Source organism: Lygodium microphyllum, chromosome 19 (genome assembly GCF_053477565.2).
Source record: "Lygodium microphyllum isolate KBCC chromosome 19, Lygodium_microphyllum_v1.1.10, whole genome shotgun sequence".
Taxonomy (NCBI): domain Eukaryota; kingdom Viridiplantae; phylum Streptophyta; class Polypodiopsida; order Schizaeales; family Lygodiaceae; genus Lygodium; species Lygodium microphyllum.
In genome coordinates this window covers 35,582,902-35,654,990 of record NC_141153.1, presented here as the reverse complement: position 1 = coordinate 35,654,990, position 72,089 = coordinate 35,582,902, and the positions used below count along the sequence as shown (strand labels likewise).

The window sequence follows — 72,089 nt, the reverse complement described above, 5'->3', positions numbered from 1 at the left end:
GTTAATGGGTTTGGTATTGGTAGCAGTTGAGGGCAATTACTATTTTAGATCCTAGGTTTTTTTGAAAGGACTCTCGGTGTTAAAAGGTTCATGTGTACCGTGGGTCCCTTGTGGATGTGTCTTCAAGGACTATGGTTTTTCCCCTTTAGAGCCTCTATTAAGGGTTTCTTAAGGTATGGATTCTTGCCCTAGATATTCAAGATTATTTCTCTTTTCTTCTCTATCATTGTGAGGGAAGGTCATGGTGTAAAGTGTCCACCTGTTCCCTTCAGGACACGTCTTAGCAGTACATCGGAAAGGAGGTCTAGAAAGCTCCACCCGGCACTCCCATGGAATGTTACGGGGTTTGTGATCTAGGGCTTTCCACGTCTGCCACGTAGCAGAAGTATTCTGGCCGTTCCCACTTAGGACCGATCTGAATGAGGGTTTCCTCTAATGGTCATTTCCTAAACGGTAACTAGCATCGAACCACGAGTGAACTACTTTACGCAGAAACGCTAGGGCCGAAGCGGATTCACGTTGCACTTGGTTCTAGGAGAATGGGAAACGAGAGGGATGCAAGGCTCGACCTCTCTGCCATAAGGAATAGTCCCATTCCGTTCCCCTAAAACAGCGTAAACCAGGATTATTATAATCTAGACTCTAGGTCAGTGCCCTTGCTATTCGCTTCCTCTGAGAAGATCTCCTTGCTGTCCTTGAGAAAAGTTCCCGGCCAACCGGGACCACCCATCCGTAGAACGGACCCATGGCCACATCCATCGCACTTTCCTCAGGTTGTTTTAGTTGTCTAATTACCTACCACACTTAGTTGGACATGCATCAAGCAGCTTCCTTAATTAGCTCGTTAGACACTAATTCCTTCACATAATCTTAGCACTTGAGATAGATAAACAATGTCAAATAAATTCCTTTTCAACAAGTTATCATATTTATCTTTGGAATACATTCATTAAGTCCAGCCCACAGGCTTTATCCATAATCTGCCCGAAGGCTATACAGCAATCCAAAGGGATTACCAATCCAAGATTCTGCCCGTAGACTAGTATGCGGGCCTCAAGATCCAATCCCGAGTCACATTGGCCTCTTGTGCAGGGCCCGGAAGGCGAGGGATTTACGGCCAGAGCCCCCCTTGGTACCCAAGCATCCTCCTGCTCCAAGTAGCGCTCAACGGAGAGACCTCTCATGACGGGTTCGGTCCACCTTCTCGACGTGGATAACAACCCCCTTGGCTAGGGTTAGGCAGACAATCGGGGGTAACTGAGGTTGCCTCTCCCTTCAAGCATTCAACCTAAAGGATTAGATATCTTTTCATCCTTTAGTTCCTTGAGCAAACAAAGCAAACAGTGCTCTCTAAACTCTTATAAGCACAATCATTTCCAGTGGTCATTATTTGGCCAACTGCTAAGGAGTGAATCCTTCTCTTCGAATCCATCCAGCATTCGATCTGGGATCAATTGCTCGACAAGATCCTCAAGGGTTTTTTTGTTAACCCGTATGTCCTTGGGTTAGGACTGTACCCTATTAACCCAACTTAACCAATACCTTAAGTAGTAAATATGTTGCTCCAAATTATTGATTGGTCTTTTGCTTCCAAGCAAATATCTAATCCCCTTATCTTGGTCACTTTTCCCAAGAAAGGCGCTATATCAGAACGACTACTCATCCTCTTGCAAGATAAACTTGCGCAAAAATTTGCCAATCTCATTCCGCAGAATTGGCCATTCTCTTGTGATCAAACCACAATATCATGCGACGTTGCAACTTGTTGCACAAGTGTCGCATCTAATCCATGGGACTATTTCACCCATCGAACAACGCCTTCTAATCACGGAATCATGATTAGATAGGAAACAAGGTTTAGGGTGTCTTCATATCCAATCCATTCCCAATTGCACTAGGCTGACATCGTCGGTCCTAGGGTTCCAACTCAATCCAAGTTTCATCTTTTTTTTAAACGAGCGATCCTTAGGGTAGAAACACTAGATCATTTCTTGCAAGTACGTCCTATTGCCCCTACATTCCGTGAATGTGGGTAGAACTTAGGGATATGAGAGTTTCGACTTGGCAATTAGTGCGTCTAGGCCAAGTCCTTAATGTGCTAAACCCTAGCTAGCACTTGGAGTATATTGTATCGGTTTAACCATCCTAAGCAAATCCTTTGCGGGTTAGGTGTTTGGGTAATCTAGTTTACTTGTCTTAGGACAAGGACGAACTACTGCTAAAGATATTGTCTTGATCAAAGAGGGGAAAACTAGTTGCATTACGATACAATTCTCGTAAGCACACGAGTCATTGCTCTATGTATGATTAGATTTACAAACCCTAAATTTTTTGGTTAAGATCAAAGCGTGTGTTAAGTTACGGCATAATTTCCATTGATCCTACTAGAACATGCATTCACGATTCATGCCACTGAGCTTTTAGGGTTTTATGTTAAAACGAACCATGCAGCCTTTCCCTAACTTCATTTTTGAATGAAATATTCGTACGCTGAATGAGCATTATGCAACCTTTCCTAACTACTGCGTAGTTGAATGAGATTTATGCCAATTGACTAGAGTTAACCTACTTCATGTAGCCCTAGAATAATTTCCATGCCTTGCAAATTCCTATGGTTGTTAGCAACTTTCTTAATGAATCATTACGAAGAAAGATTTGTCTAATAATGTGACATGTGATTTAATCTTTCCATGCATAATCGAAGGTGTACTACAATAGTCTCGACTTTGTAATGATAGTCATTAGTTGTTCTAGATTCGTTACTTTGCAATGCACAGAAGCAACTTGCTAAAAATGCATAGACATCTTTCATTCATTCCATTGAAAAATACAAATGACCCATCTTCGATTGTGTGTTACTTCCTTTAAAATAGCCAAAGTATTTCAATCGCAAAAGTGCATCCTAGTTCCATAAATTAACCATGCCTAATTGTAATACTTCGACGTAAATCAAAAATAGGAAGAAAACCTGGATTTGCGGATTCGGTGAAATATCCACATGAATATTAGGATATGATCCTCTTGCGGTTGCGCCTTGTGCCTTTTTAGGGGCCATCATGAATTTGACCTCTGGATTTCCTTCGGGGATTCGAACTTCTTGCCTTGGCTCGCAGTCTTATGATCTTTGGCCATCTCCCTTATACGTGCAAATCCCTTTGAGGTACGGCTCCTTGACTTGCGAAATTTGGCTTTTGAAGGCCTTAGGGTTCGGAGCTTGGGCCTTCTTTCTTTCGGAAAAGAGGGATTTGTGAGAGGGTTCTTGCGAAAGCCTTGCGGAAATGGAGGCTTGAGAGATTCTTCTCCTTGAAGTTTCGGCTAGGAATGGTTTTATGGGCTTTGCAGAAATGGGGACTTATGAACTTCTCCTTCCTTTCATAGAAGTTCCGGGGATAAAGAGCTTTGTGGAGAGGAAGTGTGGGGGAAAAATTAGAGATGGGTTTATGGGGGAAATCAAAAGGGAAGGGTTTAGAGAAACCCCTCTTCTTCTTACAAGAATCGCGGCTAGGGCCTTAGTAGCTTCCTTTGCTTCAAAGCTAGGACGGGCTTATTGAGAATCTAAAGGGAAGGCTTTAAAATCCGCCTAGGGAATGGTTTGTGTGGGATCCAAAGGGAAAGGGGCTTAAATCCCGGGGTACAATGGGTTTTATAGGGACTCCACGGGAAGGGGGGCTTTAAAAAATGAGGTTAATATGGACTTGTGGGAGTTGCAATGGGAAGGGGGCTTAGAGAAGCCCCCTTAGAAGCTTCCAAGAAGCTTCTGGGGGCGTGTGATGGCCACGTAGAAGAAAAAGGGAATCAAGGACTACGTGGACGAGGAGGATTTTGGAGGCCTTGATGAGGAGTAGGAGGTGGAATGGCGGCAGCAAATCGGTTTGGCAGTTGGCGGCGGTGTGTCACTGGCGTCTTGGAGGCTGGATGGCGACTTCTGGCGATGGCAGCGGCGGTCTTCAACTCGGCTGGCGGCTCTCTCTTCTCCTCACGGCGCAGCAACAAATCGTTCTATTACTCCTTCCTCCACTCACTCAAGCATAGTCTCCACAGTCTGGCGGCGCAGCCTCCTTCTCTCACGGCTACCTTCCACCCCCTTAGGGGGTATTTATAGTCTAGGGGGGAGAGAGGACCTCCTCCCTGAAAGGTGAAAAGGATCGAAGCTTGCACGCGAGCTATGGCGGGAGAGCAAGAGCAAGAAAGAGAGAGACAAGAAATGGGAACTCCAACAATCACAATGTGTGACCGGGTTTTCCTTTATTCAAACTGTCACTAAAAGAATAAAGAATAAAGTGACGTGACGGGCGCCCGCCACCTGCAGTGTGCAGTGGCAGGTACTGTCAGTGTAGTAATACACGGGGCGGCACGGCGGAGGCGCCTTTACCCCCAACAACCTCCCACTTAAAGGCGAATCTGCCCTAGTGAGAGAGAAAAGAAAAAAGAAAAGACAGTACAAATGTACATAGGTACAAGGGATGAGGAAAGGCGACATCTCATCCAATGCCCATCAACCTCCTGAGGAAGGCAAAGCGCTCAGTAGTGAGGCTCTTCGTGAGTAGATCTGCAGGATTCTCGTCAGTGGAGATCTTGACAATGTCAACAGACTTGTCCTCCACGACACCACGTATGAAGTGATACCTCACCTCAATGTGTTTCATCTTCGCATGGAAGACCGGATTCTTAGCCAACTGAATGGCACTCATAGAATCCGAATGCAGTGTAGGTGTAGCATCAATCCCAAGGTCAGCAACTAGACGGCCTAACCATATGGCCTCCTTGCAAGCCTCAGTGGCTGCAACATACTCGGCCTCAGTGGTAGACAAAGCCGTACACTTCTGAACCCTGGACATCCAAGAGACATCCCCTCCAGCATAGGTGAATACATAGCCAGAAGTGGACTTTCTACTATCTGCATGTCCTGCATAATCGGAGTCAGTGTACCCCACAACCCCTATATCCTGGCTGCCATAGCAAATACACATATCTACTGTGCCCTTCAGGTACCTCATGATACCCTTCACGGCATCCCAATGTCTGCTGCCAGGTGTAGCCATATAGCGTGCCACAACACCAACTGCATGTGCAATATCTAGATGAGTGGCTATCATGGCATACATCAAACTGCCCACGGCTGAAGCATAAGGGATCTTGGCCATCTCGGCCCTCTGCTCATTTGTCTGCGGACAATCTGCCTGTGATACCTTCACATAAGAAGGTAAGGGATAGCCAATAGGCTTTACGTCCTGCATGCGGAAGCGCTCAAGGACTTTATGAATGTACTCCTGCTGTGAGAGATACAAAAGCCCCTGATGCCTATCGCGCTTAATGCGCATCCCAAGTATATGTGAAGCCTGTCCCAAATCTTTCATCTCAAAGCTCTTCTTCAGCTAAGATTTAAGAGCATCTAGCTCATCATGAGCTTTCCCTGCTATCAGCATATCATCAGCATAGAGTACCAAGATAAGCAAACTGCCATCACGGGCTTTCTTCTTGTAAAGACACGGATCCATAGCACTCCTGCTGTAGCCCTGTGACTGCATAAAGGCATCAAACTTATGATACCATTTCCTAGGTGCCTGCTTCAAGCCATACAAGCTCTTCTTCAACTTGCACACTAGATGCTCCTTGCCAGGTTCTGCAAAGCCCTTAGGCTGATCCATATAGATCTCATCATGCAAGTCCCCATGTAGAAAAGCCGTCTTGACATCCATCTGATATAGATCTAAGTCAAGCTGTGCAACCAAAGCCAAGACTAAGCGCAGGGTGGTCATCTTAACCACAGGAGAGAAGACCTCATCAAAGTCCACACCATGTTCCTGCTTAAAACCCTTTGCTACCAATCTAGCCTTGTATGCCGGCTTGGGGTGCCCAGGGGTACTTTTCAGCTTGTACACCCACTTTCATGGCAAAGCCTTCTTGCCCTTAGGCAAGGCAACCAAATCCCAAGTCTCATTCTTATGCAGGGAGTCTATCTCAGACTGCATAGCCCTCTCCCAGGAGTGACTATCACCCCTGCGCATAGCCTCATCATAAGTGAAAGGCTCTCCTGCATCTGTAACCAAAACTTAATGCATAGAGGGCTGAAATCTGTCAGGTGGATGTCTGTCTCTAGCAGACCGTCTCACTGCAGGCTCTGCTGCCTGTCTAACTGCGTCCAACACCCTGGCCCTGTGGAGGAACTGCTGGAGGCTGTACTACTGGCTATGCTGGAGCTCTAGGCTCCTCCTGAAAGATCACTCTGCGGATCTCAACCACCTTCTCAGGCTGCCTGTGCATCTTGTCTTCATGGAAGATGACATCATGGCTGCCTACTATTTTCCGCTCCTGCGGATCCCATAGGCGATAGCCCATCTCTCCTGACTCACCATAGCCAAGGAATATGCATTTAATGCTCTTTGGATCCAATTTACTCCTCTTGTCCTTGGGCACATGGCAGAATGCCTCACATCCAAAGACACGGAGATGCGCATAAGAGGGTGGCTTACCAGCCCAAACTTCCTCTGCAACCTGGAAATCCAATCCACTGGAAGGCGATCGGTTTATGACATGCACTGCCGTACTAACTACCTCAGCCCAAAAACTCTGGGGTAGGCCTGCATGGCTAAGCATAGAGCGCATATGCTACTGAATAGTCCTGTTCATGCGCTTAGCCAAACCATTCTGGGGTGGGGTGTAAGGGGCGGTCAACTGACGCTTAATACCCCTGTCATCACAAAACTGCTCAAAAGCATGCGAGACATATTCTCCCCCATTATCTGTCCTAAGGCATTTCAGCCTATACCCAGTCTGGTTCTCAACAAGAGCAAGCCAACGATGAAAGACTGCCAAGACATCAGACTTTTGCTTTATGGGATAAGCCCACACTTTCCTAGAAAAATCATCAATGAAGGTAACAAAGTACTTTGCGCCACCCATAGACATGCAAGGCATAGGCCCACAAACATCAGAATGCACCAATGCCAAGGTCTCACTCATGCGTGGCCTACCCGATTTCTTATGCGTAGACCTATTCTGCTTACCATAAAGACAATGATCACACGAGTCAAAACATGCATAATCCAAAGGCGAAAGATACTGCAAACAAATAACATTTTCATTCCCTTCAAAGACATATGCCCCAAATGGGCATGCCAAAGTGATACATGTGGGATAGAGCCCACTGCCAAAACATGGTCTACAGAAGACCTAGATACAACAAGAGGATAGAGGCTGCCAGCCTTGGCGCCTCTAGCAAGCACAAGTCTGCCTTTGGTGATCTTCCAGGCAGAATCCCCAAAACAGACATGAAACCCTGCATCATCCAACTGTCCTACAGACATAAGACTGCGCGTAAGCGCAGGTACATGACGTACATCCCTTAGCAAAAAGGAACTGCCAGTGGAAAACTGCAACTGAATATCACCCATGCCCACAATGTCAAGGGACCTGTCGTCTCCAAGTCTGACTGAACCAGATATAGTGCGGTAAGAGCGGAATTACTCACGGTAAGGCGTCACATGGAAGGATGCTCCGGAATCCAATAACCAGCACTGTGCATACATACTAGATGTCTCAGTCAAGTGTGAAGCATCAGAAGAACTAGCTGCAAGTATAAACTCATCATCACCATCGGACTCCTCAGTCTGCGTGACATTAATTTCCTCAATCTTGACGTTGGACTTCGCAGGTACTATGCTGCGATCAGAGGACTTCTCCTGCACTTTATCTTTATTGCGCCCACGCGACTTACTACGCGACTTGCCACGAGATTTAGACCGACCCTTCTGTGAGTCACGACCATGGTTATTACCACGATCATTCCTGTCATTCCTGCCTCTAACTGTCAAAGCATGACTACCACGAGAGGCATCCAAGTTTTTGCGATTCACCTCTTCCTGAAGAAGAGCACTCTCAACATCTGCCAATTTTAGAGTAGCACTAGAGGCACAAAGAGCAGTACGGAAAACATCCCATGACTCATTCAGAGTCCCAAGCAAGAAAAGAGGAGTTACTTCCTCTCCAAAGGTGATATCCTGCGAAGTCAGGTTCTTCAGTATAGCATGGAACTGGCTCAAGTGAGCAGACATAGTCGCATTATCTTTCATGCGCAGATCCATAAGCTGCTTCAACCAGTACATCTGACTCGCCAGACTTTTCTTATCATAAAGATTCTTGATCTTATTCCATAGATCCCATGCACTCTGTGCTTCCTCAAATACATTATAATGTACCTGTTCAGTGAGAGACAATACAATCGTGGACTTGCATAGCTCATCAAGTTCAAGCCAGTCGTCATTGTCCATAGTTTCAGGCTGCTCCCCACTCAACCGAAGTGGCTTAATCTGAGATTTCTGCACTAAGACCTGCCAAATTTGACTCTTCCAATAAGAGTAGTTGGTACCATCCAACTTTGTAATGTTAAAGATGGCACTATCATGCGAAGATGACGCCATTATGCAGGCTGGAAATGCCCAAACAGTCCAAAACTGCTTGATGTTTTACTGCAGAAACTGCCCAAAAATGACCAAAACGGGGTCCAAAGGGCGAGCAAAGTGTGCCAAAAGTTGCTGTCCACTTAGTACTAGGTGCGGTACACCAAATCAGGATATTTCAGCATGAAAAGTACACCTCAGTCCACCAATAACTGCTTGCTGTAATAAATTGCAGGTATGCAATCTAGAGAGCAAACTGTCCCAAAATAGGATCTAATGTCAAGCAAACAATGCTAGGTCCAAAGCCGGCATGAAACAAACATAAGCAAGGCCAATGACAGTGAAAAGAACATGAGCTCAACACCGAAGCATGTCAAAATAACATCTGCCAGTGAAAGGCACACCCCCAGACACTCTAGGCAAAGTGTTCCTGTAACTGCCAAAGCCCGACACAAATAGGTGTCTACTCAAAGAGAAAGATCCAAATATGAGACTCAACTCATAAGCATCCTATGAACTAAGAGTACATCAATGCATATCCATAAAGATCGGAGTATGATCCCAAAGTCTCAATGCGTATGTAGCTGCTCAAGACATAAACTGCTCTAAATACATGTAAGTGCTCCAATAGCATGCAACTGTCAAAGGTCAAGCAAGCATGTAAAATGCTCCCACTGGCACAAAAGGCGTACAAAGTGAGCTCAGAAGCTCAAATAACCCAAGAGAAAGCACCAGTGATAAGTGACCCTGTCAATGCATCAAGCGCATCCAAGAGAGCATGACATACATGAAGCACCGGTCGTATTAACCATGAAGCAATACATAAGCCCAAATAAGCTCTCGGTCAACTCAATGACATCCAAATAGCAACCAAGATCAGTGATTAAGTAAGCTGGGAATGCTCAAATACATCCAAATCCAAGCTCCAAATGTCGGTATGGCATACACGAACCAAATAGCATATGTCACGAACCAAAGCATGTAATGCAAAAGCCTAACTGTCAAGCAGAGACATGAGGCATAGGCGGTCCACGAGCATGCCAAGTTGGTCCAAATGCCAATGAAGACGGAGCTAATGCGAAGCTCAAAAGCATCCCATAATCTCATACATATGCTCCAAGTCGTCCCCAAATGTCAGAGACATCATGCCAAAGCTCAAAGCATACATCCGGTATCGGTAGGTAAGTGCCAAAGCCTGTAAAGTACCTTTAGCCCACTATTATTCCAGCATGTATTTAGTGTTCTAAACAGTAGATTTCAGCCCCAAATTCAAGCCAAAATCATGGTCAAACCAAATGCATACATCCGCAATACATCCGGGTAGGAAGTAGACCGCATACGGGCATCAAATAAGGTAACCGGAGTAGAGTATAAGCATCAAATGCCAATGCCAAGTGTGGCTGCCCTGTTTCCAGCACTGTATAACAGTAAATAACAGTCACAAATCAGCCAATATTTCGAGCCAAAATTATGGCATAATCATGTGCATACATTCCCAAGGCACTAGGCATCATGTAGACCGCATACGGGCATCAAATAGCACAACCGGAATGGAGTATAAGCAACAAATGCTAATGCCAATGGTGCTGCCCTGTTTTCAGCCTGTTATGACAGTTTATGATAGTCCCAAATATGAAGAAATCAGCCCCGAATGATCAAGACCAATGCCCAAAGCTTGAATGACATCAAACATGAAGTCTATAGCCCTCTTGATCAAAGTAGAGAGCAAGAAGCAATGGCCAAGTGTGGAGCTGAAGTAAATGAGTGCTCACAGCCTGGAAAAAAATGATGCAATCTGCCCTGTTGGTGCTGAACTTGCTGCTGCTCCACATGGGCTGAAAAGGGGGTAATGGGGGGCTCAAGAAGGACCTATCAAAGGCCTATGACAAGCCTCTTTGAGCCTTGATAGGTGTAAGGCACAATATGAGGGGAATAAGCTTCAAGGGTTTGAAGCCATGGCTGCCCTTGCTGTTTGGAACCTGTAGACTAAAATAAAACCCTAAAAGAATGATCAAATACCTCAGTATCAATGCCTTGAAGGTGCCTCAATAGGCTGGGAAGGTGCTCGGGAAGCCGGGGAGTGACGGGAGCTTGGGGAGATCGGATATGGCTGCCGGGATGGAGACCCAATGCGTGAAGCGAGTCGATGCAAAGGTTGGGAAGCACCGAGTCGAGCTCGAGCAAGAGAATGCCAAGCTCTTATACCAGTTGAAAGGTAAGAAGGATTGAAGCTTGCACGCGAGCTATGGTGGGAGAGCAAGAGCAAGAAAGAGAGAGATAAGAAATGGGAACTCCAACAGTCACAATGTGTGACCGGGCCTTCCTTTATTCAAAGTGTCACTAAAAGAATAAAGAATAAAGTGACGTGACGGGCGCCTGCCACCTGCAGTGTGCAGTGGCGGGTATTGTCAGTGTAGTAATACACGGGGCGGCACGGCGGAGGCGCCTTTACCCCCAACACTCCCTATGTGGCCCCTCGCATGGCGTCTTCCCCTCCACCTCTCAGTTTTCCATTATAGCCCATCTCCTTCCCTCAGCCACGCTTCGGCTGGGGGAAGGTAATTAAAAATTTTTGAAATAAACTTATTATTATCCTCTTGACCTACTCCCAAGAGGGAGCTCAACTGCGGTTATGCGGGTTTTTAACTTTGGTCCCGATTTGCCAAAGAAGAGGTCATGATTCCTCGGTACGGTTTATAGATTGCACTGCTGGCAACTCCAATGCCGGAATTAACCTTTGCATGAGTATCACGCGGGCTAGTAATATTTTTCAATAGAAATATTAAATTCTCTCCCCCTTGGAGGAATCGAGATGTCCTCATCTCGAGATAAACTGGGGATATTGATGGTTGAGAGTGCTTTCATCCATCCAAGTGGCATCCTCCTCGGGATAATCTTTCCACTGGACGAGGCATTCTCTCAAGGTTCTGGATCTCAGTTGTCTCTCCCTAACATCTAGGATCCTTTCAGGCCATAGCTCAAGGACTCCTTGGCTAGGCATTACAACTTGTTGGTCATCAAGTACATGGCTAGGATTAGGTACATACTTCTTCAGTAGGCAGATATGGAATACATTATGAACCTTTAGGTTCTCGGGGAGTTGCAGTCTATAAGCATTAGGTCCTAGGCACTTGAGGATCTTGTATGGTCCACAATATCTTAGACTTAGCTTCTTGTAATCTCCTAAGGATAGGGAACTCTTCTTTGGGCGTACGCGAATGAAGACCATGTCTCCTTCCTCGAAGGTTCTACCTTGATGCTTCAAATCCATGTATGCCTTTTATCTATCCTTGGCGGCTTGTATGTCCTGTCTTATTGACTTTACTTGGTCATCCATCTCTTCCAACATCTGCCTTGAAGCTTCAACCCTCAAGGTTGGATCTAAGAAGTTTAAGGGACTTCGACAGTCATGACCATACAATGCTTGAAAAGGGGACATCTGAATGGTTTGTTGGTAAGAAGCATTGTAGGCAAATTCAACCAAAGGCAAGTATTGAATCCACCTTTTTGGTTCATGATAGCAGTGTTCCCTTAGCATATCCTCGATGACTTGATTGATTCGCTCCATTTGGCCATCAGTTTGGGGATGGTAAGCTATACTAAAACAGAGTTGAGCCCCAATGGCTTCAAAGATAGCTCTCTAGAAGTGTGATGTGAAGAGAGAATCATGATCACTAATGATTCTTCTGGGCAACCCATGTAGCTTGAATATCTCCTTGATAAACAACCTTGCAATGTCTAAGGCTTTATAGTTTGTCTTAACTGGAATAAGGTGTGCAACCTCAATAAGCATGTCAACCACAACCAGGATGGAGTTGTATCTTCCCTGAACTTGGGGTAGGCCAACAACAAAATCCATACTAATGAATTTCCATTTCATTTGGGGAATGTCAAGTGGTTGTAAGTTTCCAGGCATTTTGACATGTTCGGCTTTGATACGTTGACAAGACAAACACTCATATTTGAGAATGTCACCTTTAAGCCTCTCCCAATAGTAGCTCTTCCTAACTGCATTGAGAGTCTTGGCATAGCTAGGATGTCCTGAGAAAGGGGAATCATGAGCTTCCCACAGTATCTTCTGCCTAAGTGACTGGCTTGCCGGTATACATAATCTCGTTCTATAGTAGAAAAGTCCACTATTGATAGAGAATTCATTATACTTAGCCTATAGCTTTTGGTCATGGTCCTTGATAGGGATCTCCCTTAGCATCTTTTGATAGGCTAGATCATGGCATGCTTCTTCTCCAGCTAGCTCAAGTATTGGGTTGTTTGGCATGGACACCTTTGTGGCTAGAGATCTAGTTGTTGATGGATTTTGCAAGATTAGAGAATTAAGGAATGCCTTGTGACTGAGTGCATCGGCAACTATATTCTCCTTTCCAAGTCGATATTTGATTTCAAAATCATACTTCTCCAGCACTTCAATCCACCAACGTTGCCTCATGTTGAGCTCGTTCTGGGTAAAGATCCACTAGAGACTTTTATGATCAGTCACTAGAGTAAACTTATTACCCAACAGGTAGTGTCTCCAAAGCTTTAGAGCATGTATGACAGCTAACAATTCTAGATCATGGGTAGCATAATTCTTCTCATGGCTCTTTAGTTTCCTTGAAGAGTATGCTACAGGATGACCTTCTTGCATGAGCATACATCCTAAGGCAAGTGTGCTAGCATTAGTTACTACTTCGAACTCCTTATTGAGGTCTGGAAGTTTTAGGATAGGTGCTGATACCAAACTTTGCTTTAATCTATCAAAGCTAGATTGTTCGGCAGCTGACCATGCAATGGATGTTTGCTTCTTCAGTAGATCCATCAGAGGTGCTGCAATCAAAGCATAGTTTTTTATGAAGACCCTATACCATCCTGTCAATCCAAGAAAACTGTGTATTTCTTTGGCAGTTGTTGGTATTAGCCATTCTAGAACATCTCTCACTTTGGCTGAATCCACTAAGATTCCTTCCGCTGATACAATGAATCCCAGACATTCAATCTGACACTTGAAGAACGCACACTTCTTCATCTTAGCATAGAGCTTGTGTGCCCTCATTGTCTCAAGGACAATCCAAAGCTGGGGTTCATGATCTTCTTCTTGTTTGGAATAGACTAGGGTATCGTTGAAGAAGACGAGTACGAAGTCATCAAGATATGGCCTAAAGATATCCTGCATTAATCTGTTAAAGGTGGCAGGTGCATTCGTGAGCCCGAATGACATAAGTAGGAACTCAAAGTGTCCATATCTTGTGTTGAAGGCCGTCTTTGGGATATCTTCTTCCTTGATCCTTATCTGATAGTAACTAGACCTAAGATCAATCTTGGAGAAGATCTTCGCACCCTGAAGACGATCAAGAAGCTCATCTATTCTAGGAATAGGGTACTTGTTCTTAACAGTTGATTGATTCAACCCTCTGTAATCAATACACAGTCGAAGCATTCCATCTTTCTTTTTCTGGAACAATACTGGAGCTCCCCATGGTGAAGTGCTAGGATGGATGTAGCCATGATCTAGTAGTTGTTTGAGTTGTTCCTTCAGCTCGATTGCTTCCGGGATGGACATTCTATAAGGTCTCTTCGCAATTGGCGCAGCTCTTGGCACTAGCTTGATCTCATGATCCACTTCTCTTTGAGGCGAGAGTTCTGTCAACTCTTCAGGAAATACGTCTGCGTACTCTTTTAGCCATGAAGGTTCTTCACTAGACTCCTACTTCTGATCTAGCTTATTGAGCTTAATCAAGTAGACAGGTAGTCCCTTTCTAACTCCCTTTATAATCCGAGATGCTTTGGCCAATTGAATTTTCGGCTTTCCAGCCTCTCCTTGAGTTGTGACCAATTCCCCTTCAGAGTTCCGAAAGGAAATTTGATCCTTTCCACAATGAATGTGGGCGTCATTAGGTTTAAGCCAATCCATTCCGAGTAGACACTCATGGATACCTAGGTTCATGACTCTGAATTTGATCAAAGTCATCTTTCCTCCCAGGAAGAATTCCATCTTAGCAATTTGCCTAGTACAAGTGACCTTGCAACCATTTGCTAATTCCACAAGCAAGGTAGGTGCTTCTACTATGGCTATTCCTAATCTTCTTGCACAAGCTGGTGAGATAAAGGAATGTGTACTGCCACAATCAATCAAGGTCTTGAAACCTTTACCTTGATAGTCCAATGGTGTTTGAATCATTGAAAACTGGCGATTCGGGCCTTTCTTGTGAAGAGCGGCATGGACTGTCGCCCTTTCAAACTCTGCTTTCATGGTCGGATCTTCTTCTTCACACATTTCCCTGTTGGCAACACAGGTGGTTCTTTCTCTGCCTCGGGTAGTAGCTCCCTGGCCACGGCCAGTTCCTTGGAAAGGTGCTTGATGATGTCCTTTGCCAAGCTTGGGACATTGCCTCTTGAAATGACTGGGCTCATTGCAATGGAAACAACGGAGATTTCGGCCATTGCTTTGGGTAGGGACAAAGTTGTTGACATTATTAGTCCTTCCTTTCTTTCTTTGTCCCCGGTTTTGACCTTGAACTCTCTTCATTTGAGGCCTATATGCTCCTCTGTTTGGGTCATTATAAGACTAAGTTTTGTTACTTCTTGGCCTAGCCTGCACCTCCTGAATCATGGGCGCAACTTAAATGAGTGCGTCCTATAGATCTGTTGGGCGCATAGATTCGAGGCGGGTATTCACTGGTGGGTTTAAGCCAGCACAAAATTTTGACACTTGCTGTGTCATGTCCATTTGAGGAGCATACTTCAGAAGTGAAACAAATTTTGAGTAGTATGCGTCAAGAGTGAGTCCCAGCTGTTTTAGCTCGTAGAACTCATTCATTTTCTGCGTGCGATACATAGGTGTTAAGTATCTTCCTTGCACAGCTTTCTTCAGCTTTTCCTAGGTAACGGATCCTTCCGCGATCCCTTGATCTCTACACCATTGCTTCCACCAAAGCCTGGCTTCGCCGATGAGCTTTAGCTTGGCAAGCATAGCCTGGTTGGCGGGTGCAGTACCGGCTGCTTCAAAGTGACCTTCCATGGACTTAATCCAAATCTCAGCATCCGCTTGGACAGTCCTACCTTTCCCATCAAATTTTGGCAACTTGATCTGCTTGAGAAGAAACTTCTTCTCTTGGATCACGGCCGTACTTGATGTAGGAGGCGAACTGGGAATTTGTACCTAGGGTTGTGCCTGGATAGAGGATTCTTAACGTTATAACTCGCTAATCGTTATGATTTATATTTCATACCCAACTCAGCCCCATCAACCAAGAAACCTAGCCATTTAACTTTTTATCAATTCTCATAGACAAGACAGACATTGATAAAAAGAAGTCTTATTCCATTTATATGGGCATAGCCCTTTCGGGGTACAATTCCTGGGATGATAGAACAAGTGTTACATTAGTTTAGGAAGAATAATGTTGAATTACATTTAGCTATGGAAACTAGATAATAGTATGGTTTTGGGTCATGGATCTTCACGAATCGGTAAGTCATTGGAAGATTAGGGTATCCTTTCCTTTGGTACCCATTCTTCTCGTAGCGTCCCAATACCTTGATCCTATCGGTGGGGATTATGCGGGTCACTTCCTCGTATACATATGAGTTCAGCTCGACCCTTCGATCTTCAATATGTAAAGTTGAGTTTACGTGAGCCTCCACAAAAATGAACAGCTTTACAATCTTTAGGTCCTCCAACCACTTGATCCTCTTTGGGTTGATTCGAAGGTATGCAAACCGGTGGGCAGCTATATAATAGATTCCTAAGTCACCTGTCCATCTCAGTTCCACGTACAAAGGCGATGGATTATAAATACGGTCTAGGATGCTCATCATATCGATCCTTTGTCGATAATCCGGGGAATGCATCGCGGTCATAAACATGACTCGGAACACTAGGAACCTATTTCATGCTTCATAATTCTGCAAGACAGCATCGAAAGTAAGGAAATGTTCTGAATAGCAACATCTGCTTTACTTCTTCTTATTAAGATTTTTTAAAAAATTCCTTCGTTGGTTCGCTCTGATACCAACTGTAATGTGTCCACCTGCTCCCTTCAGGACACGTCTCAGCAATCCATCGGAAAGGAGGTCTAGAAAGCTCCGTTCAGCACTCCCATGGAATGCTACGAGGTTTGCGATCTAGGACTTTCCGTGTTTGCCACGTAGTGGAAGTATTTTGGCCGTTCCCACTTAGGATCGACCTGAATCAGGGTTTCCCCTAATGGTCATTTCCTAAACGGTAACTACCGTCAAACCCCGAGCCAACTACTTTATGCAAAAACACCAGGACCGAAGTGGATTCACTCTCCACTTGGTTCCAGGAGAATGGGAAACGAGAGGGATGCAAGGCTGGACCTCTCTGCCGTAAGGCATAGTCCCATTCCATTCCCCTAAAACAACTTAAACCGGGATTATTATAATCTAGACTCTAGGTCAATGCCCTTGCTATTCGTTTCCTCTGAGAAGATCTCCTTGCTGTCCTTGAGAAAAGTTCCCGGCCAACTAGGACGACCCATCCGTAGGACGGACCCATGGCCACATCCACCGCACTTTCCTCAGGTTGTTTTAGTTGTCTAATTACCTACCACATTTAGTTGGACATGCATCAAGCAGCTTCCTTAATTAGCCCATTAGACACTGATTCCTTCATATAATCTTAGCACTTGACATAGAAAAGCAATGTCAAATAAATTCCTTTTCAACATCATCATATTTATCTTTGGAATACATTCATAAAGTCCAACCTGCAAGCTTTATCCATAATCCGCACAAAGGCTATCCAGTAATCCATAGGGATTACCAATCCAAGATTCCGCCTCGGTAGACTAGTATACGGGCCTCGAGATATAATCCCGAGTTACGTTGGCCTCTTGTGCATGGCTCGGAAGGCGAGGGATTTACGGCCAGAGCCCCCCTTGGCACCCAAGTGTCCTCCTGCTCCAAGTAGCGCTCAACGGAGAGACCTCTTGCGGCGGGTTCGGTCCACCTTCCCGGCGCGGATAATAATCCCCTTGGCTAGGGTTAGGCAGATAGTCGAGGGTAACTGAGGCTGCCTCTCCCTTCAGGTCTTCAACCTGAAGCATTAGATATCTTTTTATCCTTTAGTTCCTTGAGCAAACAAAGCAAACAGTGCTCTCTAAACTCTTATAAGCACAATCATTTCTAGTGGTCGTTATTTGGCCAACTGCTAAGGAGTGAATCCTTCTCTTCAAATGCATCCAGCATTCGATCTAGGATCAATTTCTCGACAAGATCCTCAAGGATTTGTTTGTTAACCCGTATGTCCTTGGGTTAGAACTGTACCCTATTAACCCAACTTAACCAATACCTTAAGAAGTAAATATGTTGCTCCAAATTATTGATTGGTCTTTTGCTTCCAAGCAAATATCTAATCCCCTTATCTTGGTCACTTTTCCCAAGAAAGGTGCTATATCAGGACGACTACCCATCCTCTTGCAAGATAAACTTGCGTAAGAATCTGCCAATCTCATTCTGCGGAATTGTCCATTCTCTTGTGATCAAACCACAAGATCATGCGACGTTGCAACTTGTTGCACAAGTGTCACATCTAATCCATGGGACTATTTCACCCATCGAATAGCGCCTTCTAATCACGGAATCATGATTAGATAGGAAACAAGGTTTAGGGTGTCTTCATATCCAATCCATTCCCGATTGCACTGGCCGACATCGTCGGTCCTAGGGTTCCAACTCAATCCGAGTTTCATCTTTTTTTTAAACAAGCGATCCTTAGGGTAGAAACACTAGATCATTTCTTGCAAGTACGTCCTATTGCCCCTACATTCTGTGAATGTGGGCATGACTTATTTTTTTAAACAAGCGATCCTTAGGGTAGAAACACTAGATCATTTCTTGCAAGTACGTCCTATTGCCCCTACATTCTGTGAATGTGGGCAGGACTTAGGGGTATGAGAGTTTCGACTTGGCAATTAGTGCGTCTAGGCCAAGTCCTTAATGTGCTAAACCCTAGCTAGCACTTGGAGTATATTGTATCGATTTAACCATCCTAAGCGAATCCTTTGCGGGTTAGGTGTTTGGGTAATCTAGTTTACTTGTCTTATGACAAGGACGAACTACTGCTAACGATATTGTCTAGATCAAAGAGGGGAAAACTAGTTGCATTATGATACAATTCTCGTAAGCACACGAGTCATTGCTCTACGTATGATTAGATTTACAAACCCTAACTTTTTTGTTTAAGATCAAAGCATGTGTTAAGTTACGGCTTAATTTCCATTGATCCTACTAGAACATGCATTCACGATTCATGCCACTGAGCTTTTAGGGTTTTATGTTAAAACGAACCATGCAGCCTTTCCCTAACTTCATTTCTGAATGAAATATTCGTACGCTGAATGAGCATTACGCAACCTTTCCTAACTACTACGTAGTTGAATGAGATTTATGTCAATTGACTAGAGTTAACCTACTTCATGCAGCCCTAGAATCATTTCCATGCCTTGCAAATTCCTATGGTTGTTAGCAACTTTCTTAATGAATCATTACGAAGAAAGATTTGTCTAATAATGCGACATGCGATTTAATCTTTCCATGCATAATCGAAGGTGTACTACAATAATCTTGACTTTGTAATGATAGTCATTAGTTGTTCTAGATTTGTTACTTTGCAATGCACAGAAGCAACTTGCTAAAAATGCATAGACATCTTTCGTTCATTCCATTGAAAAATATAAATGACCCATCTTCGATCGTGTGTTACTTTCTTTAAAATAGACAAAGTATTTCAATCGCAAAATGCATCCTAGTTCCATAAATAAACCATGCATCATTGCAATACTTCGACGTAAATCAAAAATAGGAAGAAAACCTAGACTTGTGGATTTGGTGAAATATCCACATGAATATTAGGAGATGATCCTCTTGCGGTTGTGCCTTGTGCCTTTTTAGGGGCCATTGCGAATTCGACCTCTGGATTGCCTTCGGGGATTTGAACTTCTTGCCTTGGCTCGCAGTCTCATGATCTTTGGCTATCTCCCTTATATGCGCAAATCCCTTTGAGGTACGGCTCCTTGACTTGCGGAATTTGGCTTTGGAAGGCCTTAGGGTTCGGAGCTTGGACCTTCTTTCTTTCGAAAAAGAGGGATTCGTGAGAGGGTTCTTGCGAAAGCCTTGCAGAAATGGAGGCTTGAGAGATTCTTCTCCTTGAAGTTTCAGCTAGGAATGGTTTTATGGGTTTTGCGGAAACGGGAACTTATGAACTTCTCCTTCCTTTCATAGAAGTTCCAGGGATAAAGAACTTTGTGGAGAGGGAGTGTGGGGGAAAAATTAGAGATGGGTTTATGGGGGAAATCAAGTGGGAAGGGTTTAGAGAAACCCCTCTTCTTCTTACAAGAATCGGGGCTAGGGCCTTAGTAGCTTCCTTTGCTTCGGGCTTATTGAGAATCTAAAGGGAAGGCTTTAAAATCCGCCTAGGGAATGGTTTGTGTGGGATCCAAAGGGAAAGGGGCTTAAATCCCGGGGTACAATGGGTTTTATAGGGACTCCACGAGAAGGGGGGCTTTAAAAAACGAGGTTAATATGGACTTGTGGGAGTTGCAATGGGAAGGGGGCTTAGAGAAGCCCCCTTAGAAGCTTCCAAGAAGCTTCTAAGAAGCTTCTGGGGGCGTGTGATGGCCACGTGGAAGAAAAAGGGAATCAAGGACTATGTGAACGATGAGGATTTTGGAGGCCTTGATGGCGAGCAAGAGGTGGAATGGCGGCAGCAAATCGGTTTGGCAGTTGGCGGCGGCGTGTCACTGGCGTCTTGGAGGCTGGATGGCGGCTTCTAGCGATGGCAGCGGCGGTGTTCAACTCGGCTGGCCGCTCCCTCTCCTCCTCATGGCGCAGCAACACGTCGTTCTATTACTCCTTCCTCCACGCACTCAAGCATAGTCTTCATAGTCTGGTGCAGCCTCCTTCTCTCACGGCTACCTTCACCCCCTTAGGGGGGTATTTATAGTCTGGGGGGGAGAGACGACCTCCCCCCTATGTGGCACCTCGCATATCGTCTTCCCCTCCACCTCTCAGTTTCCCATTATAGCCCATCTCCTTCCCTCAGCCACTCTTCAGCTGGGGGAAGGTAATTTAAAAAATTTGCAATAAACCTATTATTATCCTCTTGGCCTCCTCCCACAAGAGGGAGTTCACTTGCAGTTATGCAGGTTTTTAACTTTGGTCCCGATTTGCCAAAGGAGAGGTCATGATTCCTCAGTACGGTTTATAGATTGCACTGCTGGCAACTCCGATGCCGGAATTAACCTTTGCATGAGTTTCACGTAGGCTAGTAATATTTTTCAACATAAATATTACACATGGGAAATTCACTTTGTTTGGCATTCTTAGATGGAGTAGGTTACACTAAGACAAAATCAAGAGATAGATTAGGTTTTGTATCACATAACCACTTGAAAAAGTCATGGTTGTATTGAATTGCACCATAGCCATCCAGATTTGCTAGGTCTTCGGTAAGGTAAAATACATATGTAGTGAGATCACGTGCCATGCTTCCTACTCCTAGCCTGCTAGCTACTTGTAGATCTTCTACTACAAGGATTTTATCATATAAGGGATGTTTTTGAACAGTGTGTTGGCTGAAAGCTTGACACCATGGACAATTGATATCACTCATAAGAATGTAGAAGCGACATATGCGGAGCCATGTAGGGAGGTCCAAAGAGTTTTCCTTTTCTCAACTATTGTCATTAGTCGATAGTCAATTTTAGTTGCTAGATTGTGATGAGAATGCCATTTGTTCTCAAAGGTACAATGTTCTTTCCCTTTCTACTCTATTGCCTCTAGTTTTCATTTGTTCATCTCATGAAGAGTAGTGTAGAGGGAGGGAATTAATCAATGTCCTACTCCATGGTTATGGGATGATCATGGACATGTTGATGAAACTTGTGAATGGTTTGGCTACAAGTGCGACACAAGCCCTTTCCCACTATTTTGAATCTAGTAGCATCATACAAGCAATTGAGAGTGGCAAAAAAGTACAATCGAGAAGAAAAGAACTACATGGTATTCCCCCACTATTACAAAAGCCAGAGAATTGGTCAAGAGATTCTAGTTGGCTAGATACGTTGAACATGGACTATAATGATGAAGCTTTGACACACTGGCACATTCAAGATAGTGATTATTTCGTAGATGCATTTACTTTATTTCCATTTTGAAAGCTAATTGCAGAATAGGAGTACCTAAAAGGGAGAAAGAGACGCATGTAATCTCCTTCTCTTACTCCCAACCTACACATCCCACCCCTTCCTTATCTTAATCTAATGAGCCTCCTATCTCTAGCCTCCTCTACCTTTTTGCTATTTCAACCTCCACCCTTATCTAGCTACAGCTTTTGGCATTCCTTTCACAACTTCTTCGACAATGGCAGTGTATTGGGAGCAAATCTATTACTAGTTGGCCCACATCAATGACTTCTCTAAGAGTTGTATGTGCTCTTCCGTCAGTTTTCAAATGTCAGTGTAAATATATGCGTGCATAAGGGATATCAACTAATTATCTAGTTGGACTAAACACTTCTTTTTTGGCTCATTAGTTTGCTGCGCTATCTCTTCAACCATCTCCTCAAGAGTTTTCTTATTGTCCCTAGGCTTTAGGTTCTCTAAAGGTTTTAGGTGTGACAAATATGCTTTTTAAAACATCAGTCATAAGAGTGGACTGACAAGGGCATGTTCCTTTGTGGATGTAGCCACTATTGTCATGGCCAAAGACCGTGACTATTGAGGTGCCCATTTAAAAATAGTAGTAGTTGAGTCAGTGGGGGATTGGCTACTTTTGTTAGTCAAGGTTGATTGCGTGGTCAAATCCTTAGCTTCGTAGGGAGTGGTAGTGCCCTTGCTTAACTTTTGTGGATTTATTTGCTTAGGTTGAGCAACTACACAAGGTAGCTACTACTAGACTTCCTTTTTTTGCTTGGTTATGGAAGATGATTTAGGAGATTTTGGACTCCTAAGCAGGCTAATCATGACCTCTTGTGGCTGCTTGTCTTCCCTAGATGACTCTAGTTTCTCCTACTTTGAGCATTTTTTATTGATTGGAGTGGTACAATGTGAATGGCACCTTGCTCCCTCTTTTAAAGTTGATGGGTTGTTAGTAATTATCAATCTCTCATTGGATTGGGCAATGGCATCAAGTGACCATGCTTCAATTATGTTGAGTTGAGCCTCCTTTTTCTGATAAGGAAAATTTGGCTTCTTGGTTTCTGTCTTAGTTGGCTCAAGTTCTCTTGTGGTTTTTGTTCTAGACCTAGAGCTTTGTTTGGGTCTTCTCTTATGTTTCCTTGCATCGGTCAAGATCTGGGTGTTGGTTGTTGTATGTTGAGGTAGCTGCAATGGAGCTTCTATGTAGAGATGTAGGTTGAGAGAGAGAGAAGAGATAGAGACACACAATTTGTGATACTGAAGAGTGTACCTCAATAATGTTTTAGATAGGTATATGTACTATGTAGCCCTTATGGGTGAACACGGGCACTACTCTTTATCCCAACAACCTCCCCCCTAAAGGCAATGTAACCAAAGGTAGACGAAAAAAATCAGATAAGTTTAAGTATGTACAAAGCTGAAGAGATGATACCTATCCAAGGCCCATCATCTGCTAGCAATGGGCAAACCTCTATGCTGGAAGACCCTTCATGAGAAGGTCAGTGTGCACCTTGACCAACTCAATCCTCTTGCTATCAAGTACCTCTCTGATGAAATGATACTTCACCTATATGTGTTTTGTATTTGCATGAAAGATAGGATTTCGTGCTAACATGATAGCACTCTAACTATCACAGTGGAGGACATGAACCTCAGTAATCCCAAGCTCAGCAACCAAACATGATAGCCATAAGGCCTCTTTGCATGCCTCAGTGGCAGCCACATACTCTGCCTCCGTAGTAGTCAGTGCAACACACTTCTGCAACCTAGATATCCAAGAAACAAATCCTCCTGTGAAGCTAAACACATATCCTGAATTGGACTTCCTACAGTCCACATGTCTAGCATAGTGTGCATCCGTAAAGCCAAGACAGACCAAAGCAGATGCACAAATCCTTTGTGCCCTGGAGGTATCTCGTAATACCTTTCACTGCTTCCCAATGCTTCTTGCTAGGGTTTGCCATGTACCTGTTAACCACTCCCACTGCAAAGGCAATGTCAGGGCGTGTAGCAACCATAGCATACATCAAATTGCCAATGGATGAAGTATTTAGAATCTTGGCCATTTTAGCCTTTTCATCATTAGATGTAGGGTTATCCTCTGCACTAAGGTTCACATATGGAGCCAATGGAACTCTGATTGCTTCCCCCCCCCCTCCATATTGAAACACTGCAAAATCTTAGATACATACTCCAATTGAGATAGATAGAGTAACCCTTTTGATCTATCTCTGAGTATCCGCATCCCAAGAATGTGATTGGCATCCTTCATGTCATAGCTACCATGAAGAATTTGCTTCAACGAATCCAAGGCATGAGTATCCCTGCTAGCAATCAACATGTCATCAACATTCAAAACCAAGATAATCAAGCTGCCATCTCCTACCTTCTTAGTGTACAAGCAGTGATCAACTTGACTTCTGTGAAAACCCTGAGACTGCATGAAAGTATCAAACTTATGATACCATTCCCTCGGTGTTTGTTTTAGCCCATACAAACTCTGTTTTAGTTTATAGAACATCTTCTCTTTGCCTTTAGCAACAAAACCCTCAGGCGGCTACATATATATGTCCTCATGGAGATCACCATATAAAAATGCAGTCTTTACATCTATTTGTATGAGCTCCATATCCTTAGTTGCAACCAAGCCCAAAATGGTTCTCAAGGTAGTCATCTTGACTACAAGAGAGAATATCTCATCAAAATCAATTCCATGTTCCTACTTGTACCCCTTTGCAACCAACCATGCTTTGTACTTTGGTGAAGAACTGAAAGTGGCCTTCATCTTGTAAACCCACTTGCATGGAAAAGTGTTTTGCCCTTTAGGCAGGTGCACCAAGTCCCAAGTACCATTCTTATCAAGTGATTCCATTCTTGACAGTATGGCCTTGAACCACTTCTTGCTGTCCGGTCTAGTCATTATCTATCAGTTGGTCTCGATGGCCGAGTCGACCTACGAAGTGAAGACTCAGCATTTGCTAGTTGTTGGGCGTGCAAATATGCATTTGCAGGTTGATGTCCTGAATTAGGAGCCTGTAATTCTGCATATACAGATTGTTGTCCTGAAATTCCAACATGCTGTCGTGACAGTTCAGGCTGTCCTAGTTGCTTTTTTTCAGGCTGAAACTGTGGTGTATCATGGGCAATACCTTGCATGTCATTTCCAGCACCATTTCTTGCATTTTCAAGAGTATTTACAACAAGTATACGCTGTTGTCCCCACTGGGCACAAATGATTGTCTAAAAGGTGTATCCTCCCTGAAAACAACCCTCTTGATTTCCTCAGTCTTCTCAGGCTGCTTATGCATGCGATCTTCATGGAAGATGACATCATTGTTGCGTGCTATCTTTCTTTTTTTGGGATCCCAAAGTCTCCCATCCCACCCTCGTCATCATATCCTAGGAATATGCATTTACAAGACTTTGGTTCTAGTTTGCTACGTTCTTCTTTCCATATGTGCACAAAAGCCTTGCAGTCAGCCAAACACTCGCAAATGAGCATAAGAAGGTGGCTTGCCCAACCACTCTTCCTAAGGGACTCTCCCTCCTAAAGACCTGTTTGGCAACCTATTAATTAGATGAATGGCTATCATAACAGCCTCTGGCCAAAAGCCATGGGGTAATGCAGCATGAGACAGCATTGTATGAACCTTATCCTATATGGTCCGATTCATGCGCTTTGCAACTCCATTTTGGGGTGGATTATGAGGGGTAGTGAGCTCCCTCTTTATCCCCTTGTTGTCACAAAATGCCTGAAAGGCTTTGGACACACTCTCCCCACTATTGTCAAAGCGAAGACACTTAAGTGTCTTATCAATTTGATTCTCAACCAATGCCAAGAATTTTTGAAACTTGTTAAGCACTTCATCCTTGCTACGAATAGGGTAAACCCATACCTTCTATGTAGCATCATCAACAAATGTGACAAAGTATTTCTTTCCTCCTAGAGATAACCCTAGCATTTGACATACATCGGAATGTACTAACTCTAGAGGCAAAGATTTAAGTGAAAGAGACTTTTTATAAGATGTCTGCGCATGCTTACCATAAACACAATGATTACAGTGCTCAAAATCAGCATAACCAAGACAAGGCAAGTAACCCAAATGAGAAAGTACTTTCATTTATGTTTGTCTCATGTGTCCCGACCGGCCATGCCACAAGGAAACACTCGGCTGCTCGGTCACGACGGCAATATGGTCACGCATACTAGATACATGAAGTGGATACAAAGTATCACTCTTGCAACCTCTAGCAATAACCTTAGATCCCTTACAGATCTTCCATTTCCCATCACCAAAGGTGGTATGAAAACCATCATCATCTAGCTACCCAATACTAATCAAGCTCTTCTTGATCTGCGCGGTACATGCCTTACATTCTGAAGAGTGAAGACACATCCATGTTGAAACTGCAATTACACACTGCCAATGCCTTTAATGCCACATGCATAATTGTCCCCAAGATGGATAACACCATTTCGACCTCCTATATAGTTTGTAAACCACTCATGGTGAGGGGTGATATGAAAAGAGGCACCTAAAATCAAAATCCAAATGTGCATGCCATCATCCGTATCAGCTATCAAAGCATGTGATATGAAACATGAAGAGACAAAGAGTACATCATTCCCACTATCGCTCTCATGACTGACTACATTCACCTCTTCGATCTTTACACTACCCTTTTTAGCAGGCTGACTCTCTGTCTTCTTGCCCTTCCCTTTCTCTTTCTTCCATTCATAGAAGTCACATTTGATGTGACCCTTCTTGCCACAGTGATGGCATTCAATATCCTTACCACGTGATTTACTGTGTCCCTTGCTATCAGATTTGTCTTTCTGTTGTGATCTGCCTCTAGTATGCAAAGCACTGGAAGACTTACTGGATGCATTGTTTTGCCAATTCATTTCTTCCATGAGTAGAGCACTCTCTACATCAGCATACAAAAGCATAGCATTAGAATTGCTCATAGCAGTCCTGAAGGTATCCCAGCTCTTTGGCAAAGTGCAAAGCAAGAACATAACTTTGAATTCATCATCAATATTGAACTTCAAAGTGGCAAGTTGGTTGAAAATGGAGTTAAACTCACTAAGGTGAGTAGACATTGTAGTACCCTCTTTCATACGCAAATCCATAAGTTTCTTCAGCTAGTAGACTTTGTTTGCAGCACTCTTCTGGGCATACAACTTTTCCAGTCGCTTCCAAATGTCATAAGCAGAATCCAACCCTTCAATGTTAAACAGCAAGACATTAGAAATTGATTGCTCAATGGTTGAGCGTGCAAGCTCATTCAGCTCATCCTAGTCACCCTGCTCTACATCAGCTGGTTTTGTTCCCTTTACTTTAATTGGCTTTGCTTGATTCTTTTGCAACAAGATATTATAGCACTGCTTTTGCCAAACTACAAAGTTGTGTGCTCCTTCAAGCTTCTTGATATGCATAAGATGATTGTCACTCCTGCGAGCCATGATTCACATCCAAATAACTGTATGACAGTAAATGATAGCTAATTCCAAGCAATGGAAGCTCCAAAATCCACTCAGTAGTATGTTAGGTCCCCATGTTTGTACAACAAGAACATGCATCAATTCATTGCCCAAAATGCCTCAAAAGCATTCAATGACAGTAAAATATCAATTTCTTGACAAAAATAGCGTGCAATCCTGAAATTCCTGACAATACAGGTGGCTGTCCTACAATTCAAAAAATTGTCCTGAATTTCCTGACAATACAGGTGACTGTCCTGGAATTCAGGAAACTGTCCTGAATTGTCAAGCCTGACAATACAGGTGGTTGTCTTGCAATTCAAGAAATTGCCCTGAATTTCTTGACAATACAGGTGGTTGTCCTGCAATTCAGGAAATTGTCCTGAAATTTCTGACAATACATGTGGCTGTCTTGCAATTCAGGAAACTGTCCTAAATGTACAACAGTAGACCTGTAAGTAAAACTGATCCAAAAATGAGCTCTAATCACTGCTCAAATGCATTCCAGAATCAAATCCAAGCATGTAACATCAACCATAAGCATGAATACATGGTATAGAATGCCGGAGACCAAGTCTAGAAGCAAGACATAATGCATATGCATTCAAAATGTCGTTCAGCCCTATTATTCTAGTAGCCAAATCTCTATCAAAAATGAGTGAAATCTCAGTCAAAATCAGCCCAAATGCACTTCAATACATAGCATATCATTCCTCAGTGTCTTGACATCACTTGAGCATGTATATGCATCAACACACGTGTCCAAGGACCAATGCCATTAAAGGACAGAGAGCTACTTGTAAATTGCAAGTTGTGGACCATATATTCTAGCCACAAGCGCGTTTGCAAACTGAGCCAAATCCTTGCCAAGATTAGCTCAAAATGGCCTCAAGACAATACCACATGATTCTCAAAGCATCCAGCATCAAGATATCCAATAGCCATTAAATGAGCATGATTTGTATGCACCAGACACACAAAGATATGTGCTGGCCTGTTTATTTCAGATATGAATACTGTGTATTTTAGACTTGAAGTTGAATGTATATTAGCCCCAAGTGTAATATTATACTTCAATGCTCAATGCTAAGCATTGGATGCAAAGTTTGGAGCACAACCATGATGCCAAATGAGGAGTAGCAGCTAATGTAGGTCTTGAGTGTGCTGAAAAACTGATCTGCATACCCATGCTGATGGTGCCTTCAACCCTAAAGGGATGAGAATGTTGGTCCAAAGTGTTGGAGATGATGGGGAGGGTCCCCAAGTGGCCAACGATAGCTGCCAACAAGCTCGAATGAAGAGTGAAGCTTCAAGCTTCAAGAAGAAGCTTCAAAACTTGTTGCTCTACTTACAGACTCTTCACGGTGAACTCTTCTTCAACTTCAAGCTCTTGCACCTAAAGAAATGCCAAGCTCTTGATTACCTAAACCATGCTCTGATACCAGTTTGTTGAGGTAGCTACAATGGAGCTTCTGTGTAGAGATGCAGGTTGAGAGAGAGAGAAGAGATAGAGACACACGATTTGTGGTACTGAAGAGTGTACCTCAATAATCTTTTAGACATGTATATGTATTATGTACAACCTAGCCCTTACGGGCATACACAAGATCTATCATTTATCCCAACACTCTATTGATAAGAGGTGGTGATGCATGTGACTGGGGTAACCAGGTCTATCGGTTGCCTAAGGAATACCCTTGAGCACATAGCAACGCTTTGGGTACCTATTGCAACATTGTGCTAACTCTATCTATGTTTATAGTAGTATTTCCAAGATCTTTGCCTCTTTTTTTGTGAAGATCTTTTCTTAGTAGTATTAGGAAATGTATTGGAGCTATTAGATGCTTGGATTTTCTTACTAGGACTAGGGAATGTCACATTGATGGGTATATGCCTTCGGTCTTGTGCCTTTAATAGGTCTCTAAGAACTTCAGGACTCTCTTCGATTGAGTTTCATGCTAGCTTAGCAATAGGTTGCTTGGCCTTCCTATGCACATCGACAAAGTAGCTTCTGCCAAAAGTCATGATTATCTTGACACAACGTAGGGTTAGGTGTATTCAATGTGCTTTGTAGTCCACATTGCACTCAATTGCGTGCTTGAAAGATCTTCCAAGTAGAATTTCCTTTTCTACATCCTCTCTATTAGGAAGCACATAGAACATAGTTGAGAAACTCTCAATTTCAAGGGCCATTATAATTTTACATTTTCCTAAGAGAGAGTATGGTGATTCTCCATAAGGTTTGATTATAGCATTAGTAGGCACAAGCTCAAGTTGTCCTATGTAAGTCCACGCATCATAGGTAAGGATATTATAATCGGCTCCTTCATTAATGAGTGCTTCATTGACGTGCTCTCCCCTTGCAACTAATTTGACCCTAAGGTAAGTAGGTGGGATTAGCTCATCCCACCGCATCATCTTTTAGGTCAATTGTGGTAGCCTTAGCCTTGCGAGTGGAGATAGGAGGCCTAGCATGTGTGTGAGAATTGCTAATGGGTGCCTTGTGTTCAATACCATTGTGACGCATGTGAATGGATTCAATGCACAGAGGTCATTGGTAGTGGGCCATGGCCTAGGGTAAATAGCAAATATCATGGCTTCATTGATAATAGGTTTTGATAAGTTTTAGGCTTGTAAGGCTATGGAATGGGTGATTTATGGGGTAAGTTGTGAGATGGTTCTATGGCATCTTCGGTTTGTAATGTGTCCCTGAATCAATCACATAGATTTTGCATTTTGCATTGTAGCTAGGTTGTCTTTTGTGGAGTTGGAGAATAAGTTTTAAGAAGGCAAGGTGCAATGCTAAGGTGTCTAGTGCATAAGTGCGCTAGGTGGCTTGAGATGCATCTAGATGTTGGTGCACTTTGTGCCTAACCTATGTGTACTAATGTGGGATGTTGTATGTGCGTAACACCAAGGGGGTGCTAGTGCACATAAGTGCACTAGTCATATTGCTCTCGTGCATGCGTGTGTTTGTGAGCCCCTAATGTATACTAAACCAATGCATGAATGTATGCGAATGTGAATGATCGCAAAAGCTTAGGGTGTCCTAATGCATTCACGAGAGCACCTTAGTAGGTGTACCAAATAGATCTCAATGTTCATGTGCAAGGTTTAATGCATAAGGTGCACCTAAGTGGGCCCATAATGAACTAATGCACTAGGTATAGTTAGTGCGTAGGCACACTATGTGAGTGCGTGTGAATGGGTCCTACGTGCACGGAGGTGTGTAAGCACATTGTGCACTAGTATAGTGCACATGCACATGTGCAGTGTACACTCAAATGCACACAAGTATTTTAGTGCATGTATGAATGCATCTATAGTGTGCTTTGTTAGAGGCTAAGACATATGCATGATGAGAGAGTACTAGATTTTGTGGGCACTAAGATGATGTAAATGCAATAATGCGTGCAACTAAGGCATGTGGGGTTGTGTAGGGGTTGTGTGTGGATATGTGCACACAACTCACCATGTAGTGCATTCTAATTGCAACACGTATTTGTGTGAGCCTCACATGTAGTCATGTGAGTGTGACTGTATGTGCGTGATGTATCTGTGTAGGTTTGTTGTGTGCCTATGCAATGGTCCACACGTATGTGTGCATGGTATATGTGTGCGGATATGTGCATGAATGTGTCTGTATGTATGTGTGAAGGATTCTATATGAATGTGAGGGTGTTGTGCAATATCCTAAGTGCTAGTACTTATGTGCATGTGTACATGCATGTGTGGGAGACTATGTACAAGTGAGTACATGTAGGGATTCAAGTGCAAGGAGTTGTGTGCGCACGCCGGTGTGTACGAGTGCAAGTGCGAGTGTGTGCAAGGTCTAAGTGCTAATGCCTATGTGCAATGACCTATGCATACACACGTGTATGCACATGCAAGTGTGCAAATGTCCTAGTGCACCGGATTGTGTGCACGTGAGTTTGTGTGTGTGCACGTGTGAGTGCAAGGGCTTGTGTGCAAGTGTACGTGCACAGGTGCACATGCACGTGCATACACCTATGTGTAGGTGCATGTATGCTCGTGCACATGTTGGCCTATGTGCATGTTTATGTGCTAGTATGCGCGTGCACGCGAGTCGATGTGCAAGTGACTACACATGCACATGTGCATATGCGTGCAAGGGTATTATGCAAGTGTAATTAGCTATGTGCACATGTATTGTGCATGTGTGAAGGTGTGTTGTGTGCGCATAGTGGGTGTAGGCGGTGTATGATGTGTCTATGTGCATGAGCTTATGTGTGCAAGGGACTATGCATGTGTTGTGCACATGTGCATGTGCATGTGCTTGGGGGTCTATATGCATCTGTGCACAAGAGTCGTGTGCACACGTGTAGGTGGCGTATGGTGTGTCTATGTGCATGAGCCTAAATATGTGCACATGGGCCTCTATATGCAAGAACTCCTCCTTCCCAAACATGCGCCTGAGTATAAAAACCTTCAAATATAGTCACTTAACCTCTGAAATTTTTTATTGAAAGGTTTTTTTTGGTTTTTTTTTTTTGGAAAATTTTGGAGCACTATTCGTGACGTAATAAATAGGTAGGAAAAACTTTTTAAGTCGTAGCATGCTTTAAAACACCCATTATCCACATCCTGCACTTATCAGGCTCACTGAGAATTCACGCGGAGGATTCCCACAGACGACGAATTCTCCAAGTGGTTTGCTGGCACTTATCAGGCGCCACTGTAATCTAGTGTATTTCAAGTTTATCGGGAAGAGTCTTTACCAGGTCTTGTTGGGTTCTCGGGCTGACAGAGACCGGGTGCTCGCGTGCTCTGTGGGGGTATCGGGGTAACCTTGATCATTGCCTTCCTTGGTCTGCTACATTTTCCCCTGATGAAGTGCTTCTCTCTGAGTGCCCCGTTTGGGTTTCCTTCCCCAACCTCTACGTCGTTTTTCAAGAATAAAGTCGGAAGTATCACCTCTGTCCTCCCCAAAGTGCTATATGTGCCTCCTCCCCGCCTCTCCTAGAGGAGAGCAAAGTGCCTGCATTTTATGGGTTCGCAGGGTGGAACCCCCAGAGGTGCTGGAAATACACGACAAGATGGGCTTGGATTTTGTTTGCGAAGTACGGTTCTCTTAACTTTCCTGATGTGTGCTATATCTATCATCAGTCTGGTCATTTCGCTAAGTCTTGCCCTTAACAGGAGGCAAGGATGACATGCAGGACAGTCAATAGAAGCCTCCTGGAAAACAAGGAGTGGACAGCAGATCACAACTGACTGTCAAAGACCCTAGCTCAAAGGAGAACAAGAGTCAGCCCTCTTCGGCTGCTACTGGTTCAGACAAGAATAAAGATTGCATGCATGGCAATAGGGCCCTCCAACCCCTTAACTCCAACAAGGAAAGGCGAGCAAATCAAAGAAGAACAGTGGCAAGGAGAATCAGAACCTGGATACGTTCATCGAAGTTAAGCGTAAAGGATCAAGAATCTCGATCAAGCAACTCGCTGGGGGGAGACAGGAGTTCACACTAACTTGTAAGCCCCCTTGGCTGATATTGATTCTTCTCATTGAAATGCTCATGGAAAGAGCTTCAAGAAGGATCTCCATCTTATCCTGGAATGCTCCTGGGCTTTGCTCTAGGGGGAGGCAAAAGACATTACGAGCACTACTTTGTCGATGTAAACCAGATGTCACTGGGATTCAGGAGGTAAAACTTGATTCGTGTGATGTCCCTTTGATCAACATTCTAGGCTATGTAGGTTTTCCTAATGTTCGTGAGAGAGGGAAAGGAGGATATTGATGTCTGTCAAGCAGTCGTCGTAGGCCAGAATCATGTATGATGATTCTTGTGGGAATGCCATTGGGATCCGTTTATTAATTTCTGGGGAGGTGCTGGACTGCATATCTGTTTATGTGCCCAATATTTCTCGCTTGAGAACAAGTACTTGAAGATGGATTGAACCGCAGCTGCAAGGTGAGTGTTCCGTCCTGTTTGGTGATTGGAATATGACTACAAGGCCTGAAGACCGGACGCATGGGACCGGCAACATGATTGAAGAAGAGAGGAATGCTTGGAATAATCCTAGAATGTCTGCTGGCATAGTGGATGCCATCGATCAGGTGTCCCGAAAGCAGTGCACTTATGTGGCCTCGCATAACACACACCTAGACGAGACATAGAGAGGGGCTCGTCTAGATCGTTTTTATCCATCTCATAATGCCAAGTGGGTTTTTCTAGAATTAAGGTGCCGAGTCCTTGCTGAGCAATTGGAATCAGATCGATCAGGTGTCCCGAAAGCAGTACACTTATGTGGCCTCACATAATACACACCTAGACGAGACATAGAGAGGGGCTCATCTAGATCGTTTTTATCCATCTCATAATGCCAAGTGGGTTTTTCTAGAATTAAGGTGCCAAGTCCTTGCTGAGCAATTGGAATCAGATCATACCCCTCTTACGCTCACAGGCTGATATGCATAGGTACCCTGAACACAAGCAATAGGAGTGAGGGAAGCCATATTACAATCTCTAATGCTGCACCCAGATGACTATATTATGCTTCGACCTCTTCAGGAAGATGAAGGCTTCATCAAAGATTGTGAGGCTTGAAGGATTGCTAGTCTGAAGGTCCATCCAAGGGCAAATGGCCTATTAATGCAGGAGGCTCCTACTTCAGCTTATCTTGGTGCCTGAAGCACAAATAGAGGAGAGAATCCATCACAATGATTGAAGATGAAAATGGTAATAGATATTATGAGGAAGTAACAAAATCTCTAAGCTCTTGATGAGACATCTGTCTTCCATTGTCAGTCAGCCTTTCAATCCCCCTTTGGAATGGGAAAGGAGGACGGAGGCTTCCTTCAACATATGGAGAAATTTGTTGATGAAGATGTTGCTTTGGCCCTATCAATGCCCTTCACAAATGAAGAGTTGCCATTTGTGATTAAGGCTATGAAAAAAGGTCGATCCCCTAGCCAGATGGTTTTCTTGGAGAATTCTAGCTTGCTATCAGGACGTCTGTGCAGATGATTTCTGTAGGATGCTAAATCAATTTAGAGCTTCTACAACCATGTCCAAGACAGCTAATGAAGGAATCATCAAGCTTATCCCTAAGGCAGCTGAGAGGATAAGACCTCGTCATTGGAGACCTCTCACAATGCTCAATGTCCCCTACAAACTCATGGCTAAGGCTTTGGCTAATAGTAGGATCAAACATGTTCTTAGCTGACGAGTGTATGGCAGACAATATGGTTTTATCCACGGGAGGCATATTCAAGTTGCCATTCTCAACATTATCTTTGGTCTTGAGCATGCTTTATCCCTTAAAGATGATATAGAGAGAGCCTATGATAAGAGTGTGCTGGGAATTTGTGTTGGCTGTTGTGGAGAAGGCAGGATTTGGAAGCCAGTTTTGTTTTCGTGCCTTATTCTCAAATGCCACTACAATAATGTCCATCAATGGTTGTGCCTCAAAACAATTTCATCTTGCAGTGTAGCATCAGGCAAGGATGCCCTATTGCTCCCCTCTTATTTGCTATGGTAACCCACCCCCTCTTATGCTGCATAGATTATGCCATAACGAATCACACTATCATTAGTCCTACATGATGGTAGCTACTGCTGCAACCAGATGTTTGCTGATGCAATCCAACATTATACAAGCAGACATTTCTTGGCATTTATGAGGAGTTTTCCCTTCTGTCAGGCTCTAAGATTAGTAATCCAAAATTTGTGTTGCTGTTCCTCTCCTGGGAGGACAGTCCCCAGTGGATTAAACATTTGGGGATTCGTGAAATTCCTAAATGGCAGGCCATTAGGTATCTTGGTGTTCCAGTTGGGATTGGTTTAACCCTTACAGGATGTTTTGAGTGGTTTCTTGCTAGGGTACAGGACAAAATTAAAGAATTAAAGCCAAGCTCCTGTTTACAGCTGGCTTTGCTTGTAGATAAGTTCTACTGAGGACAGTCCTATCACCTATGCTGGTCTTTGCTGCTGCTATTTCTCCTTCTGCTAAGTCAAACTGGGAGAAGATCGAGGCACTTTTTAGAGAGGTCCTAGGGTCATATGGTGACCTTAAAGGGCAGCCTGCTGTCCCATGGGAGCATGCCACCACTCCTAGTGAGAGGGGGCTTGACCTGTAACCTCTCATGGAATGGGCTCAGAGGCTCAGAGGTTTCCAATCTCCCTCTTGAAAAAAGCTAGAGAAGAACCACCCTGGTCTGTATTGATTACCAACTGGATTATTTCCGCCAAAGCATATAGCAAAGTGTGGCCAAATGTTGAATGGTTTGATATTCTTTTCTCCAGTACATGAATTCATGTTCAGTGCTCTGGAGCTGCTTCTCAGATCATTTCAGCCCAGCAGACCGTGGCAACCTGCTCAAGTGGAAAGGAGGCAGCAATGGGAAGGAAGATGCTTCGTTGGCCCTTAATATCTGGTTGACATCCTTTGCCTTGATGCCAATTATATCCCTGCTCGGCACAATGCTCACGTGTGCTACAGACTCCAGTGTAAAGGAGTAAGAAATGGGTATAGTATTTGGGACGAGAGCTCTTGCTCATTTGTCTCTTTGGAACAGATTGCAGCTGTGTTTGGGCTGAATGGAAAGGGAACTGACTAGATGCAGGAGGTGATGCACAGAGTTAAAGATGAATGTCCTACCTCCTCTGGCATGAACAGCAGTGCTCTACTCAGAAATTCGACTAATGCACCGATAAGCTGCCCTTCCCATACCTTGTATGGGACAACGTAAATACCTTACCAGATAATATATATCTCTTTTGCATTTAAAAATAAATAAAATGAAGCATATAAAGTCATTCCTCACTCCCTAGCAGTCTATATCACCAATATATACAGCAAACATCCACCTCTGTCACAGTGACATAGCACTGGAAAGTCCTTAAGTAGCCTGTACAGATATCACCTATATATACAAGGGAACATCTAGCTCCGCCACATCAGCTTCCTGTTCTCAAAATTCAAACAAACCAACATGACTATCACACATTCAAAGAAGGCACATCTACAGGTCCAAACCCATGGCTGTTGCAGGGTTTTGAACATCGACTATTGTAACTGGGACTTCTACAGGACCAGTTGTCATCCCAGCACTTCGAAGATCTACTGTACATGGAACCTCTACAGGACCTGTGGTTGTCTCAGCACTTCGAAGATCTTCTACTGCTACTGGAACCTCCGCAGGGCCTGTGGTTTTCGCTGCATTTCGAAGATCTTCTACCACAACAGGAACCTCTGCAGGACCTGTGGTTGTTGCAGCATTTCGAAGGTCTTCTACTGCCAGGGGAACCTCTACTGGACCCATGCTCACAGCATTTTGAAGGTCTTCTACTGCAGGTGAAAGCTCTACAGGAACCATGGTCGTTACAACATTTTGAACATCTTCCACTGTAAGTTGTTGCATCTGATACTCTGCTGCAGAAAGAGCCACCCCCCTTTCATTTAGCTCTCCAGCTGCAAGAACAGCTGCCCCAACTCCTCCTTCCCGAACATCACCAAATGGCCTGCCTCTGCGTTCAGCCTCTGCAATCTTTTCAGCATCTTCACGAGTCACTGCTTTGTCAGCTGCAAGATGGCTGCTAGCATCCTGCACGAGTAGATCCATGAGAAATTACAAGTGTAATGTTTCCAACAATAAACGTTTTCATAAGTCTGCACACAAACAGAATTTGAGTTTCACAGCAAGGATTTTCATGTGACCAGCTCTATGCACACAGAGCTTTCGGAGAGAAACAATAGACACCTAAGGATGAGGAGGAAGAACAATTAATACAAATATCAGGTATGACTGCAAGTTCCCAGGTTCTCAACCCACAAAATAACTTCAATATTGAAGTGGGCAGGAACAGATTGAAGTACACTAGAACTAGGCTACAATGTCGAATGTTATAATTTTAGCAGCACCTTCAAGAAACAACAGCAAACATAACCTCTGAGAGGACCATCCTAAAGGAATTCACAAACAAAACCTCATGCAGAGTATGACTTACTGCTAAAACATCTGAAAGTGTTGTTTTTGCATAGTCATCAACACGAGGGTTCAGCTCTGCAGCTGCCTGAGCTGTTGCTGTCAAACCACCTTTCCCCGTCACAGGCATCCCTGTGGCTCGCTTCTCAGCACTCTGGATAGCCCTTGCATCACTTGCTTCTACAGGCTGATCACCTGCCCCAACAGCAGCAGCTTCCAAGGCCTGAAACCAAGAATAGGTCACCATCATGGAAAACTAGAAGAGCAGAGCCTCCATTAAACTATCACTAAATCCAAATTGGTAATGACATGGAAACAGCTAATATAACATTTGATAGTAACTGTCGAAAATTGTGCTTGGTGCAATTGTGCGTTGAGGATTACTTGATCGTTAGTGCAGAATTTGACATCTTTTGGGAAGCTGGTTGATGCACTATCCATTGGAACACAGATAGAATATCCTGTGGCGATCTTCAATGGTCCAGGGCAGACTAACACAAGAAGTTTTTGACATTTTCCCACATCGTGAGAAAAGCAGCTCTTTTTCCCTTATTTTTCCCTATTGTGTTCAACCTAATGAGCTTTTTCTTGGGAGGCACTACGTACCTAGCTAGGTGTGGTTGGGAACAGGGGTACCCCAAGGCCGGCCGCCATCCGCCCCCAACCACACTCAACTAAATATGTGTCCATCACTCACAGAGGCTCACGATGTCATGACTCATCGGAAATTCATAATGTGAAAATTATAACGGGAGATTTTCTTGTGTAAGGAGCAGTATTATGAACATGAACAAACAAATTTTCTGCTCAGAAAAACTGGGTGGTTTTGATATTCTTCACTGCTTCAAGTGCACAAAGGCACTGCATCAGGGGAAGAAACAAGTATACTGCTGCTTAAAACTCACAAAATTCCTCACCTCCCCAATCGTCACAGCATCCTGCTGAGCTGCAATACCAGGTATAGTTGGGCTTGGCTCAGATGAAACCATGATTGGCTGGCCTGCAACAAATTCCGTGTGAACCACCTTGCCCGGGAGGACCATCTCAATGACGGTGACTCCTTGGTCAGCCACTGGAGTGTGGGCCTCCTTGTCGATGAACCCCATCTCCAAGTTTTGGTGGGCTGCAGATTGCATGACTGCAGCCACTCCGCCCTTTTGTGTGTGTCCCAGGGCCAGTGTCTCTGCGCTTTCCATAAGGGACGCATCTTCAGAGGTGATAGGCTGCGAAGCCAGATCCCCATGCACGGGGAAGACATCTCCATAGGTCACTGGCTTTGGAGGCTGCTCTTGACTCATGGTTATACTCAAAGGACAAAGGTCTGAATCTGCAACAACCAGACTTATCTGGCAATATAAATGCTCATTAATACAAAATGTAAACAAAGATGAAAAACTTCACCAAACTATTCAATAGATCTCAAATTTTGTCCTTTGCCAGTAGACAGATAATAAACAGATCTAAAGGAAGCGTCCAGTCAGTTGTTTATATTGCCAAAATCAAAGAATTCGAGTTTGAACAAAGCTAGTTTTTATGTCCCTGACTTAAATCACAGATATAAACAAGGCCAGCTTGCATGGCTTGCCACCAGATTAAGCAAGCATTTGACAAGCACATTCGTTTCATGAATGAATAAGCCATATCCACGATTTTACCTTGCTCTGGTGCACATTATCATAATGGATTCTAGCTCAGCTTGCCTCAGATAAATATGAATGTTTGGTGCAGATTATTAGAATGGATTCTAGCTTGTCTTGCCTCAGATTGTTTCACAAGCCAATCCGTTTTCATCGTTTGACATCAAATTACTGTCTTACCGTTTCTATTTTTCCTGCTCTGGTGCACAGTACTGATATAAACACCACCAGCTGTCATGGTTTGCCATCAGATTAAGCGACCATTCGACAAGGACATTCGTTTTCATGGATCAATAAACCATAACCACGATTTCTCCTTGCTCTAGTGCACATTATCATGACGGATTCTAGCTTGCCTTGCCTTCGATTAGAATGAGAGTTTGTTGCACACATTATTGCAACGGATTCTAACCTGGCTTGCCTCAGACTAAGATCAATGTTTGACAAGAAAATTCATTTTCATGGTTTGTCATCACATTGATGCCAAACATTTCCTGCCCTGCTAGCTTTCACGGCCTACTTCGAAAAGCAGAGTTATCACCGAGGCATGCACAGAACAACGATAGGTTATGCATGCAAAAGGTACCTAAAAGGCGAATGCAACAGGGAAACAGGTTGCTAGAAACGAATTACCTGCGCGATCACTGTCGCATGTGGAAGTCAGACTCGCAGGAAACAGTCCAGACGAACGGCAACACACACAGACGCAGAGAGAGAGAGAAAGAGAGAGAGAGAGAGAGGAGTTTGTGAGACCGCGGACCTTCGGAATGTTTTCCCATTTGGCTTGGCACTTGGCAGAAGTCTTTTATTGACGCGTGGCTCTCCTATCTTTCCACATGTCAGCCACTCAATTAGGAGTTATATATGCTGATTAACCTTGTTGTGCTTAATGTCCAGTCATAAAGGTCAGTGCCAGCTCTTTGTTTGTAAGAATTGTCACAATTAAAATCGAGGTCCTTCCCCATCAACTCTATGCCCCTTCTGAGCAACAACTGCCTCGCCGGAGGGGCATTGTTAAAGGAGCAAAGTTACCACACAATGGTATGTGGTTCATATATATCATGGGGTAGTAGGCTATAGCATAGCAACTTTACTTCCCTCATGCAAGCCAGTTTTGCATAGGTGTATAGTGATTGTGGTCCATATGTGGGGGTGTGTAGCTATATGAGGGTGAATTCTAGTTTAGTATATGAGAATGTGTAGGTGTAAAGTGGGTATTGAAGTTGTCTTCTTGTGTGCATGAGTGTGTGAAAGCGAGAGTTAGAAGTGCTAGATACACATGCTCGCTCTCTCTCTCTTTGTTTTGTAAATCAAGTGACTATCCTAGTGGTAAACCACTTGGTTTTACTAACCCATTGACCCAGGTTCAATTCTCCCTTTTGTAACACCTATACTAAATGACCGTGTGAGATGTAGGAGTTGAATCAAAGACTTGGTCACCACCTTGTTCAAATTAACAAACCGAGTTACACCCATTTGCTCTCTCTCTCTCTCTCTCTCTCTCTCTCTCTCTCTCTCTCTCTCTGTGCATGGTTTAAAGAGCACAAGTATAGCCACTTTTTTTGGCAAAAGCATGCATGTGCACGTGTATGTGTTGAGGAATTATAGTATGATATGTACTTTCAATGTATCACACCTATGTGTGTGTGCACACATCTCACACATAATACTCTTGTAAAAGTGCACACACACCAAGCTCTCTCATTCTATGGGAGAGGGGGAGGTTAGGGAGACTGGCCTAAGGTTTTGATTGGAGAAGAGTGGAGAAATGAGAAGAATCGCAATAGGGTAGAGCAGGTATGACAACCCTCCTTGTTCCCTCCACTATGTATGGTATTTCAGATCTCATCATAACCCATTATTGCTCATAACTTATCATGATGTATGTTCAACAACTAAGGTAGCCCAAGAACATGTAGTAAAGTAAATGTATGTACTTGGGATTAGAATGGGGAACGACTTAGCATTAGATAGCCCTAAGTCATGGTGGAGCAAACATACCTAAGGTTTTGACTAGGAGATTAGGGTTTTGTGAGTGCTCTATGTGTCTTTGTGTGTGTGTGTGTGTGTGTGTGTGTGTGTGCGGCCCCATAGTGCTTGCCCATCCACCCTGGTCACCCACACTTTTCTTGTTCTTCTACCATCACTTTGCATTCTTTGAAACAACACCCCCATTATGCTCATCCACTCACTTTGAATGCGTGTGTTAGTGTGCATCTTCTTGTATACGTGTTTATATAACTGTTTGTGTGTATTTTTCTATGTGAGCACATAAAGACAACATAGAAACACACATACACACATACATATGTGTTTATATTGGTGCACAGATTGGATGCTGTATGCATATGTAGCGAGCGCTGGAAGGTCCTCAAGAACAAAAGAATTCTACTTTTGCACAAAAAACAAGAGAGAAGTCTTGCACGACATGAAGCAAAAAGACTAATTGGGCACAATCTTCCCCCATGCCTTGTGTGAGCGCTTCACAAAGCATATATTTAATATATTATTCATCTCCAAGCTAAAAAATAGCCCAAATTTACAATTAGCATGCTTTAGCTTTTGTGTTTGGTTTTGTCCAAATAAATAATAAATCGGTTGGGCGCCCAAAGAGTCGAGCTGTGTCCAAATACAATGTCCAATAATAAATATTTAAATCGTGTGTCCATGCGCATACAAAATAATAAATAAATATCATGCACTTCAATAAATAAGCGCGTCAAAATAAATATTGGCGCCACGCCTAAGATGCGCGTCCATAAAAAATGATAATTTCTTCTAAATAACTTGAATACACGCTATCGCCTAGTGCTTCCCAATGCCACCGTTGCCTGCTCTACACATCAATTGAAGCATTCATAATTGTTAGAAAAATAATAAAATTAAACTGACAAAAGTGAATACCTAGCAATCTTCAGCTACAAAATAAATAAATAGGTTAGAACTCAATCCTAATCTTAATTTATTACGAGTGCGCACTCTAAACTCATAAACGTCCATTCATTTAAATATGTATTTTGCGGAATCACCCACTATGGAATCGCCCACTTGCACATTAAATTAATGAGATGCCCGAAAAGGACAGGCATCCCCATCGACTTTTCGCACAAGGAATCCACCTTATATTTGAGCCCTGACAATAAATATAATTTTACGGAATCCACTGCAAAACCTCAGGGAATCCACTGTGGAATATGTCTTCTGGCATCATACCCCCGAGGTGGGATAGCAATTATCCTCAATTGCTATTAGCTCAATGTGAAGCCAACAGTGAGGGGTAAGCACTTAGGTCTCGAGCGTGCATCCGTTGGGCCTCTTCAACACGATGATTTTTAAACTTAACCAAATATCTAGAATATCTACGGCCAGTTTTAGTGGTCATAAAGTCAGTATCTAGAATAGTTTCAAGTTCAAGGATTTTAGTTTCTTCTTCTAACAAAGGAGAGTTTTCATAGACAGGGTATACATGTAATTGGCCTCTAAAAGGTCGTAACAAACTGATATGAAAAGTATTGTGGATTTTCCAGTGTTTTGGCAATTCTAGTTTAAATGCATTGTCATTGATTTTGTGAATGATCTTGAAAGGTCCATAAAATCTAGGAGCTAACTTTACAACAAGGTGTTTGTCAACACATTGTAATCTTCTCTTTTCAATGCGTAACCAAACATAATCTTCAACTTTGAAACTCATAGCTTTTCTTTTCTTGTTAGCTTGTTTTATATATGATTGCTGGGCTTTCACAATCATATCTTTAACTTCATAAAAAATAGTAGCATGCATGTTAGCAATATCATCAGCAGCTTGAACTTTATTTGACAATGATATAACATGTGTAGGCAATCTATATCCATAAATAATTTCAAATGGTGCTTTGTGTGTAGTTGTATGTGGTGTGTTATTATATGCAAAATGAAGTAAATGTAAATGTGTATCCCATGTTTGTGGTTTTGAAATCGTGTATGCATGCAAAAGATCTAAAATTATACTGTTAGTAGCTTCTGTTTGCCCATTTATTTCAAGATGAAATGCAGATGAAAAATCAATATTTGTTCCTAAATTAGCCAACAAAGTAGTCCAAAAAATATTGCAAAATCTAGAATCACGATCATAAATAATAACTTTTGGTAAACTATAATTAGTGAAAATAATTTTAAAAAACAATTGAGCAGCTTGAGATGCAGTTAACGTTTTCTTACATGAAATGAAATATGTTTGTTTGCTAAACCTATCTACAATAGTCCAAATCATATCATGATTAGCTTTAGTGTTGGGCAAACTAGTGTTAAAACCCATTAAAATCTGTTTCCATGGCCATTCTGGAATTGGTAAAGGCATTAATAAACCATATTGTTTACCATGGTGTCGTTTAACTCTTTGACAAATTAAACATCTAGATACAAAGTTAGAAACATCAGATTCCATCTGTGGCCAATAAAAATCTTCAATTAGTGTATGCAAAGTAGAAATAATTCCTCTATGACCTTGATATAGGGGACAATGAATTTTGTGTAAGACAAATGATTGAAATGGAACGGTTACACATAATCTTTTTTCATAGAATATAAATCCATCAGCGTAAGACAATGAATCAATTGCAATCCAATTATTTGCAACTAATTTATTCCAATCAGCTTGAAAACTAGGGTCTTGGTCATATGTATCTTTCATAGGGAGAAGAGAATCAAAAGATATCACAGAGATATTATGAATAGTTGGTTTTCTACTTAAAGCATCGGCAACAACATTTTCTTTTTCGGGTTGATATTGTATAAGTGGATGAAAAATTTGAATAAAAGTAGCCCATTTAATGTGTAGATCAGATATTTGTGGTTAACTAAGGAGATGTTTAATACTTTGTTGGTCAATTTTGATCATGAATTCAGATCCCATTAAATAGTGTTTCCATTGACGTAAAGCTTATACTACAGCTAACAATTCCTTATCATAGGTAGAATACTTAAGTTCAGAGGGTTTAAGTTTGCAGCTAGAGTAGGCTATGGGATGGGAATCTTGCATAAGGACTGCTCCTATTCCAGATCCACTAGCGTCAGTGACTACTAGGAAAAATGGTCTATTGAAGTCAGGTAATTGCAATATAGGAGCATGAGTTAAAGCATGTTTCAGTAAATCAAAGGACTTTTGTTGATTGTCGGACGAATGATACACAATGCCTTTCTTTAATAATTTTGTCAAAGGTAATGCAAGCAATGAAAAATATGTAAAAGCTAGCAAGACTTAAGAAAGAACGTAATTCGTGCACATTTTTAGGTATCATCCAATTCAAATTTGCTTCTATCTTTTTAGGGCCAACTTTAATACCTTCAGATGAAACAATATGCCCTAAGTATTCAATTTGTGTTTGGAAAAATTCACTCTTTTCAAAATTAGCATATAATTGATTCTCTTTCAATAATTTGAAAACCAAGGATAAATGTTTCTAATGCTCGTTCTCATTCTTACTAAAAACTAATATGTCATCAAAGAAAATAATGACACAATGCTAATGCTTCAAAAATATGCGATTCATCATATGACTGAATGTGGTTGGTGCATTAGTTAAACCAAAAGGCATAACAATGAATTCATAGTGTCCAAATTGTGCTCTAAATACAGTTTTGAAAATATCAGATATGTCCAATCGTACTTGATGGTATCTAGATTTAAGATCTATCTTGCTAAATATTGCAGACCCTTGTAGTTTGTCCATAAGATCGTCTACCCCAGGGATCGGATATCTATTCTTGATAGTGATCTTATTTAGGGCACGATAATCAATGCACACCCTATAGGTATTGTTTTTCTTCTTCACTAATAGGATAGGTGTACCAAATGGAGAACTACTGGGCCTAATGAGTCCTCAGGTTAATAATTCTTCAACTTGGACTTGAATTTCTTTCTGTTCAATTTGGTTATGTCTATAAGGTGCTTTACATGGTGGTTGTGATTCAGGAATTAGGTCTATTTTGTGATCTTCGGGACGTATAGGTGGTAAGCTAGGTGATAAGTCAGCAACAAAACAATCTTGAAATTGTGAAAAAAATTGTGCATGCTTAGGATACATCTGATTTTCTTTAACTTCAATTTCATTCACCCATATTAAGTAGGATTCGCTACCTTTTTATAATGCACGTTTAGCCTGTGTATGACTAAGTAATGAAAAACTATCGAAAGTATGCATACCATGCAATGTGATTTGTTTCCCATTAGAATGAATCTTCATTGAATGCATGGAATAATCTATATCGGGATTATACTAATGACGCGAAGGCATTCCTAAGATAATGTCACTAGATTGCAAAGGCACAACTAAGAAATTTCTACGTTCAGCATAACCACCAATTTTTATTTCTAAGTCATGCACTTCTTGCGTTCCATTGTATCTAGTGCCTAAGAATGCAGCCTTGATGCGATAATGAGTAGAACCAGTATGTAATTTCAATTCTTTAACCAATTTTGTAGAAATAAAGTCGTGTGTGCTCCCATCATCATGTAAAACAGTCTTTTCTTTACCATGTACAAGATATTTTATCGTTAATAAATAATGGGGATTTGGCATACCAGGTAAAGTATCTGAAGTAGTACCGATATCGTCATTGTCTTCCGTGAAATCTGGCATTTCTTCATGGTCTTCATCTTTAGTCGCTTCCAAATAGTTGATGTGAACAATTGGCTTTTTGGATTGACAATTCGCTGCTAGACGTCTAGGTTGATGGCATTTGTATTAGACTATAGATTTGGCCTTAGACACATTATTGGTAATAGCAGGAAGTTTAGAAATATTGGGATTTGGTTGGAAAGATGGCTTAGGATTTGGATTTGTGTTCGATGGTAAAGCAGGGGGTCGTGTCCAAGATTTACAGAATGAAGTTGGAAGGAAATGATTTTGATTGAATCTTTGAAAATTTGAATTGAATTGTTTTGAACCAAAGTTACCATTAGTTGAGAATTGTTGTGGTCGCTTCTCTCGTCTCCTCGAATTTTGTCTTCAGTATCATGGGCCAAGGAAATTTCATCTTCAAGAGTCGTTGGCTTGAACATGTTCACCTCTGCATAAAAATGTCCAAGTAAGCCAGGCATAAACTTGCGTTTATGGGTTACCTTAGGTACATCTTCGAGCGTTTGAAGTTGCAATAAATCATTCAAAAAATGCTAGGTATATTGTGAAATAGGCTCACGATCCCTCTATTACAGAAGATCCCACTGTTTGATTGCTTTTTTGTGGAATTGGGGTGGAAGAAAATTCTACAAAAATTTCTTTTGGAAAGTCTCCCAAGTAGTAGGACAATCAATGCTTTTGCGGACAATAGTCCACCATAGGGATGCTCTGTCCACTAAATGATTAGTGGTACACTTAATTTTGTCTTTCTCAACATACTGTTCTTCATGGAAATAATCATCAAATTGACTGATAAAAGCAAGTATAGTCTTTCCATTGCATGACCTATTGAAAGTACGAAATTTAAAATTTCTTTTACTTATCTTTGTTTCTTTCGGAATAGATTGTGCTTCAAGTGTCGCATCGATCGTACGTCGTATAATATCTTTTGATTGTGGTCCATCTTGGTCGGTGGTAGATTGTTGCAGACTGGCCAATTGAGCTTGCAAAGTTTGACGTGCTCTTCGTTCCTCTTGAAGCTGCATCATAATTAGGTCTAGTTTTTGCTCCATCGTTGACTCCGGTAAATCACCTTCGGCAATAAAATCTTCCATGGTTTGATTAGACATCCTGCAAAATTTCAAACAACCTCACACACTCAAAATCTTGTTAGCGGGATGAGCGTAGCTCAAAGTTGGGTTTACAAGGCTTATTTCTTTTTTTAAAAATGGTTTTTTTTGCAATATTTCTTCTTTACGGATGTTGAAGTTGATGTCATGGTCTTCTTCCAAGAGGATACTTCGTAGACCGCGTATAACAATCTGTGTGCTAGAAATCAACACTGTCACAACACAGGCATGAACAAGGGCTTGCAGGGAGGTTGAAAACGAGCTCGTGTTTGATTCTGTGGGAACTGCTGCTATGGAGAAGATTTAAGATTGAAATTTGAGACTTTAGAAAGCTTGAAACTTTGAAGCTTTAGAATAAAAAGCTTAATGAAAATCTAGAAATCATCCAAGACAAAAGGATGTCGACGTCAGATTCGACGACGAGCAATACATGCTACCGCCACGGACGACTGAACTGTGGGGTTTAAGCTTTTTATAAAGCTTAGTAAGCTTTCTAATCTCAAACTTAATAACAAATTTCTTATCTGCTTCTGAGAGAAAACATATTGTTGAAGAAATTTCCCGGGCGGTCCTCCGCCAACAGACACCGGTCCTTCGTGATCCAACAACACAGCAAGGGGTTCTTCACCTCCAGGAACACACTAGTATTGACGGATTGTCGCGAGACTGACTATAGAGCTCGTTCATTCCAGGAGCTTCACCTTCACCCGAGATGGTAAGCGATTGGAAGCCCTCGATCTCAGCTTCGCTCTGATACCAGTGGTGCACAGGTCGGATGCTGTATGCGTATGTAGCGAGCACCGGAAGGTCCCCAAGAAAAAAAGAACTCTACTTTTGCACAAAAAACAAGAGAGAAGACTTGCACGACATGAAGCAAAAAGACTAATTGGGTACAATCTCCCCCCATGCCTTGTGTGAGCACTTCACAAAGCATGTATTTAATATATTATTCATCTCCAAGCTAAAAAATAGCCCAAATTTACAATTAACATGCTTTAGCTTTTGTGTTTGCTTTTGTCATAAAGAATAAAGCGATTGGGCGCCTAAAGAGTCGGGTTGTGCCCAAATATAATGTCCAATAACAAATATTTAAATTATGTGCCCATGCATATACAAAATAATAAATAAATGTCAAGCACTTCAATAAATAAGCGCGTCAAAATAAATATTGGTGCCACGCCTAAGATGCGCGCCCATGAAAAATGATAATTTCTTCTAAATAACTTGAATACATGTTATTGCCCAATGCTTCCCAATGCCACCTTTGCCTGCTTTACACATCAACTAAAGCATTCACAATTATTAGAAAAATAATAAAATTAAACTGATAAAAGTGAATACCTAGCAGTCTTCAGCTACAAAATAAATAAATTGGTTAGAACTCAATCTTAATCTTAATTTATTACGAGTGCGCACTCTAAACTCATAAATGTCCATTAATTTAAATATGTATTTTACAGAATCACCCGCTATGGAATCACCCACTTGCACATTAAATTAACGAGACGCTCGAAAAGGATAGGCATCCCCATCGACTTTTTGCGCAAGGAATCCACCTTGTGTATGAGCCCCAGCAATACATATAATTTTACGGAATCCACCGCAAAACCTCAAGAAATCCACCATGGAATATGCCTCCTGGCATCATTATACATATGTTTGTGTGTATATGTACGTTTCTATGTGTGTCTTTATATAGTATTATGTAGATGTGAGTGAATCTTGCTAAGGCCAAAGTCCATGAGGCAAGGCTTGAGGGGCTAAAGATGAGCATGAGAGAGAGAGAGAGAGAGAGAGAGAGAGAGAGAGAGAGAGAGAGAGAGAGAGAGAGAGAGAGAGAGAGAGGTGTGAAGTGTATGTTGGCCTGCTACATGAAGGAGTTGAGGTCATCCAACCAAAGGGCTTTGTGTACATGTGGTTGGCTTCATCTGCCATGCCAACATCAACCTAGTTTGTTGGGTCATTTGAAGAAAAGAGGAGAGGTAAGTGGGTGAGTGAGTGAGAAGGACACACACACTCTCTCTCTCTGAGTGGATGGTAAATTCTTAACCTACCAAGCCTCTTAAGCTTCCTCCCTGAACCTCCCCAAGGTTTTGAACCTAACATTTTGAAATTTTGGGTTATCTCTCTTCCCACTCTTTTTTAGGTTGTAGAACTAATGAGGATACGTGTGTAGATGATCGTTCTCTCTCTCTCTCTCTCTCTCTCTCTCTCTCTCTCTCTCTCTCTCTCTCTCTCTCTCTCTCTCTCTCTCTTGTTTCTTCTTATAGCTAAAGACTAAAGAAGGTAATGGAGATAAGGCCATGGAGACCTAGGTGATGGAGACTAAAGAAGGCGATGGAGAAATAAGCTTCTCTCTCTCTCTCTCTCTCTCTCTCTCTCTCTCTCTCTCTCTCTCTCTCTCCTCCCGTGCTGCACAATTGGTAGGCTTGTGAACCTCACTAGTTTGAACCTCACATTTTATGAGCAAAGAGAAGTAGCCATGCTATCACATGACTACTTCCCTTTTTCTTAGAAAAGGACAAACAACATGCTTCGCATGCAATAAACATTCTCTCTAAAACATGTAAAACCATGTGGTTACCACCATTAACTTGTATATCATGAAATTATGTAGGCACCACCACCATGTCTAAGGTCGAGATGTGTCTTCCACTTGGAGAGAGAGAGAGAGAGGTGTTAAAATGAATTATATATTTACAAACATTGCATGTATAGCTGGAGTACTCACTATATGCAAGAATAGTTTGTTAGGTGTATGTATTTGAACTAAAATTAAATGGATTTCAGTTTGCTTTCCTTGCAAGATTCCTTGATCAATGTATGCAACATGGACCAATCAAGACACAGTTTGGGCTCCTCTACACAATCTTAAAAAAGACCATGTGCATTATGCTTGACCAAAAAAAAAAAAGAGAACATCTTAACATCACCCATCTACATCTACATTTTTACATGTGTCTAAATAGTTTCATGAAAGAAATGGTTTAAAAATCAAAATATAATTGTTCCTCACAAGAAAGAAAGAAGGGCAATAAATTTGCATTAGTAAAGAACATTGTAAAAAGGATGAATCATACATGGATGGCATCAAATATAGAAAGTGCCAACATTTCATGCACTCTGCAAGCTAACTTGCAAGTCAATAAACACTCTACCCATACATGATTATAATTAAATAAACAATAATATCATTGTGCATCCCTACATGATAGTGTGCCCAATTCCCCTCTCCAAGAACCTTGCATTATTTGGATCTTAACGCACACACCTCCACTAACCCCAACCTTAATAAATTGTGAGATTGACAAGTTCCTACCATATTTCATCCCTAACTTTGATTCTAAAAGGAAATTTAAAAATAGATTTGTGACTTTATAGTGATGTAAGAAATCATGTGATGGGGGGACTTGCTTGAGATACGATGATGAATACACACAATGCATGCAAGAAGAAATCCACTCAAGAACACAAGAAGGGGAATGCATGTCAAAATGTTTTCTTGCTGGTTCTTCTTCCTTCTTCCTTTCATAGTACAATGTATATAAAGTATAAATTTAATACAATATAAAGGAAAGTAGCCTACTAAGTCAAATAGTGCATAACTAACTATATTAGTTAATTAGCCCTATAACTATGCCAACTACAGGTAGGTGTGACTAACCAAATATTATATATGATAAATTAGTGTGACCATGTGAGGATCATAATTACCACCGATGTGCTAGCTATCGATGTGCAAACCCATCTAACCAAGCAGTCCATCATCAATGTTTGCACATATTGAGTTTGCCATCTAAATAATTTTCAAGCTCAATCGCATCTCGACAACTCCATAAGCTTCGAAATCCTCAAAACTTCTCTATATCCAATGCATTTGTGAAAATGTCATTTATCTAATCATGTGTACTAACATACACCAAGTTGATCTCACTTATAAGTATGTTCTCTCTCATAAAATGGTAATGCACCTCAATGTGTTTTGTCCTAGCATGGAACACAAGGTTTCTAACCAACGATATACTACTCATGTTGTCACAATGAATGACAATTGGACCATTGACCTATACATCCAAATCATCCAATAAACTTTGCATCCATACCACCTCACATGCTGCCATAGTAGCACCTCTTTACTCAATCTATATACTTGATAAAGCAAATGTTGATTGCTTTTTTCTACTCCAAGTAACCCTTGCACTACATAGAGAAAGCATGCATGTGGTCATAGATATTCTATTAGACATGCTACCATCCCAATCTGTATATGTGTATCCAAACACTTGTGCATCCTTACTTGCCTCATAAAAAAATCCATAATGCAAGGTGGACTTCATATACTATGCATCTAACTGCATCCAAATGAGATTTCCTAGTACCTACATAAACTAACTCACAAGTCCAAAAACATAGATCAAGTTTAGTCTTGTGATGGTCATATAGATCAGACTCCTTGCTATCCTCCTAAACATAGTAGGGTCTTCTATCTCACCTCCACCATACATGCTAAACTTTACATTTTGCTCCAATGGCATTGAAAAAGGATTATTTGTTATCATACCATACTTTAATAACATATTAAAGCCATATTGCCTTTGGGACAACTATATACCATTATCATACATAATCACCTCAACATTCAGAAAGTACATTAGCTTATCTAGATCCTTTATTTCAAAGTTTTGGTTCAAAAGGACCTTGACATTAGCAATCCCACCATCCTATCACCTATAACAATCAAGTCATCTACATAGATATGATGACCAAATCTGCATTACCCTTTCTCACATAGAGTGAGTGATCTACATTAAAAAAATAAAAGCCAATGTTGATAGCATACTCTTTGATCTTGTCAAACTATACTCTCAATGCTTGCTTCAACCCATAGGGTGCCTTCTTTAACTTGCACACATACGTTAGATGCTCTAAATCCTCATAATCTACTGGTTGCTCTATATATACCTCTTCTTTCAAATAAAAGCAAGAAGCCATTCTTCACATACATCTATTGTAAACTACAACCTTTAGCTCTATTGCCAAAGCAATCACACATCTAACAATTTTTATAACTAGACTAAATGTCTCTTCATAGTCTATCTCATATATATGTGCATAGTCTTTTGTGACCAACCTCACCTTATATTTGACAATAGAACCATTTGAATTATTCTTTATTTTATAGATCCACTTACAAACAATGCAATGGTACTAGATCCCAGTTCTTATTGGCCTCTAATGTAGTCATCTCCTTATCCAATGATGTATCCTAATGAACACGACCAATAGGCTATAGAAAACAAGTGGGCTTAACATCCTCAACTACTTTACCATATGTATAAACATAATTGTGAGCTGCATAACCCTCAAACCAAATCTTCTAGCATGGAATCTCACCTTGCTCTTTATATTACCTTGTGCTCTCTGTACAACCGGTGTCCTAAGTGAAGGAATACCAAGTTTATCATCCAAACTCTCTAACCAACTAGAGCCTCCATCAAGAATTAAATTATTGGTAGATGCATAATTACCATCTAACACTTTCTTCTTCCCTTTGTCTTCATTACACTTGCTACACTAGCATATGAACCTAAAGATGTGGGGCTACTCCTTAGTCATACTCCTTAGTCATCCCAAACTAAGGACTGGGATTGTAGATCTACTATACCTCTCTGGTCCATTGAGGACCCATAATTCTTACTTTTCTATCTACACATGACTATCATGATCATCAACATTATCCAATCATCTCCACTAGATGTGGTGCAAGATCGGTCGCCATATACGCGCGTAGTGAGCGTAAGAAGCTCCCCAAGAACAAAAGAACTCTACTTTTTGCACACAAATCAATGAAGAAAGCTTGCACGACATGAACAAGAGACCAATTGGGTGCAATCTCCCCCCATGCCTTGTGTGAGCGCTCCACAAAGCATGTATTTCATATATTATTCATCTTCAAGCTCAAATAATAGCCCAAATTACAAAATAGCATGCTTTAGCTTTTGAGTTTGCTTTTGTGCCAATAAATAATTAAAGCTAATGGGCGCCCAAGAAATCAAGCGTACCCAAATACAATGTCCAATACAAATATTTAAATCGTGTGCCCATGAGTATACAAAAAATAATAAATTGTCAAGAATCGCGTGGTGGGGGGACTTGCTCAAGATACTGTGCTGAATACACAGAGAATGCACAAGGAGAAGCTCACTCAAGAGACAAGAAGAGAGATGGAGGCCAAAACATTTTCTTGCTGGTTTCTTCTTCTTCTTCCACACTCTTTACAATGTACACAAAGTATAGATACGATACAACATAAAGGAAAGTGGCCTACTAAGTCAAATAATAAATAAGCGACTACATTAGTCGATTGGCGCTATAACTATGCCAGCTGTAAATAGGTGTAACAACCTGAATAATAAGTAATGAGTCAGTAGCCATGTGAGAGTCATAATGGCCACCGACGTGCTAAGTGTAGGCGTGTGGACCCATCTAACTAGGCGGTCCATCATCAATGTCCGCATGTGTTGAGCTTGTCATCTCAACACTCCCCCTCAAGATCAACTGCATCTCTGCAACTCCAAGTAAGCTTCGAAACTTTTGAAGCTTCTCTGTACCCAATGCCTTCATGAAGATGTCAGCTATTTGATTCTGTGTGCTGACATACACAAATTCAATCTCACTTACTAGTACCTTCTCTCTCACAAAGTGGTAGTGTACCTCAATATGTTTTGTTTTGGCATGGAACACAGGGTTCCTAGCCAACTGTATACTACTCATGTTGTCATAATAAATGACAACTGGACCTTCCACCTGCACATCTAAATCAGCCAATAACTTTTGTAGCCATACAACCTCACATGCTATAACAACAGCACCTCTATATTCAGCCTCTGTACTCGACAAAGCAACTGTAGATTGCTTTTTGCTGCTCCAAGCAACTACTACACTACTAAAAGAGAACATGTATCCGCTGGTAGATCTTCTATTAGACATACTACCAGGCCAATCTGCATCTGTGTATCCAAATACCTGTACATCTGTACCTGCCTCATAGAAAAGTCCATAATGTAATGTGGACTTCACATATCTCAATATGCGTCTGATTGCATCCAAATGTGGCTCAAGCAAGCACCTAGAGCATGGTCTGACAGCGTAGCTCAAGTCTGGCCTTGTAGATCAAACTCCCCACTATCCTCCTGAACATAGTAGGGTCTTCTATCTCATCCGCAACATCAGCACTCAACTTTACATTCTACTCCAACGGGACTGAAAGTGGGTTGCATACTATCATACCATACTTGGACAACATATCCAAGCCATACTGTCTTTGGAACAGCCATATACCATCATCACATCTGATCACCTCAATGCCAAGGAAGTACCTTAGCTCACCTAAATCCTTCATCTCAAACTTATTCTTCAAAAAATCTGTGACTTCGGTAATCCCACTATTACTATCACCTGTAATAATCAAGTCATCCACATAGATGACTATGATGACCAAACCTGCATCTCCCTTTCTCACATAAAGTGAGTGATCAGCATCAGAAACATAAAAGCCAATATTGACAAGATACTCTCTGATCTTGTCAGACCATGCTCTAGGTGCTTGCTTGAGCCCATAGAGCACCTTCTTCAACCTGCACACATACGTGGGATGCTCTAAATCTTCATAACCTACTGGTTGATCCATATACACTTCTTCCTGCAAATCACCATGCAAGAAGGCATTCTTCACATCCATTTGTTGCAACCTCCAACTAACAGTTGCCATCCTAGCAACTGGACTAAAGGTTTCTTCATAATCTATGCCATATGTCTGGGCATAGCCTTTTGCAACCAGCCTAGCTTTGTACCTACTAATAGAACCATCTGCATTGTGCTTAATCTTATAAACCCACTTACATCCAATAGCTTTCTTGCCCTTTGGCAATGATACTAGATCCCAAGTCTTATTGGCCTCTAATGCAGCTATCTCCTCATCCATTGCTGCATCCCAATGAGTATGACCAACAACATCCTCAAAACAAGTGGGCACAACATCCTCAACTAGTTTCACCATATAAGCATAATGGTGAGTTGCATAACCTTCAAAACCAAATCTTTTAACAGGGTATCTGACCCTGCTAGATCTGCGTACCACTGGATGACTCAATGGAGACTTTACATTACTATGAGCTCTCTGTACACCTAGTGTCCTGACAGAAGGAATGCCAAGCTCATCATCCAAGCTAAGCCACTGGAGTCTCCATCAAGAACTAAATCAATGCTATCTGACACTTTATTCTTTCCTTTGTCTTTACTTGTAGTACTACTAGATGCACCTGAAGATGTAGAGCTACTCCTTTGTCTCCCAGACCAAGGACTACCAAATGATGCCTGTGGTCCACTAAGAGTCCGTGATTCTTGCTTTTTAGCCTGCACATGAGTGTCATGATCATCATCATCATCCAATGCATCACCACCAGATGCATACCAACTGCTCATTTCATCAAAGATGACATCCCTGCTCACTTTGAACTTACATGTGATAGGGTTATAACAGTGATACCCTTTCTGCTCTAAAGAGCACCCAATAAAAACACATTTTTCTGCCTTTGGATCAAGCTTTTTCCGTAGCTCATCTGGCACATGAACGTATGCAACACAGCCAGATACCTTCAAGTGTGATACATTAGGCTTCTTGCGAGTAAAGCATTCTTCAGGAGTCATCCCATGAACTGTAGCTGTGGGAGTTCTGTTCATAATATAAACAGCAGTATGAACAACCTTAGACCAAAAATGCTTAGGCATATTCTTTTCAGCCACCATCAAGGTGCGTGCAACTTCTGCAATATGCCTATTTTTCATTTTTGCAACCCCATTTTGCTGTGGGGTATACTTGCATGTGAACTATCTCTTTATCCCATGAGACCTCAGAAAAGCACTGAACTCATTCGAGAGGTACTCTCTCCCTCCATCTGACCTCAAGCACTTTACTTTCAAGCCTGTTTCTCTTTCAATTGCAGCCTTGAAAGTTCTAAAGTGCTCAAATGCTTCACTCTTTTCCTTCATAAAATATACCGACAGCTTTCTAGAACAATCATCAACGAATGTGACAAAGTATGAACTGCCTCCAAGAGATACATTTTGTGTAGGCCCCCAAATGTCTATATGCACAACATCAAGGATATTTCTGCTTACATCACCGTCATGTGAAAAGGGTTGTCTTGCCTGCTTACCAAACTGACATGCTTCGCATACCTTATGAAATTCTACAACTCTAAACGTAGGCAAACCTGTAACCAACCCTTTGGACTGCATTAATTTCAGCCTTTGTACATTTGCATGTCCAATGCGTTTGTGGCAAATTTCAATATCTGCAACAACACCTTTTCCTTTAGCATACATAGCAGTATTCATAGTAGGAATTCTAGCATCCAGAGTAAACATATGTCCAACTCTACTTCCCTTTACTACCAACCTGCACTTGTCATTGAAGTCTTCTGCAAAGCAACCCTTTGCATTAAATCTGACTTGCAGCCCTTGCTCTACCATTTGACCGACTGACACCAAGTTCTTTGTAATAGATGGCACATGTAATACATCTGAAAGACTCTTTATCTTACCATCATGCAAGGACAAGGGAACTTTTCCAATGTGTGAAATTGGGTGGCATGAATCATCACCCGTTTGCACATAACCTGCATTTTGCAAATCCTGCATCTCTCCAAACCATTCTACATGGCTGGTCATATGATTGGATGCACCTGAATCAACATACCAAACATCATCATGTGTTCCCTTTCCTGTAATAGCATTCAGCATATGCTGCATAACAAACAGATGTTCATTTTTGTTTTCATTTTGTCGTGAAGACGATGCATAGTTTCCTTGCTGCAACTTACCACTGCGAATATCATCTTTCTTAGCATAACATTGGGCTGCAATATGACCTGTTTTGCCACAGTAGTGATACACAATATCAGAGTTGTTAGAACCTCTGTTCTACCATCCACCTCTTCCTCCAAAGCTCCCCCTGTCTCTAAAGTTACCATGACCTCCTGAAACCTGCATATCGCCAATTTGCTGATTCAATTTGTTTTGCTAGTTGTCACTACCACATCCTGTACCACGACCTCTTGAAGAGAACCTGCCACGTCCCCTTCTTGAACTGGAGTAGAAAGCTTGGACCTGTTCACCAATTCTTTTAGATGTCTCACTCTGCATGTTGATCTTTTCAGTGATCATAAGGGAGACCAACTCATCGAAATCTGGAAATGGCTTTCTGACATATACGGAAGTTACAAAAGACTTCCAATCCTTTTCATTGTTAACTCCACCCAAGGTAGACGACACCAAATCATCATCATTGGGCATTGCATCAATCGCTGCCAATGCATCTGCAATGCTCCTTACCTTTAGTGCATACTCATTGATAGACATCTTCCCTTTTTTCAATGTATTCAACTCTTGCTTGAGTTGAATCTTTCGTGCCTTTGTATTTATGAAAAACATACTTTCAAGTATGGCCCAAGCTGCATATGAATTCTCTGCATTTCTAATATGTCCCAGTATATTATTGTCAATTACTGAAGATAGCCAATACATGACCTTCTTGTCTTTTGCATTCCATTCCTTCCGTGCCTTTGTCTCTTCTGCAGTTGGAGGATCACTCACCTCCGGCTCCTTTTCTTCACCTGAAACAAACTCGTAGAGGCCTTTTCCAATAAGGAAGTTCGTGACACGAAACTTCCATGAAGGGTAGTTGTTCTTGTCGAGCTTCTCAATGATGGGGCTTCCACTGTTCTCTGCCATTATCACAAAACTAATACCAAACAGCAAGCAAATCTTCTCCAACCCTCGGCCTATAGTGCACAGCAATACATCAGACAGCCTTTTTCACTATCTGCTCAACAATACTTGCAATCTGCAACCTGTTTGCAGATAAAACTTATGTTTGCTTCATGCAAATACCTCAAGAATTACAGATTCGCAATTTGTAACCTGCGCACCCACTTTCGGTCAAAACAACCGAAATCACAGTGTACCCTGAAACTACTGTCCACGCACACCAAATCTCATTGCAATCTGAGATTTTTGCTCTACCCTGCTTTCGGTGCCTCCACAGGCACTATCCAAGAGAAAGAGTGGAAGGATGGGAGAGCTTCTTACCCGTGGCTTGCTTGCTCGAACCTTGCTTCTTCTCCTTCACTTCAGCCTTCGAAATCAATCTCTCTTAGTGGGCGGATCTGATACCATGTCAAGAATCGTGTGGTGGGGGAACTTGCTCAAGATGCTGCGTTGAACACACACATAATGCATAAGGAGAAGCTCACTCAAGAGACAAGAAGAGAGATGGAGGCCAAAACGTTTTCTTGTTGGTTTCTTCTTCTTCTTCCACACTCTTTACAATGTACACAAAGTATAGATAAGATATAACATAAAGGAAAGTGGCCTACTAAGTCAAACAATGCATAACCGACTATACTAGTCGACTAGCGCTATAACTATGCCAGTTGTAAATAGGTGTAACAACCTGAATAATAAGTAATGAGTCAGTGGCCATGTGAGAGTCATAATGACCATCGACGTGCTAAGTGTAGGCGTGTGGACCCATCTAACCAGGCGGTCCGTCATCAATGTCCGCATGTGTTGAGCTTGTCATCTCAACATAAATAAATACCAAGCGCTTTGATAAATAAGCGCAACAAAATATAGGCGCCATGCCTAAGATACTCGCCCATTAAAAATTGACGATAACTTGAATACACGCTATCCTCCAATGCTTCCCACTACCACCGCTGCTAGCTCTACACATCAACTGAAGCATTCACAATTGTTAGAAAAATAATACAATTAAACCGACAAAAGTGAATACCTAGCAGTCTTCAGCTACATAAATAAATTGGTTAGAAATCAATCCTAAACTCAATTTATCACGAGTGCACACTCTAGGATAGCTTAGACAAAAAATACTTGCATACATTATTTTCATCCATCAATGCCCATGCAACTTTTGCAATGTATTTGTTTTTCATATCTGCAATCCCTATTTTATTGTCAGATATACTTGCTTTTCCTTTCTTCATTTTATTGTGGGATATACATCCATGGAAATTTTCACTTTATCTCATGAGACTTTTAAAAATCACTAAACACATTAGAGACGTATTCTCTCCCTCCATCTAACATCAAGTACTAAACTTTCAAGTCTGTTTCTATTTCAACAGCAACCTTGAAAGTTTTGAAGTGCTCAAATATTTCCCTCTTTTCCTTCATGAAATATACCCACAGCTTTTTAGAACAATCATAAATAAATGTAATAAAATAATATCTACCACCAAAGGATACATTTGTGTAGGCCCCTAAACAGATATATATATAACATCAAGTATATTCTTGCTCACATATCTATCATGCCAAAGAGGTTATATTTCCTACTTTGCAAATTGACATGCTTCATAGACCTTATGTCATTCTACAACTCTAAATGCTAGCAAACCTATAATCAATTCTTTGGATTGCATTAATTTTAATATTTGTACATTTGTGTATTTAATAGATTCATGAAATATTTCAATGTCTGCAACCACACCTTTGCCTTTAGCATACGTAGCTACATTTATAGTAGGAATTCCAGCATATCCAAGATAAATATTCAACCAACTCCACTTTCTTTTGTAATCAACCTACACTTATTATTAAATTCTTCAATAAAATAGACATTTGCATTAAATCTAACATACATCCCTTGCTCTATCATTTGACCAACGAATACCAAATCCTTTATAATGGATGGCACATGTAATTATATTTGACAAACACTTTATTTGACCATCATACAAGGATAAAGAAACTTTCCCAATGTGAGATCGAGCAGCATCAATCATCACCCATCTCTACATAACCTCATCTTTAGAAATCTTTCATTTCTTCAAATCATTCAAAATGGCTACTCCTATGATTAGATGCACCTGAATCAACATACCAGACATCATCACACATCACCTTTCTTATAACAACATTCACCATATGCTGCATGTTAACATATGCTCATTTTTATCATCATTATGTTTTGAGGAAAACATATAATTCCCTTTCTATAATTTATAACTATAAATGTCATTCTTTCTATTATAACAATGGATTGCAATATGACATGTTCTTTCACAGTAATGACAAACAATGCCATCTATCATCCACCTCTTCCTCTACAACTCTCCCTACCTCTAGAATTACCAAGGCCTCCCAAACTTTTAATGTCATCAAACTATTGATTTAATCTATTTTGTTGGTTAGCAATATCATAATCTATATCATGGCCTCTTAAAGAAGGGAATCAAAGAGAGTGAGATGAGATGGTAGGAAACTTCACGGGGTGAGAGACCGTGAGCAAACTTGACTTGAGGGAGTGCATGATTGATATGCGCCATTCCATCTACATCCGACATGTGGATGAAGTGATCCTACATTTTGATTCCATTGTTGGGACTGGATGGAATCCTTCTTGATGAGTTTTCAACCATAGATGGTGAGTGAAATACATTGAATCTAAGGTAGATGGGCTTTCTCGCCATGACAAGTTTGATGCGGAAACCTCACACATCGTAGTTAGGAAGGATGGGTTGGAAGGAAACCAATCCATGCTATGCACTTGTATTTGTTTTTTTTTTTGTAGAATACACATAGAATTTTTAGAATTTATAGATTAGGAAAAAAAGTATTTTGTTTTAAAAAAAAATCAAAAAAACAATAGAAAAACAAAACTATTCTTGCTTGTTGTTGCTGATAAACTGACACACTTTGCATCATAGGTAACGGTGAGCACTCTATCATTTGAGCATGCTTGATGGGCTGATAAGTCATGAAAAATTGCAAAAAATTGTTGAGATTTTATCAATTTTAATGAGTTTTCATTATGAGATGCATAAGCATGTCACAAGCTGGGATTTTGATGGCAACTAGCTAGTTGTGGTCAACATCTGATTGCCCAAAAAAGCCATTAACTATGAGTGTCGATTCTACCGACGAATGGGTTGAAAGACACATCCCAAGAGCATGAAAATTTGGATGGTTTGCTATAGCTGAGTTGAATTTTCTGAATTGAGAGCTTGGGTAGGGGGAACTCATGGAAGCGGTCATGCTTGTTACAATTAGATGCATCACTTGTTATAAATGAAATTTTGACATGAATGGAAAAGATTGAAGCGCATGATTAATGATGAAAATCCACTAAATTTTTCTATTATTAATCATTGAAATTCGTGTGAGTTAAGGGTGAGAGAAAAAATTCATGATGGGGCAGTACAACACCACAAAACAATTTAGTTATGGGTGTTGCCAGTAGTTTGAGGAGACTAGGACATGCATGCATAACAAGAGAACGATGGGGCTGAATGTTGCCTTCAGTTAATTTAGTAAAAAAATCAATTTTTGAATGTTGGATCATCCATGAATAATCAAAAATCTATGACTGGTTGCTTGGTGTTTTATCGAACACTCATCAATGCTTGCTTATTATGAAAATAGTGTGATTATCAAGCTTGTGATTGAAAGTGTTTTGCCCAAGAAATTGGATGAGTTGATAATTCAAAATTAATTTTTGAACTCATGGAAATTATTGAAAACTTATGAAAATTCATTGGTTGAATGAAGTATAAGTAGGGGATGATTGAATGATCAAATAGGGCATTGCTATAATTTACTGTGTGAGAGAAGCAAAAAAACCACTGAAAGTTTATTGGAACTTGAGGCATGTGTTGGACAAACCACTTGACCCAACAGGGGAGTAAACTAGCTGCGGTGGTGCCAACATTGGCTAGTTGGACTAGTGAAAGTCTAAGCCAAACTATGTGAGCCATCAAAACTCTCATGCTATTCACCCAAACTAGGCCACAAACATGCAATTTCTCTAGTAATCATTTAGCATTACCATGGGTTATCATAGACACCATCTATAGCAACGAGTTAGTTCTCCATAGTGTTGACTAGCTCCTCTTAATGGGGCTTGAGAGTTCGAGGGAGTTTAGTCATAAATATATATATGTATCACATGTGTTAAACATAAGGGATTTTTTAAATTCCATTTTTAATGTAGAAAAGGATCCCATATAAATGAATTAATTATAGATTGAATAGAAAAGAGTCATGTTTTATTGATTAAAAATTTCACAGATAAGTATATTTACAAATAGGCCTTGAATGCACATGATATAGAGGGTATACATATAGTGAATTCCCCAAGTCAAGGGTGCATAGTTTAAAGAGGTAAGAAAGGAGCTTAGCAAGATATTCAGGGGGCCTAAAAAGCTAGTTCAGGGACTCTCAGGGACACAGCTTCAACCAAATTATAATTGTGGGCTCTTATACCATTCCCCATTGTGGAATTGTAGCCTTATGGGCTGAATTGTAGGTTTTGCACCAACAAGAGCCTTACGCACTTAGTCATTCATTGTGGATAGTTGATTGATGGGAAGCGATGAATTAGTCATTACCTACAAGTAAGATTTCCTTTTTGGGATTAGGGGGATGACTTGCTCATGGTTTGGTGGTCTATCTCCTTGTGTTGAAGATCACTAGGTCATTGGCAATGAACTCACTCTAAAGTTGAAGGGGATAGCTTATGACCTTGCAAAATCACAAGTGGACCATCACAACCTCTAACGACAACACATCATGGACCACTGTGGGTGATTGGGAGAACTCCTTGAGGACCGATCAACTGCATGAAATAGGTTAAGCATCTTGCGAGCAAGATTCTAGTTCCTTTGACATCCACTTATCCCATCTGCTTGAGTCACATACGAGTTGTGATATTTTGATCAAGATGGAAGTTGGCAGAGGCTATCAATCACCTCACGAATTCCAACACCTTGAGACTTAGGATTTGAAGCTCATGTTGTCCAAGAGACACCCACTTGAGGTGTGTGGGGGAGTCTAAGGTTAAAGCCTTAAGTGCTTTCATGTAGAAAACCTTGATAACCCAATACAAACCAAGACGGACTTAGTGGCACAAAGTGTTGCCTGAGAGCCAACCTTGTCTCGAGTGATGAGCAACCAACCATTTTTAGAGAACACCTTGGCCTCTAGATTCCAACCAGAGATAGTCCCATCACCACCTTGCATTGAGAGCCTCAGTGTCTAGTAACAACACTTAGAATTCGATTAGAAGCCAAACATGTCTAGAAAGCTTGAACCAATTACCATTAATACTATTGATACTACCATCGTTGTCATTGACACTACCATCCTCAGTGGAAGTGTACCTTTGACTTGTGTAGGGACACCATAGGGGGAGGTTTGAGTGTGAGACCAACTTGAGTGACTAATAAGGAAACTACAAGCTAAAAAAAACTCTAAACAACAAGTCGGTGATATGACACACACATCGGAGTAAGCAATGGGGCAGTCTACAATCTTGTGACCTTTGGGAAAGAAAGGAAGTATAGTCATGCATAAGAAGAGAATATTGATTAGGGAAAGAGACTATAAAGCCATTGAGAGGATGCATGTTCTTGACCTAGACATTGCAACCAACGTGGGTAAAAAAATAAAACCAAAACAAGGAACCTGAGTGATGGGAGTGTTGAAAGAAGAAAGGCCAGTCTACACATCCAAACCTTAAAGAGGACTATCATATAAAAAGAAAAGACTTAGAAAACCATCCTAGCCATCGAGGACTACAAGATAACAAGATGAAAGCACTTGCAAGTACTAATGCTAGACCTCATTGAGCGGAAGGAGAGAGTATTCCAAACTTGCAAAAAATCCCCAAAGGAACCCCTAGCACCTTCTCTGGGCTCATTAGTCTCTTTGAAACACTTATCACACAAGAACACCTAGAAACCATGGCAAGAACAAGCTTAAAAGACTCCTTGGAGTTCAATGCAATGGAGTTTCTAGTTGATATTCAACCATTAGTGTCACTCCATGACCAACATACTCGTGTTGAACATAAAGAAAGAAAGGTAGAAGAAATCATAGCAGGTGTAGAGGTGGAAAGGAAACTCAGAAGGGAACCCATTAGGCAAGTTGCAAGATCCTTCCAAGGATCCTTCCACAAGAGGAACTGGTATGAGGAACTACCACAGGAGAAGAGGTAGGAGAAGCAAGAACACCTAATGAAAACCTTATCCCATCCAAACTCTTGCTCAAGGAGATTGCTAGACTACACATCAATAGAAAAGGATAGTGCTACACTAGCTTTGACACTTTTGATTGTCTTGGGGGCAACACTTGAGAATAGGAGCCAGATAAAAATACTGATAATCATACAACAATGGACAAGTATAGGACAGGAGATGACCCTCATTAGGGCAAAAAACGCTTCAAAAAAGGCACTTGTAAGAAAATGATTAAGTTACTAATTAGTTGAGATTTTTGAAGAAAAAAATCACCAAATTTGGTTGCTCAAATGTGTTTAATGAGAGAATATTTAATTCACTGAAGGAGTCAGCCATTAATTGCCCCTCATCTGTCAATTTATGTCAGGATCATTTTTTTGACCATTTTTGTCTTGAAACTTGGGAGGATTTGTATTTTCAAGATAGGTTTACCAAAATTGCATGCGTTTGCTCTCATGTCTTCTTTTCACACAACACAACCACTATTTCACCATCCTCTTTCACCATTCTCTTCTTTGTGCTCACTTTCTTATCACTGTGAGATTCATTTGTGGTTGATCTCCTAAAACATTCAGCAATGCCTCTAAAAGTAATACAGATACAAGTACATGCAAGTACAAACTTACCATCCAACTAGATCCAATTTATTCATCTTGGAGAAGTAACATTGTTGAGTACTAACAAATGAGATGGAGGCTAACAAATTGCGAACTCAAGGAAAGAAATACATAGATTCTTAGATGGATGGAAATATTTATCCCAAGGATCCTTCCACATGTAAACCTCCTAATTTTTTAAATATTCATGACGACGTAAGATATTTGAGGAATGCTATAATGGGATGCTTGGCTATTGTATAAGGTTATGCTCTTTGCATCTCGCACATACATGGCTCAAATGAAAAAAATGAGAAAAGCATTATTAAGTTGCATAAACAAGCATTTTTGAGCTTACAAATAAGATTGACATTCTGAAAAATGCTAATAAGTCATTACAAGACAAGCTAGCACACTTAAAGGAAACTCCAATAGGATTCAGAGAGAGGAAGAGATCATTAAAAAATATAACTAGCTTGTGTGAGAGAGTAAAGAAAAGAAGACTAAATCTTGCAAAGAAATATGTATCTAACATATCGGGCATTAATATTCGAGAGTGAGGAGAGAATTTGTCTTTTGAAAGAGACTGTGAATAAGAATGAAATTTTGAGGATTCTTAAGTCACCTCAAAATGTGGATTTGAGAGGCCCAACTCTCAAAGAATTGGTAAAGGACTTAAAGGACACAGTAAAACCAAACGAAATTGTAGAGACATGTGATACTCTGGGTATTAGTCGAAAAGATTACTGTGCTATCTCTAGATTATGGTTTAAAAATCTTAAATGTAATAGAATAACTACATTTGTGTTGCCTCAAGCTCTTGCAATATCAATTGTGCAAAGACTACTATGAATCGTAAGATTCCACATGTTTTTTGAGAAATACATTCATATTGAAGCGTCTATACCATACAAAAAGACAAAAAGAAAATCTAGTTTTGAATACAAAATGTTTAACAATATATTGAAGTTTGCCTTGAAGTTAGATGAAACACGGATTCAAAAAGGACAAAAGATGGAAAGAGTCAACATTTGCACCATGAACAGAGTATTGGACTACAACAATGGTGGGGGTCAAGCACTAGTGCGTATAAGTTCCAATCTGAGATGGAGATTTGGTGGGTTGGTGCAGCTCAAGTACTAATTGAGAATCATCAAACACTAAAATGGTTGTTCAATCATACAGGTATTCCAAACATTATTAAGTCTCAAAGTGAAGGATAAATTTTGGTGGTTGATGGGGTTGGTAATTTTAATGTTGAATGGTATATGAGCACTAACTTAAAAACTATAAAATGTATGTTTGGAATATGTAATGGAGCAAATGCAAAATATTCTTGTATTTATTGCATGGAAAATGTTGGGTCTAAAGATTGGAGCAACTTGCACCCTAGTTTAAAAACAAAGAAGATATATAGGATCCCATTCTTTCAATTCCTCTTAGAAATGTTCATATATGTACTTTGCATGTAGAGGTTAGAATAATTGATAAACTTCTTAAGTTGCATCTCGACTATACATACTTGGTTAAGCCCTTGTCTTTTATCAAATGAGTGTATTGACAAATGTGAGGCATTACTCTCCAAAATGGATTTTCATGGAGGTCAAGCTCACTTAAGGAAATATCCAACACTTTCAGGAAAAATAAGAGATGTCTTGGCTGATGTCTCAATGGGAGGCTCAAAAGCCAGACGCTTTTTAGGAAACCATATAGAAAAAAAGTGAGCATTACTTGGGAGCATTGGAGAGAGCTATGTGGGATAATGACAAATGTTGCAAGCACACCATGACTTGTAATTCTAAGGTCGATGGAGGTTTGGAAACACCTCAATGTCTTTCGAAAGCTCCTCAAGCAACAAAAGACAACCTACACATATCCAAAAGAGTTCAAATGTTTGATTACAAATCTTGTTCAAGCAATAAATGAGGCATGGGGAGAAAAGGATATCATATTTTATTTGGTAAGAGAGAATATCTAATCTAAGTTTTCTTTGATAAAATTTTTGATGGCGTAAAATGATTGTTACTCTCTTGTATTTATAGCATATCCCTCATATCCATGGGCCTTTCTTTGTGGAGGAGCAAGGACCCCTAGCAACTTATAGCGGCCAAGGTATGGAAAAATCTTACTATCAAGCACGTACACATTTTTTTCAAAGCACAAGACATGGAGGAGGAGTTAGAAAAAGCAATCCTCTTGAGGAGCTATTCAATTTGTTTTTTCGATGACAACTTTAAAGAATGAATACTAAAGATGACAATGAAACTTAAAAACTCATAGTATTTTTCAAGATAGAAAAGTACAAAGCTAGCTCTCAAGAGTCTTTACATCTTCCTCCTCCTCAAGGATATTTCCTTTATAACATAGATTATTTTTTTCTCTTGTAGCCAACTATTGATTTTATATCATTTCGATTTATTGCCAAATCATAAGATGAGAGGGCCAAAAAGTATCTTGCTCTAGAAGCAAAGAAACCATGACCATAATAAAAAATCCTAATTGCTGTTATCTTCTCCAAAAACATCACCTTGTGCACATTATACTGTAACCTAGAGAAACCAAGTGGCCTTGTAAGTGTCTTGATACATAGTATAGGCCATGTTGCTTCCTCTGAGAAGATGTTATGGAATACCAAGAAAACATGGGGATCAATCCTTGCCAAGTAATGGCCAAGCGCAACATCTTTGAATGAACTAGCACTAGCTCTCGACCCTTTCCCCTATCCCAAGAAGTTATCAAAATCTTAAATCTCCAATTGCAAAAACACATGAATGTCAAATGAAAGTTGAAATCAAACATATTAATGTATTTTACAAAATTGGAGATAATAGTACCAATTGATTTTCATCATTCTCTAGCTTAATTGGATTCCATATATTAATTGATGATTGTGTCTCATTGGTATCTTGCAATTCTTTAACATACTCGGACTCCTCTCTTTCAAAATTGGAAATTCCAAGTCGGTATTGAAGGTGGTTGAACTCCTCATTAGTAGTCCCCAACTCTTTCTTACTGAAAGGGAAGTGAAACCCAGGAGAAAGAAGCTTGGCAGTGAGAGCTATGCCAGATGGAGAGCAAGAGCCAAGAGAGAGAGAGAGACTCAAAAGTGGAAACTCCAACAACCACCATGTGTGGCCATGTCTTCCTTTATTCAAACTATCACTAAAAGAATAAATAATAAGTAAGTGTGACGGGTGCCCGCCACTTGCAGTGTGCAGTGGTGAGTACTGTCAGTGTAGTAATACACGGGTGGCTAGGCGAAGGTGCCTTTACCCCCAACAACCTCCCACTTAAAGGCGAATCTGCCCTAGTGAGAGAGAAAAAAGAAAAGACTGTACAACATGTACACATGTACAACAGTATGAGGAAAAATACGTCATCTCATCCAATGCCCATCAATCTCCTAATGAAGGCAAAGCGCTCGGCAGTGAGGCTCTTTGTGAGCAAGTCTGCAGGATTCTGCTAAGTCGAAATCTTGACAAGGTCAACAGACCTATCCTCAACGACCTCGCCAATGAAGTGATACCTCACCTCAATATGTTTCGTCTTTGCATGGAAGGTTGGATTCTTGGCCAACTAAATGGCACTCATAGAATCCGAATACATTGTAGGCATAGCATCTGTCATACCAATGACAATAATCAAATAGCCTAACCAGATAGCCTCCTTACAAGCCTCTGTGGCTGCAATATACTTGGACTTTGTAGTAGAAAGGGCCGTACACTTTTGTGTCCTGGATATCCAAGAGATAGCCCCTCCAGCATAAGTCAACACATAGCTAGAACTGGACTTCCTACTATCTGCATGTCCTACATAATCAGAGTCAGTGTACCCCACGACTCATGTATCCTGGCTGCCATAACAAAGACACATATCTGTTGTGCCCTTCGGGTACCTCATGATACCCTTTACAGCATCCCAATGTTTCTTGCCAGGTATAGCAATATAACGTATCACAACCCCAACTGCAAAAGCTATATTTGGACGGGTGGCTATCATGGCATACATAAGACTGCCCACAATTGATGCATAGGGAATCTTGGCCATCTCAGCCCTTTGCTCATCTTTGTGCGGACAATTGGCCTGTGAACCCTTCACATGAGAAGGTAATGGATAGCCAATAGGCTTAACATCGTGCATGCGGAAGCGCTCAAGGACTTTATGAATGTACTCCCTCTATGACAGATAGAGTAATCCTTGAGATCTATCACACGTAATGCACATACCAAGTATATGAGAGGTATGTCCCAGATATTTCATCTCAAAGATCCTCTTGAGCTGAGCCTTAAGAGCATCTAGCTCCTCATGAGCTGTCCCTGCTAAAAGCATGTCATCCACATAGAGTACCAAAATCAGTAAAGAACCATCACGGCCTTTCTTCGTGTACAAGCATGCATCCATAGTACTGCAGCTGAAGCCTTGTGATTGCATGAATACATCAAACTTATGGTACCATTCCCTAGGTGCCTACTTCAAGCCATATAGACTCTTCTTTAGCTTGTACACTAGGTGTTCCTTGCTAGGGTCTGCAAAGTCCTTAGGTTGCTCCATGTAAATCTCATCATGCAAGTCCCCATGTAAAAAAACCATCTTGACATCCATATGGTACAAGTCCAAGTCAAGCTGTGCAACCAAGGCCAAGATTAAGCGTAATGTGGTCATCTTGACCACAGGAGAAAAGACTTCATCAAATTCAACACATGTTTCTACTTAAAACCCTTAGCAACCAATTGAGCCTTGTATGCTGGCTTGGGATATCCAGGGGTACTTTTCAGTTTGTACACCCACTTGCATGGCAAAGCCTTCTTACCCTGAGGCAAGGAAACCAAATCCCAAGTCTAATTCTTATGCAATGAGTCAAGCTCATACTACATAGCCCTCTCCCAAGAGTGACAATCACCCTTGCACATAGCCTCATCATAAGTGAGAGGCTCTCCTGCATTTATAACTAGTACATAATCCATAGAGGGCACAAAATGGTCAAGAGGTCATAGAACTCTAGTAGAACGCCTCAACCCACGCTCTGCTGCAGGTGGCTCCTCTTGAAAGATAACTCTACGTACCTCAACCACTTTCAGAGGCTATATATGCATTTTGTCCTCATGAAAGATGACATCATGGCAAAGGATCACTTTTCGTGCCTGCGGATCCCATAGATGGTAACCCATCTCTCCTGCATCTCCATAGCCAATGAAAATGCATTTGACACTTTTAGGTTCCAGCTTATTGTGTTTGTCCTTGGGCACATGGCAGAATGCCTCACATCTAAAGACACGCAAATGATCATAAGAGGGGGGCTTGCCTACCCATACCTCCTCTGCAACCTGAAAGTCAATGCCACTACTAGGCATCCTATTAATGAGATGCACTGCAGTACTAACTGCCTTAGCCCAAAAGTGCTGTAGTAAGCCAGCCTAGATAAGCATGTTACGGACCCTTTCCTGAATGGTCCTATTCATGCGTTTAGCCATACCATTCTGGGGTGGGGTGTAAGGGGTGGTCAACTGACGCTTAATACCCTGCTCATCACAAAATTACTCAAAAGCACATGATACATACTCACCCCCATTATCTAACCTTAGGCATTTGAGTCTTTTCCTAGGCTGGTTCTCTACCAATGCAAGCCAATGTTGAAATGTGTCTAAGACATCGGATTTTCTCTTTATGGGATAAGCCCAAACCTTACGTGAGTAATTATCTATGAAAGTAACAAAGTACTTTGCCCCACCAAGTGACTGACAGGGCATGGGCCCACATACATCTGAGTGCACAAGAGCCAAGGGCTCACCCATGCGTTTCTTACCAGAATTTTTATCCAGAATTCAATGCCCACAATGTCAAGAGACCTGTCATCACTAAGACGCACAGAACTAGACATGGTATGATAGGTATGAAACCAATGTCTACAGGGTGTCACATGAAAGGACACACCCAAATCCAAGAGCTAGCACTGCGCATACATAGAAGGTATCTCAGAAGTCTATAAGGCATCGCATGAAGAAGCTGCAAGTTCGCTTAGAAGAATTTTCATGCACTTTTTCTTTTCCCTTCTCTTTGCGCTTATCATCACACATTTTATGGCACTGTGGTCTAATATGTCCTTCTTTCCCACAATAATGACAGGTAAGATCAAATTTCCGTCCATGGGACTTGCTACAACCACATGATTTGGACCTGGACTTCTGAGAGTCCCTGCCCTTATGATCATTATCATGTCTGCCACCTTAATGCCCAAGAAATAACGCAGCTCTCCCAAATCCTTCATCTCAAACTTCTGCTTCAATAGCATTTTCACATGAAGGATATCTTCATCACTATCACTTGTCGTAATCAAATCATCAACATAAATGACAAGCAGCATAATACCTTTCTCTGTTTTTCTCACATAAAATGAGAAATCTGCCTTGGAAATCTGAAAGCCAATAGTGACAAGATACTGTCCTATCTTGTTAGACCATGCTCTAGGTGCTTGCTTCAAGCCATACAAGACTTTCTTCAACTTGCAAACAAACTCAGGATGAACAGCATGCACATAACCTAGTGGCTGCTCCATATAGACCTCTTCTTGCAAATCACCATGCAAGAAGGCATTCTTTACATCCATTTGATGTAAAGACCATCCCTTTGATGCAGCCATAGCAATGACTGCTCTTACGGTTGCCATCCTTGCAACCGGACTGAATGTTTCTTCATAATCAATGCCATATGTTTGTGCATACCCCTTGACTACTAATCTTGCCTTATATCTATTCACATAACCATCTGCATTGTGCTTCACCTTATAAACCCACTTACAACCAATTGCATTCTTATCTTTAGGCAAATGTACCAATTCCCATGTAGCATTTGCTTCCAACGCATCCATTTATTCATCCATGGCTTTCTCCCATTTTTCTTTTCCCATGGCTTGCTCAAAAGAAGTGGGTTCTAGTTCCTGTATCACTTTGACCATATAGGCATAGTGAATGGCTGTAAATCCATCATATTTCAGCCTATCCACAGGATACCTAGCTCTGATAGATCTGCGCAAAGTAGGTTCACTCCCAGGTGCTCCCAAAACATCCATGGTCTTCCTTACTCCAGGTGTAACAATAAAAGGAATACCCAACTCATCATCAATGCTCTGTTCTGGCCCATTGGATTCACCATCCACATAAGAGTGACCTGCATTCACATCAAACATGGGCTGATCTACCTTCTCTTTTCCTTTTCGTGAAACCTACATACCACTATCTGCATTGTTTTGAGGAGATTTTTCTGATCTCAATCTGCCTGTTCATGGCGAAGAATGTGAACCACTACTAGAGGACACTCCAGGTCCACTAATATTTTGTGACTGCTGCTGTGAATTCTGTGCAGCATTACCATTTTGTGCATCTACATCATCAATCACATTTACTGGTTTATACCAGCTACTCATCTCATTAAAAAAAACATCTCTACTCACTGTAAACTTACGAGTAGAAGGGTTATAGCATCTATACCCTTTCTGCTGGCAGAGAGTAACCAATAAAGATGCACTTCTCAGCTTTTGGATCCAACTTGGATCTCAACTCATCTGGCACATGAACATAGGCAATGCAACCAAAAATCTTCAAATGAGAAATATCTGGTTTCCTACCAGTATACCTCTCCTTTGGAGTCATCCCATGTATTGCTGCAGTGGGAGTCATGTTCATTATGTAGACTGTTGTAGCAACTGCTTCAGCCCAGTAAAAATATGGCAAGTCTTTTTCGTTGAGCATGGCACGAGATACCTCTCCAATATGCCTGTTTTTCCTTTCTACAATTCCATTTTGTTGTGGGGTATGACTGCATGAATATTGCTGCTTTATGCCATGCTCCTGCAGGAACCTTGCAAACTCATTTGAGAGGTACTCTCCCCATCCATCTAACCTTAGGCATTTTATTTGCAGGCCTGTTTCTTTTTCAACCATAGCTTTAAGAGTTTTGAAATGCCCAAACACTTTACTTTTCTTTTTCATAAAATACATCCAAACTTTTCTGCTATAGTCATCAATAAAAGTGACAAAATAATG

The 72,089-nt window shown here is 41.4% G+C and overlaps 1 protein-coding gene across 1 annotated transcript; it reads right to left on the bottom strand.

Annotated features, from left to right (window-relative positions):
• Nucleotides 1-35,815: 35,815 nt before the first annotated feature.
• Nucleotides 35,816-39,415, bottom strand: LOC148019740 (late embryogenesis abundant protein 31-like). The gene is made up of 4 exons (XM_087699880.1): nt 39,260-39,415; nt 37,907-38,335; nt 37,012-37,212; nt 35,816-36,608 (listed from the first exon to the last, which is right to left on the bottom strand). Exons 2-4 carry the CDS (start codon nt 38,285-38,287, stop codon nt 36,027-36,029), a joined length of 1,164 nt encoding a protein of 387 aa, XP_087556006.1. The 5' UTR covers nt 38,288-38,335; nt 39,260-39,415; the 3' UTR covers nt 35,816-36,026.
• Nucleotides 39,416-72,089: the final 32,674 nt, after the last annotated feature.

Excerpts from the sequence above, each read along its gene's own strand:
- LOC148019740 (XM_087699880.1), bottom strand. The coding sequence starts at position 38,287 with ATGAGTCAAGAGCAGCCTCCAAAGCCAGTGACCTATGGAGATGTCTTC. Across the intron at positions 37,213-37,906 it reads ATGCTGTGACGATTGGGGAG|GCCTTGGAAGCTGCTGCTGT; the intron begins GTGAGGAATTTT and ends TCTTGGTTTCAG. Across the intron at positions 36,609-37,011 it reads CACTTTCAGATGTTTTAGCA|GATGCTAGCAGCCATCTTGC; the intron begins GTAAGTCATACT and ends CTACTCGTGCAG.